Below are 72,089 nucleotides of genomic sequence, written 5' to 3'. Positions count from 1 at the left end.
CCACGAAACCATGTACCTTAAAAAACTCTGGCACCCTATCTACGTCTGCAGCATCAATCTGCACTATTCTCTTTCCAGTTCTCACTGTCGGGAACCCCCGCAATGTCTCCCACCTAACCTTACAAATTCCGACACCCAGTCTGGCTTCAACTCCCTCCTTAAACAAGTCCATAGGGAACTCATTTGGGTATCTGGTAATGTGTATGTCTATGAATTTTCTTTTTGTAAACCTAGTTATGGGTGGTGGTGTTGTGATCAGGACTGTCTTCCCTTTTATAGTAAAACTCTCAAAATTAATTATTTTGGTTTTGTTTTTAGGATAGATCAGCATAATCCCTCTTCCTATATTTGTGATAAAATCGATGTTTTCGAGGGTTACTCCCCTGGCGGCTAGTGCCCCGAGGATTTCGGGGGTTGCCGGTCTTTCCGCCGCATGGACTTGGGACAGATCTACCGCTTGGACATAGTCCCATCTTTCTGCGGTGAAAAGTCTGCCTTCTTCCGTTTCGGTGAAGGCGTGCTTGGGTAAGAATTGCTTACATACCTCTTCGCTGTTCATCTTGTATGAGTGAAACAGTATGCTTATTTGTACTGATATACGGTAAACGTTAGAATTTAATGTGTAGTGGTGATGTGTGTTGCGAAGGGTCCTTAAAGGGGCTGTGATATTTAAGTGGCAATGTAGTGTAAGGAAGAATAAAGAGATAGATTAGAACGGACTCACCAAACGGTTCGGCTTCCCAGCTGTATTCCACTTGCTCCTGAATCTCTGCTTACCTTCCTTTTGTATCCAGTCTAAATAATACGATGTGAAGAGAAATCTTTAGTAAAAGGCGAAAGATTAATACGATGTGAAGAGAAACCAGGTAATCTTTAGTAAAAGGCGAAAGATTAATACGATGTGAAGAGAAACCAGAGTAATCATTATACTTTCACGCTTTATTTTGAAGAGAAATAGTTTGAACTTTCCAAATGCTTTTGTAAAGACGATAGTGGAATGGTTATGTCTACAAAGATCCAAAAGGGTCATAGTTTTCAATATACAGTGTCATTTTGCTATTGGCTATTTTGAATTTCAGTGAAACCCATTTATTTTCTTTATACTGGTAGAAAGGATACTAATTAATATTTCTATATTTCTTGTCGTGGAAAAGGCAGGGGGAGTTAATTTGACAGTAAAAGGGATGTAATCCACATTCGTTAGATGTTCGAGTTATCGAGATGGATTATAACTACCTATTTATACATCAGGAAAAGATTACTAATTTGGAAAAAAATAACAGGTGTTTTATTCATATAGGAAATCAAAATTTACTTGAAGAAAAAAAATTCCATTTTAGATTAATGCAACGTGTGGATGTTTCAGATGTTTGGGATATCATCTGTCTTCTCCGAGGAGAGCAATGTAGACCTTAAACCTGGCATATGTACTAGCAAACTAGGGTATGTTATACCAAGCTTAGACCATTAACTGTCTTTATTGCGTTTGGTACAATTCCAATAGGTGGTCCACACATGGTTAAGTAAAGATTCAGACATGTTTAGGCTGCCGTTAATGAAATTGAGTCGCAATTATTACTTCCGGATCAGTACCCACAAAAGTAGTCCCAGTCTATTTTTAGAGCATTGTTTCCTCTCTCGTTTCGGTAGTGGTACGCAGCTTAGATTTCGGCTTTTGAGGTATAGATTTCAGGAAAATTAAATTGAAAACTCTTTGTAAAATGAGCATCAATGAGTTTCTCTTCCTACTGCTAAAACTGCTTCTCTGTTAGATCCAACTCGCGAAAAAGGCGCATAACATATTCCCATGTTGTTGTTGTGGGAATAACGCCATTTTTCAGCACGTGATAGGCTATACATGGCGGCCAGTATAAATAGTGGCATAAGAAACTGGAGAAAACCTCGGGAAGAGCCACCGACTCACGAGAGGCTAATGGCAACCTTTCTCATATACACACATAGACCGACCCCGAGACCCGAACCACGTGGATCGAGATGAGATGGCAGTGATTGGTAAAGTCGAGCGCTTTAGAACACTCGGCCATCCGGGTTCCCGTTTAATTCCATGTAGTTTAAAATTAGCATTTAAAACCTTAATACTTACGTGTAAATTCTTCATTTCTTTTAAGATATGTCACCTGCTGTGATACATCGCCAGCATTGAAAATTATTTTCTGTCGGAAACGTGTCATGCCGTTTTCATAGATTTGTATGTTTTGAGTTTAAATGAATGCAGCCGGTGTTACTATCCATCAAAAATAATAGTAATACAAAGTTTATGTAAGTAACAACTCAGATTTCGTTAGAGATTTTCAATCACAAATACATAAAAGTAGCTAGAAATACGAGGCCTCCAAAGTTGCATATTAAAACTTGCTGGTACTCTGTGACATGTGAATGGTTTTAAGATTGTTCTTTTTGAATTATTTTTAGGCAGCCATAGTCAAAAAAATTTCCTTAATGTTATTTCGTCTGTTTTGCTTTAATTTGGTTTCGTTAGATGCCTCAAGGAGCAAATCTGAGCAGCTTTGATCATTAATGAAATTGTAAAGCCGATGTAATAAGCCTTTCCCAAAGAATTTATTAATTTCTTAGAATTAGTTCGAAGATGAAATATACCATGGCACATGCTCATAGGTAGAGAAAAAAATAATGAACAGATCACAACAAACAAACAAAAAACCCCAACCATGTTGCCACTTGCACATGGACGTAAGCTTATGGTGCTTTAGGTTCGTTGATATTAGACACACACACACACACACACTGTTTACTCATATTCAGCGTGATGTTGTGAGTTTGACGCCATTTTCCAACAATAACAAGAAAAAAACAACTTGCATCTTTCAAATGCAATTAATATTACAGTACCTTCGGTTCTTTGATTTTCAGTCAAAACACACACACACACACACACACACTCGTGCATGTATATACACAGGGCGTTTTTACTGCAGACGAGTTTCAAATATACACTTAACAGATCTTAATTTCCAAAACTTTGATACATCTAGTCCACAATCGTTAGATCACGCCTCTTTTTATTAGCGGATTGATTATTCAGATTGGTTTTACTGGGTTTAATGCCATTTTGCAGCACATGATTGGTATATATATGAACGCTAAATTGATACACTTTGGATGACCATATGCAAATATAATACTTGTACATACATTTGCATACATATTCCACGCAAACTAGACCAGCAAGTAGATCATCGCTTCTTTTGTTTTTTTCTGACACTACCGGTAATGTCAGGGGAGAAAAAAGAAGAAAAGGCGGAGATCTACTTGTTGGTCTAAAAAGCAAACGTGCATCTACATACATGTATTTGAATAAGATCACATCAAATGCTAAATTCATAAACATAAGATAATGTTACTTACTTCCAAACACACATGCATACCATATACATGTGAGATAAAGAGGACAAAATAGAAGGTATGATGCGAGAAAGTGACGTGATAACTAACATACTTCTGGTCCAGTAATATTCAGGGAACATAATATTCCTGATAAACTCCATTTGTCAATAAATCGAACAAGGTCAGATCCATAAGGACATAGAACACAATTAATTTTACTCTATGTTCTCTACATTTGTTTCTCAATACTTCTTAAATCCCTAAAAAATGCATAAATATAACTCTTCTGTCACCACCAAAATGAGAGGAAGAAATATTCTAAAAATAGACTTGAACTACATCTATTGGTACTGAACTGGATGTACTAATTGTGACCTGATTCCTGACAGGCCCAATTTGTTATGGCCAATTTTAGTCAAACTTTTATATTTGCATGCCACACCTATTTCAATTTTATACATGAAGTCTTTTTGAATTTTATTACAAACAAGACACGTGACACCTTTCAGAAAGTGTGTAGTGCTGGTGTTCCACAGGGTGCAAGTTTTGGTCCAAGTGCTCTTGAGAAACCAAAACTTAATTTGCTATATCTTCCTTAATTATAAGAATTTTTCAATGCAATGAAAACCTGAATGTACAAGGCCTCTCTGAGAATATGTTTACAATTTGAAATTATTGATAAAGGAAATTTAAATAAACATTTAAATTTTAAAAACTACATTTTATTGAAAATATAAATTTTCCTACAAGTTTTAAAATTCAGTTTGACAAATTTTAGACAGCAAAGTTGACTAATACATGGTATTTAAAACAAATGGTAGCTTAAGTCTGTACAAGTGATATCATTTTTCCCAGGGTTAGTGAAGCAACACAGCTCATAGTGATTTTGGCAGCAAACCGCAATATGCCTGTCCAGATGCATATAGGTGTAGACACTAAAGAAACAGTGACAGGTGCTATGTTCCACATATTGTGTCAGGTACGTAGGCAGTTGTTTGTATAAGTAATAGCGCACTCAGATTTAAAGTTCGGATGGGACCACTACCATGTTGTATAGCAAAAATGCATTCCATTTCAATGTCAATAACTACAAAAGGTGACAATGGGATAGGAAAATACAGTTTCTAGGGAGGCTCTACCTTACCGAAAAATGGTGTTATTCTCTCTCATGAAGACCTAAGCCATGTCTTTGTGGTGCTATATATCAGTGTGGTGATATGAACTAATCATGGTCACTTATGACAGTACACTTCACATGTCCTTATGAAACCTTGCTATCACCACCGGACTACTGGAGAGCTTCCAAACTGATCCAACTCTAACATTTTGTTCCAGATACAATGTTAGACCTGAAAAGATATAACATGTCTCACTTGATTCTAGAAAACAGTAAGATGTAGGTAAATGAATTTAAAATGTGTTCGATATGGTGATTTCAAAATAACATTAAGGTTGCAAGCATGGGAAAAATATTAAACATGACAGACTGACACTCAAAAAGGTGAAGCGATGACCATGTATTAAAGTGATAAATTCATCCTAAAAATATATGGGGTTTCTAGAAGCATATTTAGCCATTTACAGGTTAAATAGCAAATCAGGTAGACTATGTATCATACAGTTTAAGGCAATGTTGGGGCGGTGAGGTTTGATCATTGGTGCAAACATTAGTACATACCAGTATACAGGAAGGTCAATCGACAATGTAATAAATTAAAATATATGACTATAAGCGATCTTATTCATGAGGGAAATAACAATTTTGGATATTGCAGATGAATACAGCAAAATGTGGCCACACAGATCAACTATAGATACCAATAAATCCTATATCGTCAACTAAATGTGAAATTCTGATCCCCAAAACGTGAAAACCAGGATGGACATTTACATATGTGGGACATATACAATGTACTTGTTAAGATCAAATGTGCAAACAAAATTCAAATGATCTGTTTCAACATTTATCATTAAGAGTGTTGGTTACCAATTATTAAACTCAATGATTCAATGGAATCAGATATCAGCTGATGCTACAATACTGCACACTGTCATAGTACTAAATTGAAATATGTTATCATACATAGGCCTACTCATGATGAAAATAACATTTTGGGATATTTTCAGCGCACACAGCCAGAAATGGGCCTTACAGATTCACTATATGTACAATGTCAGCCTATATGATATACTGAATGTGAACGTTTGATCCCAAACATTCTAAAATATATGAATATTTGTTCATGTGGGATATGTAGCTATCGCAAAATCAGTTGTACAAAGTTAAATTCAAATAATCTGTTTGAATATTTCTTATGCAATCTTTAGAGTGTCAGTTAACAAATATTATTAGTAATTAATAATGCATAAAGCAAGATGGATCATCAGCATTCCCATAACATCATATAGGCCACAATGCTGCACTACACCAATCAATATCGTAACCAAACTGAACAATACAATGGAATGCATTTTGTGTTCAGCTTATATTATTTTGCTGTTTTCTTACATCCAAGGGTAATATACATGGGGAAAGTATATTTTATCCCTTTGAACTGTATTTCATTCTGGGACAGTTTAAAATGATTTAGTAGAGAACTTGACTAGGTTCTAGTATAAAGTTTTCATCTCTGTCCTCTCACTAAATACCCTATAACTATGTTTGTAAAAAATTACTGAAGGCCATACAAGCAGATATGTGTTACTCAGGAAGTGACCCCATGATAAACACATAAATTAACTGCTTGGACCCCTAATAAATACTTTGAATGACCAATACAAATTGGAATTTTGTCTTCGTGTATTTTAAATGATGGTCTCATTTTGACTTACAAAGATATTTTCTCTGACAAAATTTGACAAATATCCAACATTGGAACTTATATATGGTGTAGGAATATTTACATGCTGATATCATTTAATATCATTTCAACAAATATTATATATTTTGGAGTAAATGTTTTAATTTTTTATACTTCTTTTTAAATTTCATTTAAATTTTTCAAAATAAAACTTAACTTTTTATTTCTAATTTCATTCTACTGTTTTTCAAAGTCAATATACATAACATATTGAAATTTCATGTGTCGTTCATTAATAATAAAGATTTAATACCAGTTTAATCTTTACTCAAATACTGCACTGACAGGACATAGCACAATTAATTTTGTTATATGTTCTCTACATTTGGTTCTCGAGACTGACATTTCCACTGTGTGACAATCAGTACAAATCATATGTTAATCTAAAAATACCTTCACGGTGAAGTTCTTGCCAAAGGTTTTTTTGAGAGGCTGGACTGTCAACAGAGCAGTATGTAAACAGAACACATATTTCACTTCCGGATCATCACCATGGCCTTATTACTGACTATGCACTATCGCCGAAATACACATGGAAAACCACACCTGAGCTCATATTCTCAAGAATAAACAATGACCTTTAAATCCCTATCAAAATCGCATAAATATAACTCTTCTATCACCATGACAATGAGAGAGGAATAAATGTTCTAACAATAGACTAGAACTACCTTTGTGAGTACCGAACTGGAAGTACTGAGACCTGATTATATAATCATCGGTTACTATCTTCCATTTGGATCTGGTTAGAAGAAAAGAGAACAAAATGCTAAATTTGAACTAGAGGTTTACTTTAATTGAATTGGTACCTCACCAAAGTGAGGCTTCAAAGAATGGTCTATAGACTCATTAAATGTTCCTCTCCACGGTAATCTTTAGTAAAAGGCGAAAGATTAATACGATGTGAAGAGAAACCAGAGTAATCATTATACTTTCACGCTTTATTTTGAAGAGAAATAGTTTGAACTTTCCAAATGCTTTTGTAAAGACGATAGTGGAATGGTTATGTCTACAAAGATCCAAAAGGGTCATAGTTTTCAATATACAGTGTCATTTTGCTATTGGCTATTTTGAATTTCAGTGAAACCCATTTATTTTCTTTATACTGGTAGAAAGGATACTAATGAATATTTCTATATTTCTTGTCGTGGAAAAGGCAGGGGGAGTTAATTTGACAGTAAAAGGGATGTAATCCACATTCGTTAGATGTTCGAGTTATCGAGATGGATTATAACTACCTATTTATACATCAGGAAAAGATTACTAATTTGGAAAAAAATAACAGGTGTTTTATTCATATAGGAAATCAAAATTTACTTGAAGAAAAAAAATTCCATTTTAGATTAATGCAACGTGTGGATGTTTCAGATGTTTGGGATATCATCTGTCTTCTCCGAGGAGAGCAATGTAGACCTTAAACCTGGCATATGTACTAGCAAACTAGGGTATGTTATACCAAGCTTAGACCATTAACTGTCTTTATTGCGTTTGGTACAATTCCAATAGGTGGTCCACACATGGTTAAGTAAAGATTCAGACATGTTTAGGCTGCCGTTAATGAAATTGAGTCGCAATTATTACTTCCGGATCAGTACCCACAAAAGTAGTCCCAGTCTATATTTAGAGCATTGTTTCCTCTCTCGTTTCGGTAGTGGTACGCAGCTTAGATTTCGGCTTTTGAGGTATAGATTTCAGGAAAATTAAATTGAAAACTCTTTGTAAAATGAGCATCAATGAGTTTCTCTTCCTACTGCTAAAACTGCTTCTCTGTTAGATCCAACTCGCGAAAAAGGCGCATAACATATTCCCATGTTGTTGTTGTGGGAATAACGCCATTTTTCAGCACGTGATAGGCTATACATGGCGGCCAGTATAAATAGTGGCATAAGAAACTGGAGAAAACCTCGGGAAGAGCCACCGACTCACGAGAGGCTAATGGCAACCTTTCTCATATACACACATAGACCGACCCCGAGACCCGAACCACGTGGATCGAGATGAGATGGCAGTGATTGGTAAAGTCGAGCGCTTTAGAACACTCGGCCATCCGGGTTCCCGTTTAATTCCATGTAGTTTAAAATTAGCATTTAAAACCTTAATACTTACGTGTAAATTCTTCATTTCTTTTAAGATATGTCACCTGCTGTGATACATCGCCAGCATTGAAAATTATTTTCTGTCGGAAACGTGTCATGCCGTTTTCATAGATTTGTATGTTTTGAGTTTAAATGAATGCAGCCGGTGTTACTATCCATCAAAAATAATAGTAATACAAAGTTTATGTAAGTAACAACTCAGATTTCGTTAGAGATTTTCAATCACAAATACATAAAAGTAGCTAGAAATACGAGGCCTCCAAAGTTGCATATTAAAACTTGCTGGTACTCTGTGACATGTGAATGGTTTTAAGATTGTTCTTTTTGAATTATTTTTAGGCAGCCATAGTCAAAAAAATTTCCTTAATGTTATTTCGTCTGTTTTGCTTTAATTTGGTTTCGTTAGATGCCTCAAGGAGCAAATCTGAGCAGCTTTGATCATTAATGAAATTGTAAAGCCGATGTAATAAGCCTTTCCCAAAGAATTTATTAATTTCTTAGAATTAGTTCGAAGATGAAATATACCATGGCACATGCTCATAGGTAGAGAAAAAAATAATGAACAGATCACAACAAACAAACAAAAAACCCCAACCATGTTGCCACTTGCACATGGACGTAAGCTTATGGTGCTTTAGGTTCGTTGATATTAGACACACACACACACACACACTGTTTACTCATATTCAGCGTGATGTTGTGAGTTTGACGCCATTTTCCAACAATAACAAGAAAAAAACAACTTGCATCTTTCAAATGCAATTAATATTACAGTACCTTCGGTTCTTTGATTTTCAGTCAAAACACACACACACACACACACACACACACACACACACTCGTGCATGTATATACACAGGGCGTTTTTACTGCAGACGAGTTTCAAATATACACTTAACAGATCTTAATTTCCAAAACTTTGATACATCTAGTCCACAATCGTTAGATCACGCCTCTTTTTATTAGCGGATTGATTATTCAGATTGGTTTTACTGGGTTTAATGCCATTTTGCAGCACATGATTGGTATATATATGAACGCTAAATTGATACACTTTGGATGACCATATGCAAATATAATACTTGTACATACATTTGCATACATATTCCACGCAAACTAGACCAGCAAGTAGATCATCGCTTCTTTTGTTTTTTTCTGACACTACCGGTAATGTCAGGGGAGAAAAAAGAAGAAAAGGCGGAGATCTACTTGTTGGTCTAAAAAGCAAACGTGCATCTACATACATGTATTTGAATAAGATCACATCAAATGCTAAATTCATAAACATAAGATAATGTTACTTACTTCCAAACACACATGCATACCATATACATGTGAGATAAAGAGGACAAAATAGAAGGTATGATGCGAGAAAGTGACGTGATAACTAACATACTTCTGGTCCAGTAATATTCAGGGAACATAATATTCCTGATAAACTCCATTTGTCAATAAATCGAACAAGGTCAGATCCATAAGGACATAGAACACAATTAATTTTACTCTATGTTCTCTACATTTGTTTCTCAATACTTCTTAAATCCCTAAAAAATGCATAAATATAACTCTTCTGTCACCACCAAAATGAGAGGAAGAAATATTCTAAAAATAGACTTGAACTACATCTATTGGTACTGAACTGGATGTACTAATTGTGACCTGATTCCTGACAGGCCCAATTTGTTATGGCCAATTTTAGTCAAACTTTTATATTTGCATGCCACACCTATTTCAATTTTATACATGAAGTCTTTTTGAATTTTATTACAAACAAGACACGTGACACCTTTCAGAAAGTGTGTAGTGCTGGTGTTCCACAGGGTGCAAGTTTTGGTCCAAGTGCTCTTGAGAAACCAAAACTTAATTTGCTATATCTTCCTTAATTATAAGAATTTTTCAATGCAATGAAAACCTGAATGTACAAGGCCTCTCTGAGAATATGTTTACAATTTGAAATTATTGATAAAGGAAATTTAAATAAACATTTAAATTTTAAAAACTACATTTTATTGAAAATATAAATTTTCCTACAAGTTTTAAAATTCAGTTTGACAAATTTTAGACAGCAAAGTTGACTAATACATGGTATTTAAAACAAATGGTAGCTTAAGTCTGTACAAGTGATATCATTTTTCCCAGGGTTAGTGAAGCAACACAGCTCATAGTGATTTTGGCAGCAAACCGCAATATGCCTGTCCAGATGCATATAGGTGTAGACACTAAAGAAACAGTGACAGGTGCTATGTTCCACATATTGTGTCAGGTACGTAGGCAGTTGTTTGTATAAGTAATAGCGCACTCAGATTTAAAGTTCGGATGGGACCACTACCATGTTGTATAGCAAAAATGCATTCCATTTCAATGTCAATAACTACAAAAGGTGACAATGGGATAGGAAAATACAGTTTCTAGGGAGGCTCTACCTTACTGAAAAATGGTGTTATTCTCTCTCATGAAGACCTAAGCCATGTCTTTGTGGTGCTATATATCAGTGTGGTGATATGAACTAATCATGGTCACTTATGACAGTACACTTCACATGTCCTTATGAAACCTTGCTATCACCACCGGACTACTGGAGAGCTTCCAAACTGATCCAACTCTAACATTTTGTTCCAGATACAATGTTAGACCTGAAAAGATATAACATGTCTCACTTGATTCTAGAAAACAGTAAGATGTAGGTAAATGAATTTAAAATGTGTTCGATATGGTGATTTCAAAATAACATTAAGGTTGCAAGCATGGGAAAAATATTAAACATGACAGACTGACACTCAAAAAGGTGAAGCGATGACCATGTATTAAAGTGATAAATTCATCCTAAAAATATATGGGGTTTCTAGAAGCATATTTAGCCATTTACAGGTTAAATAGCAAATCAGGTAGACTATGTATCATACAGTTTAAGGCAATGTTGGGGCGGTGAGGTTTGATCATTGGTGCAAACATTAGTACATACCAGTATACAGGAAGGTCAATCGACAATGTAATAAATTAAAATATATGACTATAAGCGATCTTATTCATGAGGGAAATAACAATTTTGGATATTGCAGATGAATACAGCAAAATGTGGCCACACAGATCAACTATAGATACCAATAAATCCTATATCGTCAACTAAATGTGAAATTCTGATCCCCAAAACGTGAAAACCAGGATGGACATTTACATATGTGGGACATATACAATGTACTTGTTAAGATCAAATGTGCAAACAAAATTCAAATGATCTGTTTCAACATTTATCATTAAGAGTGTTGGTTACCAATTATTAAACTCAATGATTCAATGGAATCAGATATCAGCTGATGCTACAATACTGCACACTGTCATAGTACTAAATTGAAATATGTTATCATACATAGGCCTACTCATGATGAAAATAACATTTTGGGATATTTTCAGCGCACACAGCCAGAAATGGGCCTTACAGATTCACTATATGTACAATGTCAGCCTATATGATGTACTGAATGTGAACGTTTGATCCCAAACATTCTAAAATATATGAATATTTGTTCATGTGGGATATGTAGCTATCGCAAAATCAGTTGTACAAAGTTAAATTCAAATAATCTGTTTGAATATTTCTTATGCAATCTTTAGAGTGTCAGTTAACAAATATTATTAGTAATTAATAATGCATAAAGCAAGATGGATCATCAGCATTCCCATAACATCATATAGGCCACAATGCTGCACTACACCAATCAATATCGTAACCAAACTGAACAATACAATGGAATGCATTTTGTGTTCAGCTTATATTATTTTGCTGTTTTCTTACATCCAAGGGTAATATACATGGGGAAAGTATATTTTATCCCTTTGAACTGTATTTCATTCTGGGACAGTTTAAAATGATTTAGTAGAGAACTTGACTAGGTTCTAGTATAAAGTTTTCATCTCTGTCCTCTCACTAAATACCCTATAACTATGTTTGTAAAAAATTACTGAAGGCCATACAAGCAGATATGTGTTACTCAGGAAGTGACCCCATGATAAACACATAAATTAACTGCTTGGACCCCTAATAAATGCTTTGAATGACCAATACAAATTGGAATTTTGTCTTCGTGTATTTTAAATGATGGTCTCATTTTGACTTACAAAGATATTTTCTCTGACAAAATTTGACAAATATCCAACATTGGAACTTATATATGGTGTAGGAATATTTACATGCTGATATCATTTAATATCATTTCAACAAATATTATATATTTTGGAGTAAATGTTTTAATTTTTTATACTTCTTTTTAAATTTCATTTAAATTTTTCAAAATAAAACTTAACTTTTTATTTCTAATTTCATTCTACTGTTTTTCAAAGTCAATATACATAACATATTGAAATTTCATGTGTCGTTCATTAATAATAAAGATTTAATACCAGTTTAATCTTTGCTCAAATACTGCACTGACAGGACATAGCACAATTAATTTTGTTATATGTTCTCTACATTTGGTTCTCGAGACTGACATTTCCACTGTGTGACAATCAGTACAAATCATATGTTAATCTAAAAATACCTTCACGGTGAAGTTCTTGCCAAAGGTTTTTTTGAGAGGCTGGACTGTCAACAGAGCAGTATGTAAACAGAACACATATTTCACTTCCGGATCATCACCATGGCCTTATTACTGACTATGCACTATCGCCGAAATACACATGGAAAACCACACCTGAGCTCATATTCTCAAGAATAAACAATGACCTTTAAATCCCTATCAAAATCGCATAAATATAACTCTTCTATCACCATGACAATGAGAGAGGAATAAATGTTCTAACAATAGACTAGAACTACCTTTGTGAGTACCGAACTGGAAGTACTGAGACCTGATTATATAATCATCGGTTACTATCTTCCATTTGGATCTGGTTAGAAGAAAAGAGAACAAAATGCTAAATTTGAACTAGAGGTTTACTTTAATTGAATTGGTACCTCACCAAAGTGAGGCTTCAAAGAATGGTCTATAGACTCATTAAATGTTCCTCTCCACGGTAATCTTTAGTAAAAGGCGAAAGATTAATACGATGTGAAGAGAAACCAGAGTAATCATTATACTTTCACGCTTTATTTTGAAGAGAAATAGTTTGAACTTTCCAAATGCTTTTGTAAAGACGATAGTGGAATGGTTATGTCTACAAAGATCCAAAAGGGTCATAGTTTTCAATATACAGTGTCATTTTGCTATTGGCTATTTTGAATTTCAGTGAAACCCATTTATTTTCTTTATACTGGTAGAAAGGATACTAATTAATATTTCTATATTTCTTGTCGTGGAAAAGGCAGGGGGAGTTAATTTGACAGTAAAAGGGATGTAATCCACATTCGTTAGATGTTCGAGTTATCGAGATGGATTATAACTACCTATTTATACATCAGGAAAAGATTACTAATTTGGAAAAAAATAACAGGTGTTTTATTCATATAGGAAATCAAAATTTACTTGAAGAAAAAAAATTCCATTTTAGATTAATGCAACGTGTGGATGTTTCAGATGTTTGGGATATCATCTGTCTTCTCCGAGGAGAGCAATGTAGACCTTAAACCTGGCATATGTACTAGCAAACTAGGGTATGTTATACCAAGCTTAGACCATTAACTGTCTTTATTGCGTTTGGTACAATTCCAATAGGTGGTCCACACATGGTTAAGTAAAGATTCAGACATGTTTAGGCTGCCGTTAATGAAATTGAGTCGCAATTATTACTTCCGGATCAGTACCCACAAAAGTAGTCCCAGTCTATATTTAGAGCATTGTTTCCTCTCTCGTTTCGGTAGTGGTACGCAGCTTAGATTTCGGCTTTTGAGGTATAGATTTCAGGAAAATTAAATTGAAAACTCTTTGTAAAATGAGCATCAATGAGTTTCTCTTCCTACTGCTAAAACTGCTTCTCTGTTAGATCCAACTCGCGAAAAAGGCGCATAACATATTCCCATGTTGTTGTTGTGGGAATAACGCCATTTTTCAGCACGTGATAGGCTATACATGGCGGCCAGTATAAATAGTGGCATAAGAAACTGGAGAAAACCTCGGGAAGAGCCACCGACTCACGAGAGGCTAATGGCAACCTTTCTCATATACACACATAGACCGACCCCGAGACCCGAACCACGTGGATCGAGATGAGATGGCAGTGATTGGTAAAGTCGAGCGCTTTAGAACACTCGGCCATCCGGGTTCCCGTTTAATTCCATGTAGTTTAAAATTAGCATTTAAAACCTTAATACTTACGTGTAAATTCTTCATTTCTTTTAAGATATGTCACCTGCTGTGATACATCGCCAGCATTGAAAATTATTTTCTGTCGGAAACGTGTCATGCCGTTTTCATAGATTTGTATGTTTTGAGTTTAAATGAATGCAGCCGGTGTTACTATCCATCAAAAATAATAGTAATACAAAGTTTATGTAAGTAACAACTCAGATTTCGTTAGAGATTTTCAATCACAAATACATAAAAGTAGCTAGAAATACGAGGCCTCCAAAGTTGCATATTAAAACTTGCTGGTACTCTGTGACATGTGAATGGTTTTAAGATTGTTCTTTTTGAATTATTTTTAGGCAGCCATAGTCAAAAAAATTTCCTTAATGTTATTTCGTCTGTTTTGCTTTAATTTGGTTTCGTTAGATGCCTCAAGGAGCAAATCTGAGCAGCTTTGATCATTAATGAAATTGTAAAGCCGATGTAATAAGCCTTTCCCAAAGAATTTATTAATTTCTTAGAATTAGTTCGAAGATGAAATATACCATGGCACATGCTCATAGGTAGAGAAAAAAAGAATGAACAGATCACAACAAACAAACAAAAAACCCCAACCATGTTGCCACTTGCACATGGACGTAAGCTTATGGTGCTTTAGGTTCGTTGATATTAGACACACACACACACACACACTGTTTACTCATATTCAGCGTGATGTTGTGAGTTTGACGCCATTTTCCAACAATAACAAGAAAAAAACAACTTGCATCTTTCAAATGCAATTAATATTACAGTACCTTCGGTTCTTTGATTTTCAGTCAAAACACACACACACACACACACACACACACACTCGTGCATGTATATACACAGGGCGTTTTTACTGCAGACGAGTTTCAAATATACACTTAACAGATCTTAATTTCCAAAACTTTGATACATCTAGTCCACAATCGTTAGATCACGCCTCTTTTTATTAGCGGATTGATTATTCAGATTGGTTTTACTGGGTTTAATGCCATTTTGCAGCACATGATTGGTATATATATGAACGCTAAATTGATACACTTTGGATGACCATATGCAAATATAATACTTGTACATACATTTGCATACATATTCCACGCAAACTAGACCAGCAAGTAGATCATCGCTTCTTTTGTTTTTTTCTGACACTACCGGTAATGTCAGGGGAGAAAAAAGAAGAAAAGGCGGAGATCTACTTGTTGGTCTAAAAAGCAAACGTGCATCTACATACATGTATTTGAATAAGATCACATCAAATGCTAAATTCATAAACATAAGATAATGTTACTTACTTCCAAACACACATGCATACCATATACATGTGAGATAAAGAGGACAAAATAGAAGGTATGATGCGAGAAAGTGACGTGATAACTAACATACTTCTGGTCCAGTAATATTCAGGGAACATAATATTCCTGATAAACTCCATTTGTCAATAAATCGAACAAGGTCAGATCCATAAGGACATAGAACACAATTAATTTTACTCTATGTTCTCTACATTTGTTTCTCAATACTTCTTAAATCCCTAAAAAATGCATAAATATAACTCTTCTGTCACCACCAAAATGAGAGGAAGAAATATTCTAAAAATAGACTTGAACTACATCTATTGGTACTGAACTGGATGTACTAATTGTGACCTGATTCCTGACAGGCCCAATTTGTTATGGCCAATTTTAGTCAAACTTTTATATTTGCATGCCACACCTATTTCAATTTTATACATGAAGTCTTTTTGAATTTTATTACAAACAAGACACGTGACACCTTTCAGAAAGTGTGTAGTGCTGGTGTTCCACAGGGTGCAAGTTTTGGTCCAAGTGCTCTTGAGAAACCAAAACTTAATTTGCTATATCTTCCTTAATTATAAGAATTTTTCAATGCAATGAAAACCTGAATGTACAAGGCCTCTCTGAGAATATGTTTACAATTTGAAATTATTGATAAAGGAAATTTAAATAAACATTTAAATTTTAAAAACTACATTTTATTGAAAATATAAATTTTCCTACAAGTTTTAAAATTCAGTTTGACAAATTTTAGACAGCAAAGTTGACTAATACATGGTATTTAAAACAAATGGTAGCTTAAGTCTGTACAAGTGATATCATTTTTCCCAGGGTTAGTGAAGCAACACAGCTCATAGTGATTTTGGCAGCAAACCGCAATATGCCTGTCCAGATGCATATAGGTGTAGACACTAAAGAAACAGTGACAGGTGCTATGTTCCACATATTGTGTCAGGTACGTAGGCAGTTGTTTGTATAAGTAATAGCGCACTCAGATTTAAAGTTCGGATGGGACCACTACCATGTTGTATAGCAAAAATGCATTCCATTTCAATGTCAATAACTACAAAAGGTGACAATGGGATAGGAAAATACAGTTTCTAGGGAGGCTCTACCTTACTGAAAAATGGTGTTATTCTCTCTCATGAAGACCTAAGCCATGTCTTTGTGGTGCTATATATCAGTGTGGTGATATGAACTAATCATGGTCACTTATGACAGTACACTTCACATGTCCTTATGAAACCTTGCTATCACCACCGGACTACTGGAGAGCTTCCAAACTGATCCAACTCTAACATTTTGTTCCAGATACAATGTTAGACCTGAAAAGATATAACATGTCTCACTTGATTCTAGAAAACAGTAAGATGTAGGTAAATGAATTTAAAATGTGTTCGATATGGTGATTTCAAAATAACATTAAGGTTGCAAGCATGGGAAAAATATTAAACATGACAGACTGACACTCAAAAAGGTGAAGCGATGACCATGTATTAAAGTGATAAATTCATCCTAAAAATATATGGGGTTTCTAGAAGCATATTTAGCCATTTACAGGTTAAATAGCAAATCAGGTAGACTATGTATCATACAGTTTAAGGCAATGTTGGGGCGGTGAGGTTTGATCATTGGTGCAAACATTAGTACATACCAGTATACAGGAAGGTCAATCGACAATGTAATAAATTAAAATATATGACTATAAGCGATCTTATTCATGAGGGAAATAACAATTTTGGATATTGCAGATGAATACAGCAAAATGTGGCCACACAGATCAACTATAGATACCAATAAATCCTATATCGTCAACTAAATGTGAAATTCTGATCCCCAAAACGTGAAAACCAGGATGGACATTTACATATGTGGGACATATACAATGTACTTGTTAAGATCAAATGTGCAAACAAAATTCAAATGATCTGTTTCAACATTTATCATTAAGAGTGTTGGTTACCAATTATTAAACTCAATGATTCAATGGAATCAGATATCAGCTGATGCTACAATACTGCACACTGTCATAGTACTAAATTGAAATATGTTATCATACATAGGCCTACTCATGATGAAAATAACATTTTGGGATATTTTCAGCGCACACAGCCAGAAATGGGCCTTACAGATTCACTATATGTACAATGTCAGCCTATATGATGTACTGAATGTGAACGTTTGATCCCAAACATTCTAAAATATATGAATATTTGTTCATGTGGGATATGTAGCTATCGCAAAATCAGTTGTACAAAGTTAAATTCAAATAATCTGTTTGAATATTTCTTATGCAATCTTTAGAGTGTCAGTTAACAAATATTATTAGTAATTAATAATGCATAAAGCAAGATGGATCATCAGCATTCCCATAACATCATATAGGCCACAATGCTGCACTACACCAATCAATATCGTAACCAAACTGAACAATACAATGGAATGCATTTTGTGTTCAGCTTATATTATTTTGCTGTTTTCTTACATCCAAGGGTAATATACATGGGGAAAGTATATTTTATCCCTTTGAACTGTATTTCATTCTGGGACAGTTTAAAATGATTTAGTAGAGAACTTGACTAGGTTCTAGTATAAAGTTTTCATCTCTGTCCTCTCACTAAATACCCTATAACTATGTTTGTAAAAAATTACTGAAGGCCATACAAGCAGATATGTGTTACTCAGGAAGTGACCCCATGATAAACACATAAATTAACTGCTTGGACCCCTAATAATTACTTTGAATGACCAATACAAATTGGAATTTTGTCTTCGTGTATTTTAAATGATGGTCTCATTTTGACTTACAAAGATATTTTCTCTGACAAAATTTGACAAATATCCAACATTGGAACTTATATATGGTGTAGGAATATTTACATGCTGATATCATTTAATATCATTTCAACAAATATTATATATTTTGGAGTAAATGTTTTAATTTTTTATACTTCTTTTTAAATTTCATTTAAATTTTTCAAAATAAAACTTAACTTTTTATTTCTAATTTCATTCTACTGTTTTTCAAAGTCAATATACATAACATATTGAAATTTCATGTGTCGTTCATTAATAATAAAGATTTAATACCAGTTTAATCTTTACTCAAATACTGCACTGACAGGACATAGCACAATTAATTTTGTTATATGTTCTCTACATTTGGTTCTCGAGACTGACATTTCCACTGTGTGACAATCAGTACAAATCATATGTTAATCTAAAAATACCTTCACGGTGAAGTTCTTGCCAAAGGTTTTTTTGAGAGGCTGGACTGTCAACAGAGCAGTATGTAAACAGAACACATATTTCACTTCCGGATCATCACCATGGCCTTATTACTGACTATGCACTATCGCCGAAATACACATGGAAAACCACACCTGAGCTCATATTCTCAAGAATAAACAATGACCTTTAAATCCCTATCAAAATCGCATAAATATAACTCTTCTATCACCATGACAATGAGAGAGGAATAAATGTTCTAACAATAGACTAGAACTACCTTTGTGAGTACCGAACTGGAAGTACTGAGACCTGATTATATAATCATCGGTTACTATCTTCCATTTGGATCTGGTTAGAAGAAAAGAGAACAAAATGCTAAATTTGAACTAGAGGTTTACTTTAATTGAATTGGTACCTCACCAAAGTGAGGCTTCAAAGAATGGTCTATAGACTCATTAAATGTTCCTCTCCACGGTAATCTTTAGTAAAAGGCGAAAGATTAATACGATGTGAAGAGAAACCAGAGTAATCATTATACTTTCACGCTTTATTTTGAAGAGAAATAGTTTGAACTTTCCAAATGCTTTTGTAAAGACGATAGTGGAATGGTTATGTCTACAAAGATCCAAAAGGGTCATAGTTTTCAATATACAGTGTCATTTTGCTATTGGCTATTTTGAATTTCAGTGAAACCCATTTATTTTCTTTATACTGGTAGAAAGGATACTAATTAATATTTCTATATTTCTTGTCGTGGAAAAGGCAGGGGGAGTTAATTTGACAGTAAAAGGGATGTAATCCACATTCGTTAGATGTTCGAGTTATCGAGATGGATTATAACTACCTATTTATACATCAGGAAAAGATTACTAATTTGGAAAAAAATAACAGGTGTTTTATTCATATAGGAAATCAAAATTTACTTGAAGAAAAAAAATTCCATTTTAGATTAATGCAACGTGTGGATGTTTCAGATGTTTGGGATATCATCTGTCTTCTCCGAGGAGAGCAATGTAGACCTTAAACCTGGCATATGTACTAGCAAACTAGGGTATGTTATACCAAGCTTAGACCATTAACTGTCTTTATTGCGTTTGGTACAATTCCAATAGGTGGTCCACACATGGTTAAGTAAAGATTCAGACATGTTTAGGCTGCCGTTAATGAAATTGAGTCGCAATTATTACTTCCGGATCAGTACCCACAAAAGTAGTCCCAGTCTATATTTAGAGCATTGTTTCCTCTCTCGTTTCGGTAGTGGTACGCAGCTTAGATTTCGGCTTTTGAGGTATAGATTTCAGGAAAATTAAATTGAAAACTCTTTGTAAAATGAGCATCAATGAGTTTCTCTTCCTACTGCTAAAACTGCTTCTCTGTTAGATCCAACTCGCGAAAAAGGCGCATAACATATTCCCATGTTGTTGTTGTGGGAATAACGCCATTTTTCAGCACGTGATAGGCTATACATGGCGGCCAGTATAAATAGTGGCATAAGAAACTGGAGAAAACCTCGGGAAGAGCCACCGACTCACGAGAGGCTAATGGCAACCTTTCTCATATACACACATAGACCGACCCCGAGACCCGAACCACGTGGATCGAGATGAGATGGCAGTGATTGGTAAAGTCGAGCGCTTTAGAACACTCGGCCATCCGGGTTCCCGTTTAATTCCATGTAGTTTAAAATTAGCATTTAAAACCTTAATACTTACGTGTAAATTCTTCATTTCTTTTAAGATATGTCACCTGCTGTGATACATCGCCAGCATTGAAAATTATTTTCTGTCGGAAACGTGTCATGCCGTTTTCATAGATTTGTATGTTTTGAGTTTAAATGAATGCAGCCGGTGTTACTATCCATCAAAAATAATAGTAATACAAAGTTTATGTAAGTAACAACTCAGATTTCGTTAGAGATTTTCAATCACAAATACATAAAAGTAGCTAGAAATACGAGGCCTCCAAAGTTGCATATTAAAACTTGCTGGTACTCTGTGACATGTGAATGGTTTTAAGATTGTTCTTTTTGAATTATTTTTAGGCAGCCATAGTCAAAAAAATTTCCTTAATGTTATTTCGTCTGTTTTGCTTTAATTTGGTTTCGTTAGATGCCTCAAGGAGCAAATCTGAGCAGCTTTGATCATTAATGAAATTGTAAAGCCGATGTAATAAGCCTTTCCCAAAGAATTTATTAATTTCTTAGAATTAGTTCGAAGATGAAATATACCATGGCACATGCTCATAGGTAGAGAAAAAAAGAATGAACAGATCACAACAAACAAACAAAAAACCCCAACCATGTTGCCACTTGCACATGGACGTAAGCTTATGGTGCTTTAGGTTCGTTGATATTAGACACACACACACACACACACACACACACTGTTTACTCATATTCAGCGTGATGTTGTGAGTTTGACGCTATTTTCCAACAATAACAAGAAAAAAACAACTTGCATCTTTCAAATGCAATTAATATTACAGTACCTTCGGTTCTTTGATTTTCAGTCAAAACACACACACACACACACACACACACACACACACACTCGTGCATGTATATACACAGGGCGTTTTTACTGCAGACGAGTTTCAAATATACACTTAACAGATCTTAATTTCCAAAACTTTGATACATCTAGTCCACAATCGTTAGATCACGCCTCTTTTTATTAGCGGATTGATTATTCAGATTGGTTTTACTGGGTTTAATGCCATTTTGCAGCACATGATTGGTATATATATGAACGCTAAATTGATACACTTTGGATGACCATATGCAAATATAATACTTGTACATACATTTGCATACATATTCCACGCAAACTAGACCAGCAAGTAGATCATCGCTTCTTTTGTTTTTTTCTGACACTACCGGTAATGTCAGGGGAGAAAAAAGAAGAAAAGGCGGAGATCTACTTGTTGGTCTAAAAAGCAAACGTGCATCTACATACATGTATTTGAATAAGATCACATCAAATGCTAAATTCATAAACATAAGATAATGTTACTTACTTCCAAACACACATGCATACCATATACATGTGAGATAAAGAGGACAAAATAGAAGGTATGATGCGAGAAAGTGACGTGATAACTAACATACTTCTGGTCCAGTAATATTCAGGGAACATAATATTCCTGATAAACTCCATTTGTCAATAAATCGAACAAGGTCAGATCCATAAGGACATAGAACACAATTAATTTTACTCTATGTTCTCTACATTTGTTTCTCAATACTTCTTAAATCCCTAAAAAATGCATAAATATAACTCTTCTGTCACCACCAAAATGAGAGGAAGAAATATTCTAAAAATAGACTTGAACTACATCTATTGGTACTGAACTGGATGTACTAATTGTGACCTGATTCCTGACAGGCCCAATTTGTTATGGCCAATTTTAGTCAAACTTTTATATTTGCATGCCACACCTATTTCAATTTTATACATGAAGTCTTTTTGAATTTTATTACAAACAAGACACGTGACACCTTTCAGAAAGTGTGTAGTGCTGGTGTTCCACAGGGTGCAAGTTTTGGTCCAAGTGCTCTTGAGAAACCAAAACTTAATTTGCTATATCTTCCTTAATTATAAGAATTTTTCAATGCAATGAAAACCTGAATGTACAAGGCCTCTCTGAGAATATGTTTACAATTTGAAATTATTGATAAAGGAAATTTAAATAAACATTTAAATTTTAAAAACTACATTTTATTGAAAATATAAATTTTCCTACAAGTTTTAAAATTCAGTTTGACAAATTTTAGACAGCAAAGTTGACTAATACATGGTATTTAAAACAAATGGTAGCTTAAGTCTGTACAAGTGATATCATTTTTCCCAGGGTTAGTGAAGCAACACAGCTCATAGTGATTTTGGCAGCAAACCGCAATATGCCTGTCCAGATGCATATAGGTGTAGACACTAAAGAAACAGTGACAGGTGCTATGTTCCACATATTGTGTCAGGTACGTAGGCAGTTGTTTGTATAAGTAATAGCGCACTCAGATTTAAAGTTCGGATGGGACCACTACCATGTTGTATAGCAAAAATGCATTCCATTTCAATGTCAATAACTACAAAAGGTGACAATGGGATAGGAAAATACAGTTTCTAGGGAGGCTCTACCTTACTGAAAAATGGTGTTATTCTCTCTCATGAAGACCTAAGCCATGTCTTTGTGGTGCTATATATCAGTGTGGTGATATGAACTAATCATGGTCACTTATGACAGTACACTTCACATGTCCTTATGAAACCTTGCTATCACCACCGGACTACTGGAGAGCTTCCAAACTGATCCAACTCTAACATTTTGTTCCAGATACAATGTTAGACCTGAAAAGATATAACATGTCTCACTTGATTCTAGAAAACAGTAAGATGTAGGTAAATGAATTTAAAATGTGTTCGATATGGTGATTTCAAAATAACATTAAGGTTGCAAGCATGGGAAAAATATTAAACATGACAGACTGACACTCAAAAAGGTGAAGCGATGACCATGTATTAAAGTGATAAATTCATCCTAAAAATATATGGGGTTTCTAGAAGCATATTTAGCCATTTACAGGTTAAATAGCAAATCAGGTAGACTATGTATCATACAGTTTAAGGCAATGTTGGGGCGGTGAGGTTTGATCATTGGTGCAAACATTAGTACATACCAGTATACAGGAAGGTCAATCGACAATGTAATAAATTAAAATATATGACTATAAGCGATCTTATTCATGAGGGAAATAACAATTTTGGATATTGCAGATGAATACAGCAAAATGTGGCCACACAGATCAACTATAGATACCAATAAATCCTATATCGTCAACTAAATGTGAAATTCTGATCCCCAAAACGTGAAAACCAGGATGGACATTTACATATGTGGGACATATACAATGTACTTGTTAAGATCAAATGTGCAAACAAAATTCAAATGATCTGTTTCAACATTTATCATTAAGAGTGTTGGTTACCAATTATTAAACTCAATGATTCAATGGAATCAGATATCAGCTGATGCTACAATACTGCACACTGTCATAGTACTAAATTGAAATATGTTATCATACATAGGCCTACTCATGATGAAAATAACATTTTGGGATATTTTCAGCGCACACAGCCAGAAATGGGCCTTACAGATTCACTATATGTACAATGTCAGCCTATATGATGTACTGAATGTGAACGTTTGATCCCAAACATTCTAAAATATATGAATATTTGTTCATGTGGGATATGTAGCTATCGCAAAATCAGTTGTACAAAGTTAAATTCAAATAATCTGTTTGAATATTTCTTATGCAATCTTTAGAGTGTCAGTTAACAAATATTATTAGTAATTAATAATGCATAAAGCAAGATGGATCATCAGCATTCCCATAACATCATATAGGCCACAATGCTGCACTACACCAATCAATATCGTAACCAAACTGAACAATACAATGGAATGCATTTTGTGTTCAGCTTATATTATTTTGCTGTTTTCTTACATCCAAGGGTAATATACATGGGGAAAGTATATTTTATCCCTTTGAACTGTATTTCATTCTGGGACAGTTTAAAATGATTTAGTAGAGAACTTGACTAGGTTCTAGTATAAAGTTTTCATCTCTGTCCTCTCACTAAATACCCTATAACTATGTTTGTAAAAAATTACTGAAGGCCATACAAGCAGATATGTGTTACTCAGGAAGTGACCCCATGATAAACACATAAATTAACTGCTTGGACCCCTAATAATTACTTTGAATGACCAATACAAATTGGAATTTTGTCTTCGTGTATTTTAAATGATGGTCTCATTTTGACTTACAAAGATATTTTCTCTGACAAAATTTGACAAATATCCAACATTGGAACTTATATATGGTGTAGGAATATTTACATGCTGATATCATTTAATATCATTTCAACAAATATTATATATTTTGGAGTAAATGTTTTAATTTTTTATACTTCTTTTTAAATTTCATTTAAATTTTTCAAAATAAAACTTAACTTTTTATTTCTAATTTCATTCTACTGTTTTTCAAAGTCAATATACATAACATATTGAAATTTCATGTGTCGTTCATTAATAATAAAGATTTAATACCAGTTTAATCTTTACTCAAATACTGCACTGACAGGACATAGCACAATTAATTTTGTTATATGTTCTCTACATTTGGTTCTCGAGACTGACATTTCCACTGTGTGACAATCAGTACAAATCATATGTTAATCTAAAAATACCTTCACGGTGAAGTTCTTGCCAAAGGTTTTTTTGAGAGGCTGGACTGTCAACAGAGCAGTATGTAAACAGAACACATATTTCACTTCCGGATCATCACCATGGCCTTATTACTGACTATGCACTATCGCCGAAATACACATGGAAAACCACACCTGAGCTCATATTCTCAAGAATAAACAATGACCTTTAAATCCCTATCAAAATCGCATAAATATAACTCTTCTATCACCATGACAATGAGAGAGGAATAAATGTTCTAACAATAGACTAGAACTACCTTTGTGAGTACCGAACTGGAAGTACTGAGACCTGATTATATAATCATCGGTTACTATCTTCCATTTGGATCTGGTTAGAAGAAAAGAGAACAAAATGCTAAATTTGAACTAGAGGTTTACTTTAATTGAATTGGTACCTCACCAAAGTGAGGCTTCAAAGAATGGTCTATAGACTCATTAAATGTTCCTCTCCACGGTAATCTTTAGTAAAAGGCGAAAGATTAATACGATGTGAAGAGAAACCAGAGTAATCATTATACTTTCACGCTTTATTTTGAAGAGAAATAGTTTGAACTTTCCAAATGCTTTTGTAAAGACGATAGTGGAATGGTTATGTCTACAAAGATCCAAAAGGGTCATAGTTTTCAATATACAGTGTCATTTTGCTATTGGCTATTTTGAATTTCAGTGAAACCCATTTATTTTCTTTATACTGGTAGAAAGGATACTAATGAATATTTCTATATTTCTTGTCGTGGAAAAGGCAGGGGGAGTTAATTTGACAGTAAAAGGGATGTAATCCACATTCGTTAGATGTTCGAGTTATCGAGATGGATTATAACTACCTATTTATACATCAGGAAAAGATTACTAATTTGGAAAAAAATAACAGGTGTTTTATTCATATAGGAAATCAAAATTTACTTGAAGAAAAAAAATTCCATTTTAGATTAATGCAACGTGTGGATGTTTCAGATGTTTGGGATATCATCTGTCTTCTCCGAGGAGAGCAATGTAGACCTTAAACCTGGCATATGTACTAGCAAACTAGGGTATGTTATACCAAGCTTAGACCATTAACTGTCTTTATTGCGTTTGGTACAATTCCAATAGGTGGTCCACACATGGTTAAGTAAAGATTCAGACATGTTTAGGCTGCCGTTAATGAAATTGAGTCGCAATTATTACTTCCGGATCAGTACCCACAAAAGTAGTCCCAGTCTATATTTAGAGCATTGTTTCCTCTCTCGTTTCGGTAGTGGTACGCAGCTTAGATTTCGGCTTTTGAGGTATAGATTTCAGGAAAATTAAATTGAAAACTCTTTGTAAAATGAGCATCAATGAGTTTCTCTTCCTACTGCTAAAACTGTTTCTCTGTTAGATCCAACTCGCGAAAAAGGCGCATAACATATTCCCATGTTGTTGTTGTGGGAATAACGCCATTTTTCAGCACGTGATAGGCTATACATGGCGGCCAGTATAAATAGTGGCATAAGAAACTGGAGAAAACCTCGGGAAGAGCCACCGACTCACGAGAGGCTAATGGCAACCTTTCTCATATACACACATAGACCGACCCCGAGACCCGAACCACGTGGATCGAGATGAGATGGCAGTGATTGGTAAAGTCGAGCGCTTTAGAACACTCGGCCATCCGGGTTCCCGTTTAATTCCATGTAGTTTAAAATTAGCATTTAAAACCTTAATACTTACGTGTAAATTCTTCATTTCTTTTAAGATATGTCACCTGCTGTGATACATCGCCAGCATTGAAAATTATTTTCTGTCGGAAACGTGTCATGCCGTTTTCATAGATTTGTATGTTTTGAGTTTAAATGAATGCAGCCGGTGTTACTATCCATCAAAAATAATAGTAATACAAAGTTTATGTAAGTAACAACTCAGATTTCGTTAGAGATTTTCAATCACAAATACATAAAAGTAGCTAGAAATACGAGGCCTCCAAAGTTGCATATTAAAACTTGCTGGTACTCTGTGACATGTGAATGGTTTTAAGATTGTTCTTTTTGAATTATTTTTAGGCAGCCATAGTCAAAAAAATTTCCTTAATGTTATTTCGTCTGTTTTGCTTTAATTTGGTTTCGTTAGATGCCTCAAGGAGCAAATCTGAGCAGCTTTGATCATTAATGAAATTGTAAAGCCGATGTAATAAGCCTTTCCCAAAGAATTTATTAATTTCTTAGAATTAGTTCGAAGATGAAATATACCATGGCACATGCTCATAGGTAGAGAAAAAAAGAATGAACAGATCACAACAAACAAACAAAAAACCCCAACCATGTTGCCACTTGCACATGGACGTAAGCTTATGGTGCTTTAGGTTCGTTGATATTAGACACACACACACACACACACACTGTTTACTCATATTCAGCGTGATGTTGTGAGTTTGACGCTATTTTCCAACAATAACAAGAAAAAAACAACTTGCATCTTTCAAATGCAATTAATATTACAGTACCTTCGGTTCTTTGATTTTCAGTCAAAACACACACACACACACACACACACACACACACACTCGTGCATGTATATACACAGGGCGTTTTTACTGCAGACGAGTTTCAAATATACACTTAACAGATCTTAATTTCCAAAACTTTGATACATCTAGTCCACAATCGTTAGATCACGCCTCTTTTTATTAGCGGATTGATTATTCAGATTGGTTTTACTGGGTTTAATGCCATTTTGCAGCACATGATTGGTATATATATGAACGCTAAATTGATACACTTTGGATGACCATATGCAAATATAATACTTGTACATACATTTGCATACATATTCCACGCAAACTAGACCAGCAAGTAGATCATCGCTTCTTTTGTTTTTTTCTGACACTACCGGTAATGTCAGGGGAGAAAAAAGAAGAAAAGGCGGAGATCTACTTGTTGGTCTAAAAAGCAAACGTGCATCTACATACATGTATTTGAATAAGATCACATCAAATGCTAAATTCATAAACATAAGATAATGTTACTTACTTCCAAACACACATGCATACCATATACATGTGAGATAAAGAGGACAAAATAGAAGGTATGATGCGAGAAAGTGACGTGATAACTAACATACTTCTGGTCCAGTAATATTCAGGGAACATAATATTCCTGATAAACTCCATTTGTCAATAAATCGAACAAGGTCAGATCCATAAGGACATAGAACACAATTAATTTTACTCTATGTTCTCTACATTTGTTTCTCAATACTTCTTAAATCCCTAAAAAATGCATAAATATAACTCTTCTGTCACCACCAAAATGAGAGGAAAAAATATTCTAAAAATAGACTTGAACTACATCTATTGGTACTGAACTGGATGTACTAATTGTGACCTGATTCCTGACAGGCCCAATTTGTTATGGCCAATTTTAGTCAAACTTTTATATTTGCATGCCACACCTATTTCAATTTTATACATGAAGTCTTTTTGAATTTTATTACAAACAAGACACGTGACACCTTTCAGAAAGTGTGTAGTGCTGGTGTTCCACAGGGTGCAAGTTTTGGTCCAAGTGCTCTTGAGAAACCAAAACTTAATTTGCTATATCTTCCTTAATTATAAGAATTTTTCAATGCAATGAAAACCTGAATGTACAAGGCCTCTCTGAGAATATGTTTACAATTTGAAATTATTGATAAAGGAAATTTAAATAAACATTTAAATTTTAAAAACTACATTTTATTGAAAATATAAATTTTCCTACAAGTTTTAAAATTCAGTTTGACAAATTTTAGACAGCAAAGTTGACTAATACATGGTATTTAAAACAAATGGTAGCTTAAGTCTGTACAAGTGATATCATTTTTCCCAGGGTTAGTGAAGCAACACAGCTCATAGTGATTTTGGCAGCAAACCGCAATATGCCTGTCCAGATGCATATAGGTGTAGACACTAAAGAAACAGTGACAGGTGCTATGTTCCACATATTGTGTCAGGTACGTAGGCAGTTGTTTGTATAAGTAATAGCGCACTCAGATTTAAAGTTCGGATGGGACCACTACCATGTTGTATAGCAAAAATGCATTCCATTTCAATGTCAATAACTACAAAAGGTGACAATGGGATAGGAAAATACAGTTTCTAGGGAGGCTCTACCTTACTGAAAAATGGTGTTATTCTCTCTCATGAAGACCTAAGCCATGTCTTTGTGGTGCTATATATCAGTGTGGTGATATGAACTAATCATGGTCACTTATGACAGTACACTTCACATGTCCTTATGAAACCTTGCTATCACCACCGGACTACTGGAGAGCTTCCAAACTGATCCAACTCTAACATTTTGTTCCAGATACAATGTTAGACCTGAAAAGATATAACATGTCTCACTTGATTCTAGAAAACAGTAAGATGTAGGTAAATGAATTTAAAATGTGTTCGATATGGTGATTTCAAAATAACATTAAGGTTGCAAGCATGGGAAAAATATTAAACATGACAGACTGACACTCAAAAAGGTGAAGCGATGACCATGTATTAAAGTGATAAATTCATCCTAAAAATATATGGGGTTTCTAGAAGCATATTTAGCCATTTACAGGTTAAATAGCAAATCAGGTAGACTATGTATCATACAGTTTAAGGCAATGTTGGGGCGGTGAGGTTTGATCATTGGTGCAAACATTAGTACATACCAGTATACAGGAAGGTCAATCGACAATGTAATAAATTAAAATATATGACTATAAGCGATCTTATTCATGAGGGAAATAACAATTTTGGATATTGCAGATGAATACAGCAAAATGTGGCCACACAGATCAACTATAGATACCAATAAATCCTATATCGTCAACTAAATGTGAAATTCTGATCCCCAAAACGTGAAAACCAGGATGGACATTTACATATGTGGGACATATACAATGTACTTGTTAAGATCAAATGTGCAAACAAAATTCAAATGATCTGTTTCAACATTTATCATTAAGAGTGTTGGTTACCAATTATTAAACTCAATGATTCAATGGAATCAGATATCAGCTGATGCTACAATACTGCACACTGTCATAGTACTAAATTGAAATATGTTATCATACATAGGCCTACTCATGATGAAAATAACATTTTGGGATATTTTCAGCGCACACAGCCAGAAATGGGCCTTACAGATTCACTATATGTACAATGTCAGCCTATATGATGTACTGAATGTGAACGTTTGATCCCAAACATTCTAAAATATATGAATATTTGTTCATGTGGGATATGTAGCTATCGCAAAATCAGTTGTACAAAGTTAAATTCAAATAATCTGTTTGAATATTTCTTATGCAATCTTTAGAGTGTCAGTTAACAAATATTATTAGTAATTAATAATGCATAAAGCAAGATGGATCATCAGCATTCCCATAACATCATATAGGCCACAATGCTGCACTACACCAATCAATATCGTAACCAAACTGAACAATACAATGGAATGCATTTTGTGTTCAGCTTATATTATTTTGCTGTTTTCTTACATCCAAGGGTAATATACATGGGGAAAGTATATTTTATCCCTTTGAACTGTATTTCATTCTGGGACAGTTTAAAATGATTTAGTAGAGAACTTGACTAGGTTCTAGTATAAAGTTTTCATCTCTGTCCTCTCACTAAATACCCTATAACTATGTTTGTAAAAAATTACTGAAGGCCATACAAGCAGATATGTGTTACTCAGGAAGTGACCCCATGATAAACACATAAATTAACTGCTTGGACCCCTAATAAATACTTTGAATGACCAATACAAATTGGAATTTTGTCTTCGTGTATTTTAAATGATGGTCTCATTTTGACTTACAAAGATATTTTCTCTGACAAAATTTGACAAATATCCAACATTGGAACTTATATATGGTGTAGGAATATTTACATGCTGATATCATTTAATATCATTTCAACAAATATTATATATTTTGGAGTAAATGTTTTAATTTTTTATACTTCTTTTTAAATTTCATTTAAATTTTTCAAAATAAAACTTAACTTTTTATTTCTAATTTCATTCTACTGTTTTTCAAAGTCAATATACATAACATATTGAAATTTCATGTGTCGTTCATTAATAATAAAGATTTAATACCAGTTTAATCTTTACTCAAATACTGCACTGACAGGACATAGCACAATTAATTTTGTTATATGTTCTCTACATTTGGTTCTCGAGACTGACATTTCCACTGTGTGACAATCAGTACAAATCATATGTTAATCTAAAAATACCTTCACGGTGAAGTTCTTGCCAAAGGTTTTTTTGAGAGGCTGGACTGTCAACAGAGCAGTATGTAAACAGAACACATATTTCACTTCCGGATCATCACCATGGCCTTATTACTGACTATGCACTATCGCCGAAATACACATGGAAAACCACACCTGAGCTCATATTCTCAAGAATAAACAATGACCTTTAAATCCCTATCAAAATCGCATAAATATAACTCTTCTATCACCATGACAATGAGAGAGGAATAAATGTTCTAACAATAGACTAGAACTACCTTTGTGAGTACCGAACTGGAAGTACTGAGACCTGATTATATAATCATCGGTTACTATCTTCCATTTGGATCTGGTTAGAAGAAAAGAGAACAAAATGCTAAATTTGAACTAGAGGTTTACTTTAATTGAATTGGTACCTCACCAAAGTGAGGCTTCAAAGAATGGTCTATAGACTCATTAAATGTTCCTCTCCACGGTAATCTTTAGTAAAAGGCGAAAGATTAATACGATGTGAAGAGAAACCAGAGTAATCATTATACTTTCACGCTTTATTTTGAAGAGAAATAGTTTGAACTTTCCAAATGCTTTTGTAAAGACGATAGTGGAATGGTTATGTCTACAAAGATCCAAAAGGGTCATAGTTTTCAATATACAGTGTCATTTTGCTATTGGCTATTTTGAATTTCAGTGAAACCCATTTATTTTCTTTATACTGGTAGAAAGGATACTAATTAATATTTCTATATTTCTTGTCGTGGAAAAGGCAGGGGGAGTTAATTTGACAGTAAAAGGGATGTAATCCACATTCGTTAGATGTTCGAGTTATCGAGATGGATTATAACTACCTATTTATACATCAGGAAAAGATTACTAATTTGGAAAAAAATAACAGGTGTTTTATTCATATAGGAAATCAAAATTTACTTGAAGAAAAAAAATTCCATTTTAGATTAATGCAACGTGTGGATGTTTCAGATGTTTGGGATATCATCTGTCTTCTCCGAGGAGAGCAATGTAGACCTTAAACCTGGCATATGTACTAGCAAACTAGGGTATGTTATACCAAGCTTAGACCATTAACTGTCTTTATTGCGTTTGGTACAATTCCAATAGGTGGTCCACACATGGTTAAGTAAAGATTCAGACATGTTTAGGCTGCCGTTAATGAAATTGAGTCGCAATTATTACTTCCGGATCAGTACCCACAAAAGTAGTCCCAGTCTATATTTAGAGCATTGTTTCCTCTCTCGTTTCGGTAGTGGTACGCAGCTTAGATTTCGGCTTTTGAGGTATAGATTTCAGGAAAATTAAATTGAAAACTCTTTGTAAAATGAGCATCAATGAGTTTCTCTTCCTACTGCTAAAACTGCTTCTCTGTTAGATCCAACTCGCGAAAAAGGCGCATAACATATTCCCATGTTGTTGTTGTGGGAATAACGCCATTTTTCAGCACGTGATAGGCTATACATGGCGGCCAGTATAAATAGTGGCATAAGAAACTGGAGAAAACCTCGGGAAGAGCCACCGACTCACGAGAGGCTAATGGCAACCTTTCTCATATACACACATAGACCGACCCCGAGACCCGAACCACGTGGATCGAGATGAGATGGCAGTGATTGGTAAAGTCGAGCGCTTTAGAACACTCGGCCATCCGGGTTCCCGTTTAATTCCATGTAGTTTAAAATTAGCATTTAAAACCTTAATACTTACGTGTAAATTCTTCATTTCTTTTAAGATATGTCACCTGCTGTGATACATCGCCAGCATTGAAAATTATTTTCTGTCGGAAACGTGTCATGCCGTTTTCATAGATTTGTATGTTTTGAGTTTAAATGAATGCAGCCGGTGTTACTATCCATCAAAAATAATAGTAATACAAAGTTTATGTAAGTAACAACTCAGATTTCGTTAGAGATTTTCAATCACAAATACATAAAAGTAGCTAGAAATACGAGGCCTCCAAAGTTGCATATTAAAACTTGCTGGTACTCTGTGACATGTGAATGGTTTTAAGATTGTTCTTTTTGAATTATTTTTAGGCAGCCATAGTCAAAAAAATTTCCTTAATGTTATTTCGTCTGTTTTGCTTTAATTTGGTTTCGTTAGATGCCTCAAGGAGCAAATCTGAGCAGCTTTGATCATTAATGAAATTGTAAAGCCGATGTAATAAGCCTTTCCCAAAGAATTTATTAATTTCTTAGAATTAGTTCGAAGATGAAATATACCATGGCACATGCTCATAGGTAGAGAAAAAAATAATGAACAGATCACAACAAACAAACAAAAAACCCCAACCATGTTGCCACTTGCACATGGACGTAAGCTTATGGTGCTTTAGGTTCGTTGATATTAGACACACACACACACACACACACACACACTGTTTACTCATATTCAGCGTGATGTTGTGAGTTTGACGCCATTTTCCAACAATAACAAGAAAAAAACAACTTGCATCTTTCAAATGCAATTAATATTACAGTACCTTCGGTTCTTTGATTTTCAGTCAAAACACACACACACACACACACACACTCGTGCATGTATATACACAGGGCGTTTTTACTGCAGACGAGTTTCAAATATACACTTAACAGATCTTAATTTCCAAAACTTTGATACATCTAGTCCACAATCGTTAGATCACGCCTCTTTTTATTAGCGGATTGATTATTCAGATTGGTTTTACTGGGTTTAATGCCATTTTGCAGCACATGATTGGTATATATATGAACGCTAAATTGATACACTTTGGATGACCATATGCAAATATAATACTTGTACATACATTTGCATACATATTCCACGCAAACTAGACCAGCAAGTAGATCATCGCTTCTTTTGTTTTTTTCTGACACTACCGGTAATGTCAGGGGAGAAAAAAGAAGAAAAGGCGGAGATCTACTTGTTGGTCTAAAAAGCAAACGTGCATCTACATACATGTATTTGAATAAGATCACATCAAATGCTAAATTCATAAACATAAGATAATGTTACTTACTTCCAAACACACATGCATACCATATACATGTGAGATAAAGAGGACAAAATAGAAGGTATGATGCGAGAAAGTGACGTGATAACTAACATACTTCTGGTCCAGTAATATTCAGGGAACATAATATTCCTGATAAACTCCATTTGTCAATAAATCGAACAAGGTCAGATCCATAAGGACATAGAACACAATTAATTTTACTCTATGTTCTCTACATTTGTTTCTCAATACTTCTTAAATCCCTAAAAAATGCATAAATATAACTCTTCTGTCACCACCAAAATGAGAGGAAAAAATATTCTAAAAATAGACTTGAACTACATCTATTGGTACTGAACTGGATGTACTAATTGTGACCTGATTCCTGACAGGCCCAATTTGTTATGGCCAATTTTAGTCAAACTTTTATATTTGCATGCCACACCTATTTCAATTTTATACATGAAGTCTTTTTGAATTTTATTACAAACAAGACACGTGACACCTTTCAGAAAGTGTGTAGTGCTGGTGTTCCACAGGGTGCAAGTTTTGGTCCAAGTGCTCTTGAGAAACCAAAACTTAATTTGCTATATCTTCCTTAATTATAAGAATTTTTCAATGCAATGAAAACCTGAATGTACAAGGCCTCTCTGAGAATATGTTTACAATTTGAAATTATTGATAAAGGAAATTTAAATAAACATTTAAATTTTAAAAACTACATTTTATTGAAAATATAAATTTTCCTACAAGTTTTAAAATTCAGTTTGACAAATTTTAGACAGCAAAGTTGACTAATACATGGTATTTAAAACAAATGGTAGCTTAAGTCTGTACAAGTGATATCATTTTTCCCAGGGTTAGTGAAGCAACACAGCTCATAGTGATTTTGGCAGCAAACCGCAATATGCCTGTCCAGATGCATATAGGTGTAGACACTAAAGAAACAGTGACAGGTGCTATGTTCCACATATTGTGTCAGGTACGTAGGCAGTTGTTTGTATAAGTAATAGCGCACTCAGATTTAAAGTTCGGATGGGACCACTACCATGTTGTATAGCAAAAATGCATTCCATTTCAATGTCAATAACTACAAAAGGTGACAATGGGATAGGAAAATACAGTTTCTAGGGAGGCTCTACCTTACTGAAAAATGGTGTTATTCTCTCTCATGAAGACCTAAGCCATGTCTTTGTGGTGCTATATATCAGTGTGGTGATATGAACTAATCATGGTCACTTATGACAGTACACTTCACATGTCCTTATGAAACCTTGCTATCACCACCGGACTACTGGAGAGCTTCCAAACTGATCCAACTCTAACATTTTGTTCCAGATACAATGTTAGACCTGAAAAGATATAACATGTCTCACTTGATTCTAGAAAACAGTAAGATGTAGGTAAATGAATTTAAAATGTGTTCGATATGGTGATTTCAAAATAACATTAAGGTTGCAAGCATGGGAAAAATATTAAACATGACAGACTGACACTCAAAAAGGTGAAGCGATGACCATGTATTAAAGTGATAAATTCATCCTAAAAATATATGGGGTTTCTAGAAGCATATTTAGCCATTTACAGGTTAAATAGCAAATCAGGTAGACTATGTATCATACAGTTTAAGGCAATGTTGGGGCGGTGAGGTTTGATCATTGGTGCAAACATTAGTACATACCAGTATACAGGAAGGTCAATCGACAATGTAATAAATTAAAATATATGACTATAAGCGATCTTATTCATGAGGGAAATAACAATTTTGGATATTGCAGATGAATACAGCAAAATGTGGCCACACAGATCAACTATAGATACCAATAAATCCTATATCGTCAACTAAATGTGAAATTCTGATCCCCAAAACGTGAAAACCAGGATGGACATTTACATATGTGGGACATATACAATGTACTTGTTAAGATCAAATGTGCAAACAAAATTCAAATGATCTGTTTCAACATTTATCATTAAGAGTGTTGGTTACCAATTATTAAACTCAATGATTCAATGGAATCAGATATCAGCTGATGCTACAATACTGCACACTGTCATAGTACTAAATTGAAATATGTTATCATACATAGGCCTACTCATGATGAAAATAACATTTTGGGATATTTTCAGCGCACACAGCCAGAAATGGGCCTTACAGATTCACTATATGTACAATGTCAGCCTATATGATGTACTGAATGTGAACGTTTGATCCCAAACATTCTAAAATATATGAATATTTGTTCATGTGGGATATGTAGCTATCGCAAAATCAGTTGTACAAAGTTAAATTCAAATAATCTGTTTGAATATTTCTTATGCAATCTTTAGAGTGTCAGTTAACAAATATTATTAGTAATTAATAATGCATAAAGCAAGATGGATCATCAGCATTCCCATAACATCATATAGGCCACAATGCTGCACTACACCAATCAATATCGTAACCAAACTGAACAATACAATGGAATGCATTTTGTGTTCAGCTTATATTATTTTGCTGTTTTCTTACATCCAAGGGTAATATACATGGGGAAAGTATATTTTATCCCTTTGAACTGTATTTCATTCTGGGACAGTTTAAAATGATTTAGTAGAGAACTTGACTAGGTTCTAGTATAAAGTTTTCATCTCTGTCCTCTCACTAAATACCCTATAACTATGTTTGTAAAAAATTACTGAAGGCCATACAAGCAGATATGTGTTACTCAGGAAGTGACCCCATGATAAACACATAAATTAACTGCTTGGACCCCTAATAAATACTTTGAATGACCAATACAAATTGGAATTTTGTCTTCGTGTATTTTAAATGATGGTCTCATTTTGACTTACAAAGATATTTTCTCTGACAAAATTTGACAAATATCCAACATTGGAACTTATATATGGTGTAGGAATATTTACATGCTGATATCATTTAATATCATTTCAACAAATATTATATATTTTGGAGTAAATGTTTTAATTTTTTATACTTCTTTTTAAATTTCATTTAAATTTTTCAAAATAAAACTTAACTTTTTATTTCTAATTTCATTCTACTGTTTTTCAAAGTCAATATACATAACATATTGAAATTTCATGTGTCGTTCATTAATAATAAAGATTTAATACCAGTTTAATCTTTACTCAAATACTGCACTGACAGGACATAGCACAATTAATTTTGTTATATGTTCTCTACATTTGGTTCTCGAGACTGACATTTCCACTGTGTGACAATCAGTACAAATCATATGTTAATCTAAAAATACCTTCACGGTGAAGTTCTTGCCAAAGGTTTTTTTGAGAGGCTGGACTGTCAACAGAGCAGTATGTAAACAGAACACATATTTCACTTCCGGATCATCACCATGGCCTTATTACTGACTATGCACTATCGCCGAAATACACATGGAAAACCACACCTGAGCTCATATTCTCAAGAATAAACAATGACCTTTAAATCCCTATCAAAATCGCATAAATATAACTCTTCTATCACCATGACAATGAGAGAGGAATAAATGTTCTAACAATAGACTAGAACTACCTTTGTGAGTACCGAACTGGAAGTACTGAGACCTGATTATATAATCATCGGTTACTATCTTCCATTTGGATCTGGTTAGAAGAAAAGAGAACAAAATGCTAAATTTGAACTTGAGGTTTACTTTAATTGAATTGGTACCTCACCAAAGTGAGGCTTCAAAGAATGGTCTATAGACTCATTAAATGTTCCTCTCCACGGTAATCTTTAGTAAAAGGCGAAAGATTAATACGATGTGAAGAGAAACCAGAGTAATCATTATACTTTCACGCTTTATTTTGAAGAGAAATAGTTTGAACTTTCCAAATGCTTTTGTAAAGACGATAGTGGAATGGTTATGTCTACAAAGATCCAAAAGGGTCATAGTTTTCAATATACAGTGTCATTTTGCTATTGGCTATTTTGAATTTCAGTGAAACCCATTTATTTTCTTTATACTGGTAGAAAGGATACTAATTAATATTTCTATATTTCTTGTCGTGGAAAAGGCAGGGGGAGTTAATTTGACAGTAAAAGGGATGTAATCCACATTCGTTAGATGTTCGAGTTATCGAGATGGATTATAACTACCTATTTATACATCAGGAAAAGATTACTAATTTGGAAAAAAATAACAGGTGTTTTATTCATATAGGAAATCAAAATTTACTTGAAGAAAAAAAATTCCATTTTAGATTAATGCAACGTGTGGATGTTTCAGATGTTTGGGATATCATCTGTCTTCTCCGAGGAGAGCAATGTAGACCTTAAACCTGGCATATGTACTAGCAAACTAGGGTATGTTATACCAAGCTTAGACCATTAACTGTCTTTATTGCGTTTGGTACAATTCCAATAGGTGGTCCACACATGGTTAAGTAAAGATTCAGACATGTTTAGGCTGCCGTTAATGAAATTGAGTCGCAATTATTACTTCCGGATCAGTACCCACAAAAGTAGTCCCAGTCTATATTTAGAGCATTGTTTCCTCTCTCGTTTCGGTAGTGGTACGCAGCTTAGATTTCGGCTTTTGAGGTATAGATTTCAGGAAAATTAAATTGAAAACTCTTTGTAAAATGAGCATCAATGAGTTTCTCTTCCTACTGCTAAAACTGCTTCTCTGTTAGATCCAACTCGCGAAAAAGGCGCATAACATATTCCCATGTTGTTGTTGTGGGAATAACGCCATTTTTCAGCACGTGATAGGCTATACATGGCGGCCAGTATAAATAGTGGCATAAGAAACTGGAGAAAACCTCGGGAAGAGCCACCGACTCACGAGAGGCTAATGGCAACCTTTCTCATATACACACATAGACCGACCCCGAGACCCGAACCACGTGGATCGAGATGAGATGGCAGTGATTGGTAAAGTCGAGCGCTTTAGAACACTCGGCCATCCGGGTTCCCGTTTAATTCCATGTAGTTTAAAATTAGCATTTAAAACCTTAATACTTACGTGTAAATTCTTCATTTCTTTTAAGATATGTCACCTGCTGTGATACATCGCCAGCATTGAAAATTATTTTCTGTCGGAAACGTGTCATGCCGTTTTCATAGATTTGTATGTTTTGAGTTTAAATGAATGCAGCCGGTGTTACTATCCATCAAAAATAATAGTAATACAAAGTTTATGTAAGTAACAACTCAGATTTCGTTAGAGATTTTCAATCACAAATACATAAAAGTAGCTAGAAATACGAGGCCTCCAAAGTTGCATATTAAAACTTGCTGGTACTCTGTGACATGTGAATGGTTTTAAGATTGTTCTTTTTGAATTATTTTTAGGCAGCCATAGTCAAAAAAATTTCCTTAATGTTATTTCGTCTGTTTTGCTTTAATTTGGTTTCGTTAGATGCCTCAAGGAGCAAATCTGAGCAGCTTTGATCATTAATGAAATTGTAAAGCCGATGTAATAAGCCTTTCCCAAAGAATTTATTAATTTCTTAGAATTAGTTCGAAGATGAAATATACCATGGCACATGCTCATAGGTAGAGAAAAAAATAATGAACAGATCACAACAAACAAACAAAAAAACCCAACCATGTTGCCACTTGCACATGGACGTAAGCTTATGGTGCTTTAGGTTCGTTGATATTAGACACACACACACACACACACACTGTTTACTCATATTCAGCGTGATGTTGTGAGTTTGACGCCATTTTCCAACAATAACAAGAAAAAAACAACTTGCATCTTTCAAATGCAATTAATATTACAGTACCTTCGGTTCTTTGATTTTCAGTCAAAACACACACACACACACACACACACACACTCGTGCATGTATATACACAGGGCGTTTTTACTGCAGACGAGTTTCAAATATACACTTAACAGATCTTAATTTCCAAAACTTTGATACATCTAGTCCACAATCGTTAGATCACGCCTCTTTTTATTAGCGGATTGATTATTCAGATTGGTTTTACTGGGTTTAATGCCATTTTGCAGCACATGATTGGTATATATATGAACGCTAAATTGATACACTTTGGATGACCATATGCAAATATAATACTTGTACATACATTTGCATACATATTCCACGCAAACTAGACCAGCAAGTAGATCATCGCTTCTTTTGTTTTTTTTCTGACACTACCGGTAATGTCAGGGGAGAAAAAAGAAGAAAAGGCGGAGATCTACTTGTTGGTCTAAAAAGCAAACGTGCATCTACATACATGTATTTGAATAAGATCACATCAAATGCTAAATTCATAAACATAAGATAATGTTACTTACTTCCAAACACACATGCATACCATATACATGTGAGATAAAGAGGACAAAATAGAAGGTATGATGCGAGAAAGTGACGTGATAACTAACATACTTCTGGTCCAGTAATATTCAGGGAACATAATATTCCTGATAAACTCCATTTGTCAATAAATCGAACAAGGTCAGATCCATAAGGACATAGAACACAATTAATTTTACTCTATGTTCTCTACATTTGTTTCTCAATACTTCTTAAATCCCTAAAAAATGCATAAATATAACTCTTCTGTCACCACCAAAATGAGAGGAAGAAATATTCTAAAAATAGACTTGAACTACATCTATTGGTACTGAACTGGATGTACTAATTGTGACCTGATTCCTGACAGGCCCAATTTGTTATGGCCAATTTTAGTCAAACTTTTATATTTGCATGCCACACCTATTTCAATTTTATACATGAAGTCTTTTTGAATTTTATTACAAACAAGACACGTGACACCTTTCAGAAAGTGTGTAGTGCTGGTGTTCCACAGGGTGCAAGTTTTGGTCCAAGTGCTCTTGAGAAACCAAAACTTAATTTGCTATATCTTCCTTAATTATAAGAATTTTTCAATGCAATGAAAACCTGAATGTACAAGGCCTCTCTGAGAATATGTTTACAATTTGAAATTATTGATAAAGGAAATTTAAATAAACATTTAAATTTTAAAAACTACATTTTATTGAAAATATAAATTTTCCTACAAGTTTTAAAATTCAGTTTGACAAATTTTAGACAGCAAAGTTGACTAATACATGGTATTTAAAACAAATGGTAGCTTAAGTCTGTACAAGTGATATCATTTTTCCCAGGGTTAGTGAAGCAACACAGCTCATAGTGATTTTGGCAGCAAACCGCAATATGCCTGTCCAGATGCATATAGGTGTAGACACTAAAGAAACAGTGACAGGTGCTATGTTCCACATATTGTGTCAGGTACGTAGGCAGTTGTTTGTATAAGTAATAGCGCACTCAGATTTAAAGTTCGGATGGGACCACTACCATGTTGTATAGCAAAAATGCATTCCATTTCAATGTCAATAACTACAAAAGGTGACAATGGGATAGGAAAATACAGTTTCTAGGGAGGCTCTACCTTACTGAAAAATGGTGTTATTCTCTCTCATGAAGACCTAAGCCATGTCTTTGTGGTGCTATATATCAGTGTGGTGATATGAACTAATCATGGTCACTTATGACAGTACACTTCACATGTCCTTATGAAACCTTGCTATCACCACCGGACTACTGGAGAGCTTCCAAACTGATCCAACTCTAACATTTTGTTCCAGATACAATGTTAGACCTGAAAAGATATAACATGTCTCACTTGATTCTAGAAAACAGTAAGATGTAGGTAAATGAATTTAAAATGTGTTCGATATGGTGATTTCAAAATAACATTAAGGTTGCAAGCATGGGAAAAATATTAAACATGACAGACTGACACTCAAAAAGGTGAAGCGATGACCATGTATTAAAGTGATAAATTCATCCTAAAAATATATGGGGTTTCTAGAAGCATATTTAGCCATTTACAGGTTAAATAGCAAATCAGGTAGACTATGTATCATACAGTTTAAGGCAATGTTGGGGCGGTGAGGTTTGATCATTGGTGCAAACATTAGTACATACCAGTATACAGGAAGGTCAATCGACAATGTAATAAATTAAAATATATGACTATAAGCGATCTTATTCATGAGGGAAATAACAATTTTGGATATTGCAGATGAATACAGCAAAATGTGGCCACACAGATCAACTATAGATACCAATAAATCCTATATCGTCAACTAAATGTGAAATTCTGATCCCCAAAACGTGAAAACCAGGATGGACATTTACATATGTGGGACATATACAATGTACTTGTTAAGATCAAATGTGCAAACAAAATTCAAATGATCTGTTTCAACATTTATCATTAAGAGTGTTGGTTACCAATTATTAAACTCAATGATTCAATGGAATCAGATATCAGCTGATGCTACAATACTGCACACTGTCATAGTACTAAATTGAAATATGTTATCATACATAGGCCTACTCATGATGAAAATAACATTTTGGGATATTTTCAGCGCACACAGCCAGAAATGGGCCTTACAGATTCACTATATGTACAATGTCAGCCTATATGATGTACTGAATGTGAACGTTTGATCCCAAACATTCTAAAATATATGAATATTTGTTCATGTGGGATATGTAGCTATCGCAAAATCAGTTGTACAAAGTTAAATTCAAATAATCTGTTTGAATATTTCTTATGCAATCTTTAGAGTGTCAGTTAACAAATATTATTAGTAATTAATAATGCATAAAGCAAGATGGATCATCAGCATTCCCATAACATCATATAGGCCACAATGCTGCACTACACCAATCAATATCGTAACCAAACTGAACAATACAATGGAATGCATTTTGTGTTCAGCTTATATTATTTTGCTGTTTTCTTACATCCAAGGGTAATATACATGGGGAAAGTATATTTTATCCCTTTGAACTGTATTTCATTCTGGGACAGTTTAAAATGATTTAGTAGAGAACTTGACTAGGTTCTAGTATAAAGTTTTCATCTCTGTCCTCTCACTAAATACCCTATAACTATGTTTGTAAAAAATTACTGAAGGCCATACAAGCAGATATGTGTTACTCAGGAAGTGACCCCATGATAAACACATAAATTAACTGCTTGGACCCCTAATAAATGCTTTGAATGACCAATACAAATTGGAATTTTGTCTTCGTGTATTTTAAATGATGGTCTCATTTTGACTTACAAAGATATTTTCTCTGACAAAATTTGACAAATATCCAACATTGGAACTTATATATGGTGTAGGAATATTTACATGCTGATATCATTTAATATCATTTCAACAAATATTATATATTTTGGAGTAAATGTTTTAATTTTTTATACTTCTTTTTAAATTTCATTTAAATTTTTCAAAATAAAACTTAACTTTTTATTTCTAATTTCATTCTACTGTTTTTCAAAGTCAATATACATAACATATTGAAATTTCATGTGTCGTTCATTAATAATAAAGATTTAATACCAGTTTAATCTTTGCTCAAATACTGCACTGACAGGACATAGCACAATTAATTTTGTTATATGTTCTCTACATTTGGTTCTCGAGACTGACATTTCCACTGTGTGACAATCAGTACAAATCATATGTTAATCTAAAAATACCTTCACGGTGAAGTTCTTGCCAAAGGTTTTTTTGAGAGGCTGGACTGTCAACAGAGCAGTATGTAAACAGAACACATATTTCACTTCCGGATCATCACCATGGCCTTATTACTGACTATGCACTATCGCCGAAATACACATGGAAAACCACACCTGAGCTCATATTCTCAAGAATAAACAATGACCTTTAAATCCCTATCAAAATCGCATAAATATAACTCTTCTATCACCATGACAATGAGAGAGGAATAAATGTTCTAACAATAGACTAGAACTACCTTTGTGAGTACCGAACTGGAAGTACTGAGACCTGATTATATAATCATCGGTTACTATCTTCCATTTGGATCTGGTTAGAAGAAAAGAGAACAAAATGCTAAATTTGAACTAGAGGTTTACTTTAATTGAATTGGTACCTCACCAAAGTGAGGCTTCAAAGAATGGTCTATAGACTCATTAAATGTTCCTCTCCACGGTAATCTTTAGTAAAAGGCGAAAGATTAATACGATGTGAAGAGAAACCAGAGTAATCATTATACTTTCACGCTTTATTTTGAAGAGAAATAGTTTGAACTTTCCAAATGCTTTTGTAAAGACGATAGTGGAATGGTTATGTCTACAAAGATCCAAAAGGGTCATAGTTTTCAATATACAGTGTCATTTTGCTATTGGCTATTTTGAATTTCAGTGAAACCCATTTATTTTCTTTATACTGGTAGAAAGGATACTAATGAATATTTCTATATTTCTTGTCGTGGAAAAGGCAGGGGGAGTTAATTTGACAGTAAAAGGGATGTAATCCACATTCGTTAGATGTTCGAGTTATCGAGATGGATTATAACTACCTATTTATACATCAGGAAAAGATTACTAATTTGGAAAAAAATAACAGGTGTTTTATTCATATAGGAAATCAAAATTTACTTGAAGAAAAAAAATTCCATTTTAGATTAATGCAACGTGTGGATGTTTCAGATGTTTGGGATATCATCTGTCTTCTCCGAGGAGAGCAATGTAGACCTTAAACCTGGCATATGTACTAGCAAACTAGGGTATGTTATACCAAGCTTAGACCATTAACTGTCTTTATTGCGTTTGGTACAATTCCAATAGGTGGTCCACACATGGTTAAGTAAAGATTCAGACATGTTTAGGCTGCCGTTAATGAAATTGAGTCGCAATTATTACTTCCGGATCAGTACCCACAAAAGTAGTCCCAGTCTATATTTAGAGCATTGTTTCCTCTCTCGTTTCGGTAGTGGTACGCAGCTTAGATTTCGGCTTTTGAGGTATAGATTTCAGGAAAATTAAATTGAAAACTCTTTGTAAAATGAGCATCAATGAGTTTCTCTTCCTACTGCTAAAACTGCTTCTCTGTTAGATCCAACTCGCGAAAAAGGCGCATAACATATTCCCATGTTGTTGTTGTGGGAATAACGCCATTTTTCAGCACGTGATAGGCTATACATGGCGGCCAGTATAAATAGTGGCATAAGAAACTGGAGAAAACCTCGGGAAGAGCCACCGACTCACGAGAGGCTAATGGCAACCTTTCTCATATACACACATAGACCGACCCCGAGACCCGAACCACGTGGATCGAGATGAGATGGCAGTGATTGGTAAAGTCGAGCGCTTTAGAACACTCGGCCATCCGGGTTCCCGTTTAATTCCATGTAGTTTAAAATTAGCATTTAAAACCTTAATACTTACGTGTAAATTCTTCATTTCTTTTAAGATATGTCACCTGCTGTGATACATCGCCAGCATTGAAAATTATTTTCTGTCGGAAACGTGTCATGCCGTTTTCATAGATTTGTATGTTTTGAGTTTAAATGAATGCAGCCGGTGTTACTATCCATCAAAAATAATAGTAATACAAAGTTTATGTAAGTAACAACTCAGATTTCGTTAGAGATTTTCAATCACAAATACATAAAAGTAGCTAGAAATACGAGGCCTCCAAAGTTGCATATTAAAACTTGCTGGTACTCTGTGACATGTGAATGGTTTTAAGATTGTTCTTTTTGAATTATTTTTAGGCAGCCATAGTCAAAAAAATTTCCTTAATGTTATTTCGTCTGTTTTGCTTTAATTTGGTTTCGTTAGATGCCTCAAGGAGCAAATCTGAGCAGCTTTGATCATTAATGAAATTGTAAAGCCGATGTAATAAGCCTTTCCCAAAGAATTTATTAATTTCTTAGAATTAGTTCGAAGATGAAATATACCATGGCACATGCTCATAGGTAGAGAAAAAAAGAATGAACAGATCACAACAAACAAACAAAAAAACCCAACCATGTTGCCACTTGCACATGGACGTAAGCTTATGGTGCTTTAGGTTCGTTGATATTAGACACACACACACACACACACTGTTTACTCATATTCAGCGTGATGTTGTGAGTTTGACGCCATTTTCCAACAATAACAAGAAAAAAACAACTTGCATCTTTCAAATGCAATTAATATTACAGTACCTTCGGTTCTTTGATTTTCAGTCAAAACACACACACACACACACACACACACACACTCGTGCATGTATATACACAGGGCGTTTTTACTGCAGACGAGTTTCAAATATACACTTAACAGATCTTAATTTCCAAAACTTTGATACATCTAGTCCACAATCGTTAGATCACGCCTCTTTTTATTAGCGGATTGATTATTCAGATTGGTTTTACTGGGTTTAATGCCATTTTGCAGCACATGATTGGTATATATATGAACGCTAAATTGATACACTTTGGATGACCATATGCAAATATAATACTTGTACATACATTTGCATACATATTCCACGCAAACTAGACCAGCAAGTAGATCATCGCTTCTTTTGTTTGTTTCTGACACTACCGGTAATGTCAGGGGAGAAAAAAGAAGAAAAGGCGGAGATCTACTTGTTGGTCTAAAAAGCAAACGTGCATCTACATACATGTATTTGAATAAGATCACATCAAATGCTAAATTCATAAACATAAGATAATGTTACTTACTTCCAAACACACATGCATACCATATACATGTGAGATAAAGAGGACAAAATAGAAGGTATGATGCGAGAAAGTGACGTGATAACTAACATACTTCTGGTCCAGTAATATTCAGGGAACATAATATTCCTGATAAACTCCATTTGTCAATAAATCGAACAAGGTCAGATCCATAAGGACATAGAACACAATTAATTTTACTCTATGTTCTCTACATTTGTTTCTCAATACTTCTTAAATCCCTAAAAAATGCATAAATATAACTCTTCTGTCACCACCAAAATGAGAGGAAGAAATATTCTAAAAATAGACTTGAACTACATCTATTGGTACTGAACTGGATGTACTAATTGTGACCTGATTCCTGACAGGCCCAATTTGTTATGGCCAATTTTAGTCAAACTTTTATATTTGCATGCCACACCTATTTCAATTTTATACATGAAGTCTTTTTGAATTTTATTACAAACAAGACACGTGACACCTTTCAGAAAGTGTGTAGTGCTGGTGTTCCACAGGGTGCAAGTTTTGGTCCAAGTGCTCTTGAGAAACCAAAACTTAATTTGCTATATCTTCCTTAATTATAAGAATTTTTCAATGCAATGAAAACCTGAATGTACAAGGCCTCTCTGAGAATATGTTTACAATTTGAAATTATTGATAAAGGAAATTTAAATAAACATTTAAATTTTAAAAACTACATTTTATTGAAAATATAAATTTTCCTACAAGTTTTAAAATTCAGTTTGACAAATTTTAGACAGCAAAGTTGACTAATACATGGTATTTAAAACAAATGGTAGCTTAAGTCTGTACAAGTGATATCATTTTTCCCAGGGTTAGTGAAGCAACACAGCTCATAGTGATTTTGGCAGCAAACCGCAATATGCCTGTCCAGATGCATATAGGTGTAGACACTAAAGAAACAGTGACAGGTGCTATGTTCCACATATTGTGTCAGGTACGTAGGCAGTTGTTTGTATAAGTAATAGCGCACTCAGATTTAAAGTTCGGATGGGACCACTACCATGTTGTATAGCAAAAATGCATTCCATTTCAATGTCAATAACTACAAAAGGTGACAATGGGATAGGAAAATACAGTTTCTAGGGAGGCTCTACCTTACTGAAAAATGGTGTTATTCTCTCTCATGAAGACCTAAGCCATGTCTTTGTGGTGCTATATATCAGTGTGGTGATATGAACTAATCATGGTCACTTATGACAGTACACTTCACATGTCCTTATGAAACCTTGCTATCACCACCGGACTACTGGAGAGCTTCCAAACTGATCCAACTCTAACATTTTGTTCCAGATACAATGTTAGACCTGAAAAGATATAACATGTCTCACTTGATTCTAGAAAACAGTAAGATGTAGGTAAATGAATTTAAAATGTGTTCGATATGGTGATTTCAAAATAACATTAAGGTTGCAAGCATGGGAAAAATATTAAACATGACAGACTGACACTCAAAAAGGTGAAGCGATGACCATGTATTAAAGTGATAAATTCATCCTAAAAATATATGGGGTTTCTAGAAGCATATTTAGCCATTTACAGGTTAAATAGCAAATCAGGTAGACTATGTATCATACAGTTTAAGGCAATGTTGGGGCGGTGAGGTTTGATCATTGGTGCAAACATTAGTACATACCAGTATACAGGAAGGTCAATCGACAATGTAATAAATTAAAATATATGACTATAAGCGATCTTATTCATGAGGGAAATAACAATTTTGGATATTGCAGATGAATACAGCAAAATGTGGCCACACAGATCAACTATAGATACCAATAAATCCTATATCGTCAACTAAATGTGAAATTCTGATCCCCAAAACGTGAAAACCAGGATGGACATTTACATATGTGGGACATATACAATGTACTTGTTAAGATCAAATGTGCAAACAAAATTCAAATGATCTGTTTCAACATTTATCATTAAGAGTGTTGGTTACCAATTATTAAACTCAATGATTCAATGGAATCAGATATCAGCTGATGCTACAATACTGCACACTGTCATAGTACTAAATTGAAATATGTTATCATACATAGGCCTACTCATGATGAAAATAACATTTTGGGATATTTTCAGCGCACACAGCCAGAAATGGGCCTTACAGATTCACTATATGTACAATGTCAGCCTATATGATGTACTGAATGTGAACGTTTGATCCCAAACATTCTAAAATATATGAATATTTGTTCATGTGGGATATGTAGCTATCGCAAAATCAGTTGTACAAAGTTAAATTCAAATAATCTGTTTGAATATTTCTTATGCAATCTTTAGAGTGTCAGTTAACAAATATTATTAGTAATTAATAATGCATAAAGCAAGATGGATCATCAGCATTCCCATAACATCATATAGGCCACAATGCTGCACTACACCAATCAATATCGTAACCAAACTGAACAATACAATGGAATGCATTTTGTGTTCAGCTTATATTATTTTGCTGTTTTCTTACATCCAAGGGTAATATACATGGGGAAAGTATATTTTATCCCTTTGAACTGTATTTCATTCTGGGACAGTTTAAAATGATTTAGTAGAGAACTTGACTAGGTTCTAGTATAAAGTTTTCATCTCTGTCCTCTCACTAAATACCCTATAACTATGTTTGTAAAAAATTACTGAAGGCCATACAAGCAGATATGTGTTACTCAGGAAGTGACCCCATGATAAACACATAAATTAACTGCTTGGACCCCTAATAATTACTTTGAATGACCAATACAAATTGGAATTTTGTCTTCGTGTATTTTAAATGATGGTCTCATTTTGACTTACAAAGATATTTTCTCTGACAAAATTTGACAAATATCCAACATTGGAACTTATATATGGTGTAGGAATATTTACATGCTGATATCATTTAATATCATTTCAACAAATATTATATATTTTGGAGTAAATGTTTTAATTTTTTATACTTCTTTTTAAATTTCATTTAAATTTTTCAAAATAAAACTTAACTTTTTATTTCTAATTTCATTCTACTGTTTTTCAAAGTCAATATACATAACATATTGAAATTTCATGTGTCGTTCATTAATAATAAAGATTTAATACCAGTTTAATCTTTACTCAAATACTGCACTGACAGGACATAGCACAATTAATTTTGTTATATGTTCTCTACATTTGGTTCTCGAGACTGACATTTCCACTGTGTGACAATCAGTACAAATCATATGTTAATCTAAAAATACCTTCACGGTGAAGTTCTTGCCAAAGGTTTTTTTGAGAGGCTGGACTGTCAACAGAGCAGTATGTAAACAGAACACATATTTCACTTCCGGATCATCACCATGGCCTTATTACTGACTATGCACTATCGCCGAAATACACATGGAAAACCACACCTGAGCTCATATTCTCAAGAATAAACAATGACCTTTAAATCCCTATCAAAATCGCATAAATATAACTCTTCTATCACCATGACAATGAGAGAGGAATAAATGTTCTAACAATAGACTAGAACTACCTTTGTGAGTACCGAACTGGAAGTACTGAGACCTGATTATATAATCATCGGTTACTATCTTCCATTTGGATCTGGTTAGAAGAAAAGAGAACAAAATGCTAAATTTGAACTAGAGGTTTACTTTAATTGAATTGATACCTCACCAAAGTGAGGCTTCAAAGAATGGTCTATAGACTCATTAAATGTTCCTCTCCACGGTAATCTTTAGTAAAAGGCGAAAGATTAATACGATGTGAAGAGAAACCAGAGTAATCATTATACTTTCACGCTTTATTTTGAAGAGAAATAGTTTGAACTTTCCAAATGCTTTTGTAAAGACGATAGTGGAATGGTTATGTCTACAAAGATCCAAAAGGGTCATAGTTTTCAATATACAGTGTCATTTTGCTATTGGCTATTTTGAATTTCAGTGAAACCCATTTATTTTCTTTATACTGGTAGAAAGGATACTAATTAATATTTCTATATTTCTTGTCGTGGAAAAGGCAGGGGGAGTTAATTTGACAGTAAAAGGGATGTAATCCACATTCGTTAGATGTTCGAGTTATCGAGATGGATTATAACTACCTATTTATACATCAGGAAAAGATTACTAATTTGGAAAAAAATAACAGGTGTTTTATTCATATAGGAAATCAAAATTTACTTGAAGAAAAAAAATTCCATTTTAGATTAATGCAACGTGTGGATGTTTCAGATGTTTGGGATATCATCTGTCTTCTCCGAGGAGAGCAATGTAGACCTTAAACCTGGCATATGTACTAGCAAACTAGGGTATGTTATACCAAGCTTAGACCATTAACTGTCTTTATTGCGTTTGGTACAATTCCAATAGGTGGTCCACACATGGTTAAGTAAAGATTCAGACATGTTTAGGCTGCCGTTAATGAAATTGAGTCGCAATTATTACTTCCGGATCAGTACCCACAAAAGTAGTCCCAGTCTATATTTAGAGCATTGTTTCCTCTCTCGTTTCGGTAGTGGTACGCAGCTTAGATTTCGGCTTTTGAGGTATAGATTTCAGGAAAATTAAATTGAAAACTCTTTGTAAAATGAGCATCAATGAGTTTCTCTTCCTACTGCTAAAACTGCTTCTCTGTTAGATCCAACTCGCGAAAAAGGCGCATAACATATTCCCATGTTGTTGTTGTGGGAATAACGCCATTTTTCAGCACGTGATAGGCTATACATGGCGGCCAGTATAAATAGTGGCATAAGAAACTGGAGAAAACCTCGGGAAGAGCCACCGACTCACGAGAGGCTAATGGCAACCTTTCTCATATACACACATAGACCGACCCCGAGACCCGAACCACGTGGATCGAGATGAGATGGCAGTGATTGGTAAAGTCGAGCGCTTTAGAACACTCGGCCATCCGGGTTCCCGTTTAATTCCATGTAGTTTAAAATTAGCATTTAAAACCTTAATACTTACGTGTAAATTCTTCATTTCTTTTAAGATATGTCACCTGCTGTGATACATCGCCAGCATTGAAAATTATTTTCTGTCGGAAACGTGTCATGCCGTTTTCATAGATTTGTATGTTTTGAGTTTAAATGAATGCAGCCGGTGTTACTATCCATCAAAAATAATAGTAATACAAAGTTTATGTAAGTAACAACTCAGATTTCGTTAGAGATTTTCAATCACAAATACATAAAAGTAGCTAGAAATACGAGGCCTCCAAAGTTGCATATTAAAACTTGCTGGTACTCTGTGACATGTGAATGGTTTTAAGATTGTTCTTTTTGAATTATTTTTAGGCAGCCATAGTCAAAAAAATTTCCTTAATGTTATTTCGTCTGTTTTGCTTTAATTTGGTTTCGTTAGATGCCTCAAGGAGCAAATCTGAGCAGCTTTGATCATTAATGAAATTGTAAAGCCGATGTAATAAGCCTTTCCCAAAGAATTTATTAATTTCTTAGAATTAGTTCGAAGATGAAATATACCATGGCACATGCTCATAGGTAGAGAAAAAAAGAATGAACAGATCACAACAAACAAACAAAAAACCCCAACCATGTTGCCACTTGCACATGGACGTAAGCTTATGGTGCTTTAGGTTCGTTGATATTAGACACACACACACACACACACACACACACTGTTTACTCATATTCAGCGTGATGTTGTGAGTTTGACGCTATTTTCCAACAATAACAAGAAAAAAACAACTTGCATCTTTCAAATGCAATTAATATTACAGTACCTTCGGTTCTTTGATTTTCAGTCAAAACACACACACACACACACACACACACACACTCGTGCATGTATATACACAGGGCGTTTTTACTGCAGACGAGTTTCAAATATACACTTAACAGATCTTAATTTCCAAAACTTTGATACATCTAGTCCACAATCGTTAGATCACGCCTCTTTTTATTAGCGGATTGATTATTCAGATTGGTTTTACTGGGTTTAATGCCATTTTGCAGCACATGATTGGTATATATATGAACGCTAAATTGATACACTTTGGATGACCATATGCAAATATAATACTTGTACATACATTTGCATACATATTCCACGCAAACTAGACCAGCAAGTAGATCATCGCTTCTTTTGTTTTTTTCTGACACTACCGGTAATGTCAGGGGAGAAAAAAGAAGAAAAGGCGGAGATCTACTTGTTGGTCTAAAAAGCAAACGTGCATCTACATACATGTATTTGAATAAGATCACATCAAATGCTAAATTCATAAACATAAGATAATGTTACTTACTTCCAAACACACATGCATACCATATACATGTGAGATAAAGAGGACAAAATAGAAGGTATGATGCGAGAAAGTGACGTGATAACTAACATACTTCTGGTCCAGTAATATTCAGGGAACATAATATTCCTGATAAACTCCATTTGTCAATAAATCGAACAAGGTCAGATCCATAAGGACATAGAACACAATTAATTTTACTCTATGTTCTCTACATTTGTTTCTCAATACTTCTTAAATCCCTAAAAAATGCATAAATATAACTCTTCTGTCACCACCAAAATGAGAGGAAAAAATATTCTAAAAATAGACTTGAACTACATCTATTGGTACTGAACTGGATGTACTAATTGTGACCTGATTCCTGACAGGCCCAATTTGTTATGGCCAATTTTAGTCAAACTTTTATATTTGCATGCCACACCTATTTCAATTTTATACATGAAGTCTTTTTGAATTTTATTACAAACAAGACACGTGACACCTTTCAGAAAGTGTGTAGTGCTGGTGTTCCACAGGGTGCAAGTTTTGGTCCAAGTGCTCTTGAGAAACCAAAACTTAATTTGCTATATCTTCCTTAATTATAAGAATTTTTCAATGCAATGAAAACCTGAATGTACAAGGCCTCTCTGAGAATATGTTTACAATTTGAAATTATTGATAAAGGAAATTTAAATAAACATTTAAATTTTAAAAACTACATTTTATTGAAAATATAAATTTTCCTACAAGTTTTAAAATTCAGTTTGACAAATTTTAGACAGCAAAGTTGACTAATACATGGTATTTAAAACAAATGGTAGCTTAAGTCTGTACAAGTGATATCATTTTTCCCAGGGTTAGTGAAGCAACACAGCTCATAGTGATTTTGGCAGCAAACCGCAATATGCCTGTCCAGATGCATATAGGTGTAGACACTAAAGAAACAGTGACAGGTGCTATGTTCCACATATTGTGTCAGGTACGTAGGCAGTTGTTTGTATAAGTAATAGCGCACTCAGATTTAAAGTTCGGATGGGACCACTACCATGTTGTATAGCAAAAATGCATTCCATTTCAATGTCAATAACTACAAAAGGTGACAATGGGATAGGAAAATACAGTTTCTAGGGAGGCTCTACCTTACTGAAAAATGGTGTTATTCTCTCTCATGAAGACCTAAGCCATGTCTTTGTGGTGCTATATATCAGTGTGGTGATATGAACTAATCATGGTCACTTATGACAGTACACTTCACATGTCCTTATGAAACCTTGCTATCACCACCGGACTACTGGAGAGCTTCCAAACTGATCCAACTCTAACATTTTGTTCCAGATACAATGTTAGACCTGAAAAGATATAACATGTCTCACTTGATTCTAGAAAACAGTAAGATGTAGGTAAATGAATTTAAAATGTGTTCGATATGGTGATTTCAAAATAACATTAAGGTTGCAAGCATGGGAAAAATATTAAACATGACAGACTGACACTCAAAAAGGTGAAGCGATGACCATGTATTAAAGTGATAAATTCATCCTAAAAATATATGGGGTTTCTAGAAGCATATTTAGCCATTTACAGGTTAAATAGCAAATCAGGTAGACTATGTATCATACAGTTTAAGGCAATGTTGGGGCGGTGAGGTTTGATCATTGGTGCAAACATTAGTACATACCAGTATACAGGAAGGTCAATCGACAATGTAATAAATTAAAATATATGACTATAAGCGATCTTATTCATGAGGGAAATAACAATTTTGGATATTGCAGATGAATACAGCAAAATGTGGCCACACAGATCAACTATAGATACCAATAAATCCTATATCGTCAACTAAATGTGAAATTCTGATCCCCAAAACGTGAAAACCAGGATGGACATTTACATATGTGGGACATATACAATGTACTTGTTAAGATCAAATGTGCAAACAAAATTCAAATGATCTGTTTCAACATTTATCATTAAGAGTGTTGGTTACCAATTATTAAACTCAATGATTCAATGGAATCAGATATCAGCTGATGCTACAATACTGCACACTGTCATAGTACTAAATTGAAATATGTTATCATACATAGGCCTACTCATGATGAAAATAACATTTTGGGATATTTTCAGCGCACACAGCCAGAAATGGGCCTTACAGATTCACTATATGTACAATGTCAGCCTATATGATGTACTGAATGTGAACGTTTGATCCCAAACATTCTAAAATATATGAATATTTGTTCATGTGGGATATGTAGCTATCGCAAAATCAGTTGTACAAAGTTAAATTCAAATAATCTGTTTGAATATTTCTTATGCAATCTTTAGAGTGTCAGTTAACAAATATTATTAGTAATTAATAATGCATAAAGCAAGATGGATCATCAGCATTCCCATAACATCATATAGGCCACAATGCTGCACTACACCAATCAATATCGTAACCAAACTGAACAATACAATGGAATGCATTTTGTGTTCAGCTTATATTATTTTGCTGTTTTCTTACATCCAAGGGTAATATACATGGGGAAAGTATATTTTATCCCTTTGAACTGTATTTCATTCTGGGACAGTTTAAAATGATTTAGTAGAGAACTTGACTAGGTTCTAGTATAAAGTTTTCATCTCTGTCCTCTCACTAAATACCCTATAACTATGTTTGTAAAAAATTACTGAAGGCCATACAAGCAGATATGTGTTACTCAGGAAGTGACCCCATGATAAACACATAAATTAACTGCTTGGACCCCTAATAATTACTTTGAATGACCAATACAAATTGGAATTTTGTCTTCGTGTATTTTAAATGATGGTCTCATTTTGACTTACAAAGATATTTTCTCTGACAAAATTTGACAAATATCCAACATTGGAACTTATATATGGTGTAGGAATATTTACATGCTGATATCATTTAATATCATTTCAACAAATATTATATATTTTGGAGTAAATGTTTTAATTTTTTATACTTCTTTTTAAATTTCATTTAAATTTTTCAAAATAAAACTTAACTTTTTATTTCTAATTTCATTCTACTGTTTTTCAAAGTCAATATACATAACATATTGAAATTTCATGTGTCGTTCATTAATAATAAAGATTTAATACCAGTTTAATCTTTACTCAAATACTGCACTGACAGGACATAGCACAATTAATTTTGTTATATGTTCTCTACATTTGGTTCTCGAGACTGACATTTCCACTGTGTGACAATCAGTACAAATCATATGTTAATCTAAAAATACCTTCACGGTGAAGTTCTTGCCAAAGGTTTTTTTGAGAGGCTGGACTGTCAACAGAGCAGTATGTAAACAGAACACATATTTCACTTCCGGATCATCACCATGGCCTTATTACTGACTATGCACTATCGCCGAAATACACATGGAAAACCACACCTGAGCTCATATTCTCAAGAATAAACAATGACCTTTAAATCCCTATCAAAATCGCATAAATATAACTCTTCTATCACCATGACAATGAGAGAGGAATAAATGTTCTAACAATAGACTAGAACTACCTTTGTGAGTACCGAACTGGAAGTACTGAGACCTGATTATATAATCATCGGTTACTATCTTCCATTTGGATCTGGTTAGAAGAAAAGAGAACAAAATGCTAAATTTGAACTAGAGGTTTACTTTAATTGAATTGGTACCTCACCAAAGTGAGGCTTCAAAGAATGGTCTATAGACTCATTAAATGTTCCTCTCCACGGTAATCTTTAGTAACTTATGTTGGCACCCCATGACTCCGTTCCAGCAGATGCTGGTAAAGAGTTGGAGGTGTCACCCTGTTTTTCGTTTCTAAAAGTCATGGTTTGTGATTTATGTATCCCCCGTCCTCCCATATGTAGATTCCATATGTGATATTGCTTTTTTTTTATTCATTTTGTTTTATATAAAAGTTTTAATTTTATTATTTTTTTTTATTTTATTTGTATATTTTGATTTTCTTTTTTTTTTTTTTGTTTGTTTTTGTTTTTTATTTATTTATTTATCTCTTTTTTTCCGTCAGGGTTGATCTTTGTTTCGTTTCGCCATATATCTCGAGTTGTCCCTGCATGCGGGTTCTGAGTTGTACTCCGTTCCCACTCGGTAGGCAGGTCGGTTTCCATTCTCAGGTCAATACTTGCAAACACTAGTGCTCGTGATTGTTTTCTTGCCTTGAACCCGACATGCATGAAACTTAGGATCGTACTCGTTTTCCCTTTACGAAAGTTCAGGGTAAAAGTTTCCGTTCCCATCCCCATTTCGTTATCGTTATTATTTTTGAGTGACTTGCCATAGTCATTAAAGTCCGGTGTGGTGCTGTTTGTGTGTGTTGTGTTGTAACTGCATTTGATTTTGTGTATAGACTGGCAATATCTAGATCATATCTTAAGAGTTTTGGGTTAACTATCTAGTTTTCACTAGTGGCACGGTAGTCCTGGTTTTAGTCCTGTGGTGTAGGTCTATCTGTACTTGGAGAATTGTTTGATTGATATCCCGGCTGGGGTGTAATTAATCATTGGTAGTCATTGTTCCAAGATACGTGTGAACATCAGCTAGAAAGGGTTTTACTGGGATAGTTTGGATTCAGGTTCATTATATGATGTATTGTTTAGGAGGTTAATCATATTTAGTTATAATTTCTTCCTTTCTTTGTTTGTTTTTCTTATATATAAAAATGAAATTAGATGTATTCTTTTAAAAAATTGGACTTTTTAGTTTTGTTTTATTTTTATTTTGTGTGGTTTTTTGTGTTTGTGTATGCATGTACGCAGTTTACTTTGTTGTTGTGCATACTTATCTGCTTATTGTTGGGTTCCTATAGATAGAAATTATGTTTGTGGGCTGGTTAGGTTATTGTATTGTTGTTTTCGTTGGGATTTTGTACAGACAGGACCTTCATGGACTCTGTTTAGACAGTCTCTTTCCTCGACTTTATCCAGCAGGCCATATCTGTTTAGCGAGCGTTGTATATTCTGGTGGGTCTTTGTTTATTTTGTGTTTAGGGGGGAGGGGGTATCAGTTACAGATGTGTTGACTGAGATTCCCTTGGGATAAACTCTTGAAGAGAGTTAATTCTCTAGCCCTCACATCTGTTTCTGCTATATTCCTATAGCTATATTCGCTAGTCGGGATGAAATAGTTGTTTTTGTAGTATGGCCAGGTTTACCGTACATGTATAGGTGGAGGGATTGGATCTGCACAAAATAAGACAGTCACAGCTGGAGATGGTGGGTTTCCATTGGGATAAACTCCTTAATAGGGTTTTTGCCTACCGCCTCCTCTGTGTACTGTTTCTGTGTTGTTTAATTTCGTAATTGGTTGAATGGTTTTGGTGGTGAATTTTATATATAATGGTAGACAGTCCTGATTATGGTTAGTTTGTGATCGCAGGATGGGGTTTTGGGTTTCCGTTGGGATAAACTCTTTAATAGAGTTATGCCCGCTGCCCCTTCTGCCTACTGTTTTAATGTATGCGTGTGTGTATGTGTTAGTTCTTTGTACATGTTGGATGTTATTCGGATGGCTTGGTAGTCCATATTTTATCGTTTCTAATTTGCACGATATTATTTATGTATTGAATTATCTCATCATATAAGTTTTTATCCTCTATGTTGTCCGTGTACAATAATTGTTTTGTCTGGAAATTCCCTATTGAATTTTTTATTTCCTGTTTAATGGCATCCCTTTGTGTTTTTGTATTTGGACAATATAAAATTAGATGTCGTTTGCTATCGTATTGAGTGTTGCATAAGATACATTGTGGTATGGATGGGACGATTTTCCTAAAGAAGGCTTTTTCTCCTGTCCACCATGCATCGTGTAGGTATAGATATAATCTTGTTTGAGTGTTGGTGTTTTTTATTTTACCCCATTTCTCCCAGATTGGTTTCCAGTTTAGGTCTGGGTGTAGATGTTCTATTTGTTTTTTATGTTGGTTTGTATAAATGTTATGTAAGTATCCGTATGTTTTTTCTTCCTGTAAGCTCCATATTTCTTTGTTAATTCTGTATTCTATGATTGTGTTTTTTATTTTATATGCGATGTTTGGGGGTTTGAGTTTCTTTGTTAGTTTGTTATTTTTATATATTTCTGGGAAATTATTTAAGATATATCCAAAGAAATAAACATATATGTTTTTCCATGGTCTTCCGTCCAGGTTTTGTAATTTTTGTATTCTGTTAATGATGTTTGCCGTTTGTTTGATAGCAAGAATAGGGATGTTAAGCCCCCCTTTCTTGTTTTCTCTTTGCAGTGTCTGTTTACTTAGTTTGTGTATTTTCCCATTCCATATGAACTGGTATATTACCTTTTCGAATTTCCTAATGTACTGCATATCAAAGTCTATAACACTAAACTCATACCATATGTTACTAAAAAGGTATGTTTTAGCTATGTGGGCTCTGTCGATTAGGTTAAAATACAGCGAGCTCCACAAAAGTAATTGTCTTTTTAGTTTGTTTAGTACATTTAGGTAGTTTAAGTGTTTCGCGTTTTTTCCAAAAAAAATGCCGAGTGTTTTAACGTGTTTCTTTATTTTGTCAGGTGGTAAACCTGGATAGTTTCCACGCCAGTTCCCGAGTAACAAGATTTCGGTTTTCCCATCGTTTATCTGGGATCCGGATGCTTTTCCATAGTTGTAGTATTCTTGCATTAGATGTTTATATGAGGTTGTGTCTTTTATAAAATTGGTACAGTCATCCGCGTGCTGTAGCATCTTTATTTCTTCTTTTAGGTTAGGAATATGTATCCCTCTGATGTTTTCATTGCTCTGTATTTTGATTCTTAGCGCTTCGATGCCCATTACATAGAGTAACATGGATAAAGGGCATCCCTGTCTCACCGATCTCTCTATCGGGAATTTGTTTGTAATCTTTAGTAAAAGGCGAAAGATTAATACGATGTGAAGAGAAACCAGAGTAATCATTATACTTTCACGCTTTATTTTGAAGAGAAATAGTTTGAACTTTCCAAATGCTTTTGTAAAGACGATAGTGGAATGGTTATGTCTACAAAGATCCAAAAGGGTCATAGTTTTCAATATACAGTGTCATTTTGCTATTGGCTATTTTGAATTTCAGTGAAACCCATTTATTTTCTTTATACTGGTAGAAAGGATACTAATTAATATTTCTATATTTCTTGTCGTGGAAAAGGCAGGGGGAGTTAATTTGACAGTAAAAGGGATGTAATCCACATTCGTTAGATGTTCGAGTTATCGAGATGGATTATAACTACCTATTTATACATCAGGAAAAGATTACTAATTTGGAAAAAAATAACAGGTGTTTTATTCATATAGGAAATCAAAATTTACTTGAAGAAAAAAAATTCCATTTTAGATTAATGCAACGTGTGGATGTTTCAGATGTTTGGGATATCATCTGTCTTCTCCGAGGAGAGCAATGTAGACCTTAAACCTGGCATATGTACTAGCAAACTAGGGTATGTTATACCAAGCTTAGACCATTAACTGTCTTTATTGCGTTTGGTACAATTCCAATAGGTGGTCCACACATGGTTAAGTAAAGATTCAGACATGTTTAGGCTGCCGTTAATGAAATTGAGTCGCAATTATTACTTCCGGATCAGTACCCACAAAAGTAGTCCCAGTCTATATTTAGAGCATTGTTTCCTCTCTCGTTTCGGTAGTGGTACGCAGCTTAGATTTCGGCTTTTGAGGTATAGATTTCAGGAAAATTAAATTGAAAACTCTTTGTAAAATGAGCATCAATGAGTTTCTCTTCCTACTGCTAAAACTGTTTCTCTGTTAGATCCAACTCGCGAAAAAGGCGCATAACATATTCCCATGTTGTTGTTGTGGGAATAACGCCATTTTTCAGCACGTGATAGGCTATACATGGCGGCCAGTATAAATAGTGGCATAAGAAACTGGAGAAAACCTCGGGAAGAGCCACCGACTCACGAGAGGCTAATGGCAACCTTTCTCATATACACACATAGACCGACCCCGAGACCCGAACCACGTGGATCGAGATGAGATGGCAGTGATTGGTAAAGTCGAGCGCTTTAGAACACTCGGCCATCCGGGTTCCCGTTTAATTCCATGTAGTTTAAAATTAGCATTTAAAACCTTAATACTTACGTGTAAATTCTTCATTTCTTTTAAGATATGTCACCTGCTGTGATACATCGCCAGCATTGAAAATTATTTTCTGTCGGAAACGTGTCATGCCGTTTTCATAGATTTGTATGTTTTGAGTTTAAATGAATGCAGCCGGTGTTACTATCCATCAAAAATAATAGTAATACAAAGTTTATGTAAGTAACAACTCAGATTTCGTTAGAGATTTTCAATCACAAATACATAAAAGTAGCTAGAAATACGAGGCCTCCAAAGTTGCATATTAAAACTTGCTGGTACTCTGTGACATGTGAATGGTTTTAAGATTGTTCTTTTTGAATTATTTTTAGGCAGCCATAGTCAAAAAAATTTCCTTAATGTTATTTCGTCTGTTTTGCTTTAATTTGGTTTCGTTAGATGCCTCAAGGAGCAAATCTGAGCAGCTTTGATCATTAATGAAATTGTAAAGCCGATGTAATAAGCCTTTCCCAAAGAATTTATTAATTTCTTAGAATTAGTTCGAAGATGAAATATACCATGGCACATGCTCATAGGTAGAGAAAAAAAGAATGAACAGATCACAACAAACAAACAAAAAACCCCAACCATGTTGCCACTTGCACATGGACGTAAGCTTATGGTGCTTTAGGTTCGTTGATATTAGACACACACACACACACACACACTGTTTACTCATATTCAGCGTGATGTTGTGAGTTTGACGCTATTTTCCAACAATAACAAGAAAAAAACAACTTGCATCTTTCAAATGCAATTAATATTACAGTACCTTCGGTTCTTTGATTTTCAGTCAAAACACACACACACACACACACACACTCGTGCATGTATATACACAGGGCGTTTTTACTGCAGACGAGTTTCAAATATACACTTAACAGATCTTAATTTCCAAAACTTTGATACATCTAGTCCACAATCGTTAGATCACGCCTCTTTTTATTAGCGGATTGATTATTCAGATTGGTTTTACTGGGTTTAATGCCATTTTGCAGCACATGATTGGTATATATATGAACGCTAAATTGATACACTTTGGATGACCATATGCAAATATAATACTTGTACATACATTTGCATACATATTCCACGCAAACTAGACCAGCAAGTAGATCATCGCTTCTTTTGTTTTTTTCTGACACTACCGGTAATGTCAGGGGAGAAAAAAGAAGAAAAGGCGGAGATCTACTTGTTGGTCTAAAAAGCAAACGTGCATCTACATACATGTATTTGAATAAGATCACATCAAATGCTAAATTCATAAACATAAGATAATGTTACTTACTTCCAAACACACATGCATACCATATACATGTGAGATAAAGAGGACAAAATAGAAGGTATGATGCGAGAAAGTGACGTGATAACTAACATACTTCTGGTCCAGTAATATTCAGGGAACATAATATTCCTGATAAACTCCATTTGTCAATAAATCGAACAAGGTCAGATCCATAAGGACATAGAACACAATTAATTTTACTCTATGTTCTCTACATTTGTTTCTCAATACTTCTTAAATCCCTAAAAAATGCATAAATATAACTCTTCTGTCACCACCAAAATGAGAGGAAAAAATATTCTAAAAATAGACTTGAACTACATCTATTGGTACTGAACTGGATGTACTAATTGTGACCTGATTCCTGACAGGCCCAATTTGTTATGGCCAATTTTAGTCAAACTTTTATATTTGCATGCCACACCTATTTCAATTTTATACATGAAGTCTTTTTGAATTTTATTACAAACAAGACACGTGACACCTTTCAGAAAGTGTGTAGTGCTGGTGTTCCACAGGGTGCAAGTTTTGGTCCAAGTGCTCTTGAGAAACCAAAACTTAATTTGCTATATCTTCCTTAATTATAAGAATTTTTCAATGCAATGAAAACCTGAATGTACAAGGCCTCTCTGAGAATATGTTTACAATTTGAAATTATTGATAAAGGAAATTTAAATAAACATTTAAATTTTAAAAACTACATTTTATTGAAAATATAAATTTTCCTACAAGTTTTAAAATTCAGTTTGACAAATTTTAGACAGCAAAGTTGACTAATACATGGTATTTAAAACAAATGGTAGCTTAAGTCTGTACAAGTGATATCATTTTTCCCAGGGTTAGTGAAGCAACACAGCTCATAGTGATTTTGGCAGCAAACCGCAATATGCCTGTCCAGATGCATATAGGTGTAGACACTAAAGAAACAGTGACAGGTGCTATGTTCCACATATTGTGTCAGGTACGTAGGCAGTTGTTTGTATAAGTAATAGCGCACTCAGATTTAAAGTTCGGATGGGACCACTACCATGTTGTATAGCAAAAATGCATTCCATTTCAATGTCAATAACTACAAAAGGTGACAATGGGATAGGAAAATACAGTTTCTAGGGAGGCTCTACCTTACTGAAAAATGGTGTTATTCTCTCTCATGAAGACCTAAGCCATGTCTTTGTGGTGCTATATATCAGTGTGGTGATATGAACTAATCATGGTCACTTATGACAGTACACTTCACATGTCCTTATGAAACCTTGCTATCACCACCGGACTACTGGAGAGCTTCCAAACTGATCCAACTCTAACATTTTGTTCCAGATACAATGTTAGACCTGAAAAGATATAACATGTCTCACTTGATTCTAGAAAACAGTAAGATGTAGGTAAATGAATTTAAAATGTGTTCGATATGGTGATTTCAAAATAACATTAAGGTTGCAAGCATGGGAAAAATATTAAACATGACAGACTGACACTCAAAAAGGTGAAGCGATGACCATGTATTAAAGTGATAAATTCATCCTAAAAATATATGGGGTTTCTAGAAGCATATTTAGCCATTTACAGGTTAAATAGCAAATCAGGTAGACTATGTATCATACAGTTTAAGGCAATGTTGGGGCGGTGAGGTTTGATCATTGGTGCAAACATTAGTACATACCAGTATACAGGAAGGTCAATCGACAATGTAATAAATTAAAATATATGACTATAAGCGATCTTATTCATGAGGGAAATAACAATTTTGGATATTGCAGATGAATACAGCAAAATGTGGCCACACAGATCAACTATAGATACCAATAAATCCTATATCGTCAACTAAATGTGAAATTCTGATCCCCAAAACGTGAAAACCAGGATGGACATTTACATATGTGGGACATATACAATGTACTTGTTAAGATCAAATGTGCAAACAAAATTCAAATGATCTGTTTCAACATTTATCATTAAGAGTGTTGGTTACCAATTATTAAACTCAATGATTCAATGGAATCAGATATCAGCTGATGCTACAATACTGCACACTGTCATAGTACTAAATTGAAATATGTTATCATACATAGGCCTACTCATGATGAAAATAACATTTTGGGATATTTTCAGCGCACACAGCCAGAAATGGGCCTTACAGATTCACTATATGTACAATGTCAGCCTATATGATGTACTGAATGTGAACGTTTGATCCCAAACATTCTAAAATATATGAATATTTGTTCATGTGGGATATGTAGCTATCGCAAAATCAGTTGTACAAAGTTAAATTCAAATAATCTGTTTGAATATTTCTTATGCAATCTTTAGAGTGTCAGTTAACAAATATTATTAGTAATTAATAATGCATAAAGCAAGATGGATCATCAGCATTCCCATAACATCATATAGGCCACAATGCTGCACTACACCAATCAATATCGTAACCAAACTGAACAATACAATGGAATGCATTTTGTGTTCAGCTTATATTATTTTGCTGTTTTCTTACATCCAAGGGTAATATACATGGGGAAAGTATATTTTATCCCTTTGAACTGTATTTCATTCTGGGACAGTTTAAAATGATTTAGTAGAGAACTTGACTAGGTTCTAGTATAAAGTTTTCATCTCTGTCCTCTCACTAAATACCCTATAACTATGTTTGTAAAAAATTACTGAAGGCCATACAAGCAGATATGTGTTACTCAGGAAGTGACCCCATGATAAACACATAAATTAACTGCTTGGACCCCTAATAAATACTTTGAATGACCAATACAAATTGGAATTTTGTCTTCGTGTATTTTAAATGATGGTCTCATTTTGACTTACAAAGATATTTTCTCTGACAAAATTTGACAAATATCCAACATTGGAACTTATATATGGTGTAGGAATATTTACATGCTGATATCATTTAATATCATTTCAACAAATATTATATATTTTGGAGTAAATGTTTTAATTTTTTATACTTCTTTTTAAATTTCATTTAAATTTTTCAAAATAAAACTTAACTTTTTATTTCTAATTTCATTCTACTGTTTTTCAAAGTCAATATACATAACATATTGAAATTTCATGTGTCGTTCATTAATAATAAAGATTTAATACCAGTTTAATCTTTACTCAAATACTGCACTGACAGGACATAGCACAATTAATTTTGTTATATGTTCTCTACATTTGGTTCTCGAGACTGACATTTCCACTGTGTGACAATCAGTACAAATCATATGTTAATCTAAAAATACCTTCACGGTGAAGTTCTTGCCAAAGGTTTTTTTGAGAGGCTGGACTGTCAACAGAGCAGTATGTAAACAGAACACATATTTCACTTCCGGATCATCACCATGGCCTTATTACTGACTATGCACTATCGCCGAAATACACATGGAAAACCACACCTGAGCTCATATTCTCAAGAATAAACAATGACCTTTAAATCCCTATCAAAATCGCATAAATATAACTCTTCTATCACCATGACAATGAGAGAGGAATAAATGTTCTAACAATAGACTAGAACTATCTTTGTGAGTACCGAACTGGAAGTACTGAGACCTGATTATATAATCATCGGTTACTATCTTCCATTTGGATCTGGTTAGAAGAAAAGAGAACAAAATGCTAAATTTGAACTAGAGGTTTACTTTAATTGAATTGGTACCTCACCAAAGTGAGGCTTCAAAGAATGGTCTATAGACTCATTAAATGTTCCTCTCCACGGTAATCTTTAGTAAAAGGCGAAAGATTAATACGATGTGAAGAGAAACCAGAGTAATCATTATACTTTCACGCTTTATTTTGAAGAGAAATAGTTTGAACTTTCCAAATGCTTTTGTAAAGACGATAGTGGAATGGTTATGTCTACAAAGATCCAAAAGGGTCATAGTTTTCAATATACAGTGTCATTTTGCTATTGGCTATTTTGAATTTCAGTGAAACCCATTTATTTTCTTTATACTGGTAGAAAGGATACTAATTAATATTTCTATATTTCTTGTCGTGGAAAAGGCAGGGGGAGTTAATTTGACAGTAAAAGGGATGTAATCCACATTCGTTAGATGTTCGAGTTATCGAGATGGATTATAACTACCTATTTATACATCAGGAAAAGATTACTAATTTGGAAAAAAATAACAGGTGTTTTATTCATATAGGAAATCAAAATTTACTTGAAGAAAAAAAATTCCATTTTAGATTAATGCAACGTGTGGATGTTTCAGATGTTTGGGATATCATCTGTCTTCTCCGAGGAGAGCAATGTAGACCTTAAACCTGGCATATGTACTAGCAAACTAGGGTATGTTATACCAAGCTTAGACCATTAACTGTCTTTATTGCGTTTGGTACAATTCCAATAGGTGGTCCACACATGGTTAAGTAAAGATTCAGACATGTTTAGGCTGCCGTTAATGAAATTGAGTCGCAATTATTACTTCCGGATCAGTACCCACAAAAGTAGTCCCAGTCTATATTTAGAGCATTGTTTCCTCTCTCGTTTCGGTAGTGGTACGCAGCTTAGATTTCGGCTTTTGAGGTATAGATTTCAGGAAAATTAAATTGAAAACTCTTTGTAAAATGAGCATCAATGAGTTTCTCTTCCTACTGCTAAAACTGCTTCTCTGTTAGATCCAACTCGCGAAAAAGGCGCATAACATATTCCCATGTTGTTGTTGTGGGAATAACGCCATTTTTCAGCACGTGATAGGCTATACATGGCGGCCAGTATAAATAGTGGCATAAGAAACTGGAGAAAACCTCGGGAAGAGCCACCGACTCACGAGAGGCTAATGGCAACCTTTCTCATATACACACATAGACCGACCCCGAGACCCGAACCACGTGGATCGAGATGAGATGGCAGTGATTGGTAAAGTCGAGCGCTTTAGAACACTCGGCCATCCGGGTTCCCGTTTAATTCCATGTAGTTTAAAATTAGCATTTAAAACCTTAATACTTACGTGTAAATTCTTCATTTCTTTTAAGATATGTCACCTGCTGTGATACATCGCCAGCATTGAAAATTATTTTCTGTCGGAAACGTGTCATGCCGTTTTCATAGATTTGTATGTTTTGAGTTTAAATGAATGCAGCCGGTGTTACTATCCATCAAAAATAATAGTAATACAAAGTTTATGTAAGTAACAACTCAGATTTCGTTAGAGATTTTCAATCACAAATACATAAAAGTAGCTAGAAATACGAGGCCTCCAAAGTTGCATATTAAAACTTGCTGGTACTCTGTGACATGTGAATGGTTTTAAGATTGTTCTTTTTGAATTATTTTTAGGCAGCCATAGTCAAAAAAATTTCCTTAATGTTATTTCGTCTGTTTTGCTTTAATTTGGTTTCGTTAGATGCCTCAAGGAGCAAATCTGAGCAGCTTTGATCATTAATGAAATTGTAAAGCCGATGTAATAAGCCTTTCCCAAAGAATTTATTAATTTCTTAGAATTAGTTCGAAGATGAAATATACCATGGCACATGCTCATAGGTAGAGAAAAAAATAATGAACAGATCACAACAAACAAACAAAAAACCCCAACCATGTTGCCACTTGCACATGGACGTAAGCTTATGGTGCTTTAGGTTCGTTGATATTAGACACACACACACACACACACACACACTGTTTACTCATATTCAGCGTGATGTTGTGAGTTTGACGCCATTTTCCAACAATAACAAGAAAAAAACAACTTGCATCTTTCAAATGCAATTAATATTACAGTACCTTCGGTTCTTTGATTTTCAGTCAAAACACACACACACACACACACACACTCGTGCATGTATATACACAGGGCGTTTTTACTGCAGACGAGTTTCAAATATACACTTAACAGATCTTAATTTCCAAAACTTTGATACATCTAGTCCACAATCGTTAGATCACGCCTCTTTTTATTAGCGGATTGATTATTCAGATTGGTTTTACTGGGTTTAATGCCATTTTGCAGCACATGATTGGTATATATATGAACGCTAAATTGATACACTTTGGATGACCATATGCAAATATAATACTTGTACATACATTTGCATACATATTCCACGCAAACTAGACCAGCAAGTAGATCATCGCTTCTTTTGTTTTTTTCTGACACTACCGGTAATGTCAGGGGAGAAAAAAGAAGAAAAGGCGGAGATCTACTTGTTGGTCTAAAAAGCAAACGTGCATCTACATACATGTATTTGAATAAGATCACATCAAATGCTAAATTCATAAACATAAGATAATGTTACTTACTTCCAAACACACATGCATACCATATACATGTGAGATAAAGAGGACAAAATAGAAGGTATGATGCGAGAAAGTGACGTGATAACTAACATACTTCTGGTCCAGTAATATTCAGGGAACATAATATTCCTGATAAACTCCATTTGTCAATAAATCGAACAAGGTCAGATCCATAAGGACATAGAACACAATTAATTTTACTCTATGTTCTCTACATTTGTTTCTCAATACTTCTTAAATCCCTAAAAAATGCATAAATATAACTCTTCTGTCACCACCAAAATGAGAGGAAGAAATATTCTAAAAATAGACTTGAACTACATCTATTGGTACTGAACTGGATGTACTAATTGTGACCTGATTCCTGACAGGCCCAATTTGTTATGGCCAATTTTAGTCAAACTTTTATATTTGCATGCCACACCTATTTCAATTTTATACATGAAGTCTTTTTGAATTTTATTACAAACAAGACACGTGACACCTTTCAGAAAGTGTGTAGTGCTGGTGTTCCACAGGGTGCAAGTTTTGGTCCAAGTGCTCTTGAGAAACCAAAACTTAATTTGCTATATCTTCCTTAATTATAAGAATTTTTCAATGCAATGAAAACCTGAATGTACAAGGCCTCTCTGAGAATATGTTTACAATTTGAAATTATTGATAAAGGAAATTTAAATAAACATTTAAATTTTAAAAACTACATTTTATTGAAAATATAAATTTTCCTACAAGTTTTAAAATTCAGTTTGACAAATTTTAGACAGCAAAGTTGACTAATACATGGTATTTAAAACAAATGGTAGCTTAAGTCTGTACAAGTGATATCATTTTTCCCAGGGTTAGTGAAGCAACACAGCTCATAGTGATTTTGGCAGCAAACCGCAATATGCCTGTCCAGATGCATATAGGTGTAGACACTAAAGAAACAGTGACAGGTGCTATGTTCCACATATTGTGTCAGGTACGTAGGCAGTTGTTTGTATAAGTAATAGCGCACTCAGATTTAAAGTTCGGATGGGACCACTACCATGTTGTATAGCAAAAATGCATTCCATTTCAATGTCAATAACTACAAAAGGTGACAATGGGATAGGAAAATACAGTTTCTAGGGAGGCTCTACCTTACTGAAAAATGGTGTTATTCTCTCTCATGAAGACCTAAGCCATGTCTTTGTGGTGCTATATATCAGTGTGGTGATATGAACTAATCATGGTCACTTATGACAGTACACTTCACATGTCCTTATGAAACCTTGCTATCACCACCGGACTACTGGAGAGCTTCCAAACTGATCCAACTCTAACATTTTGTTCCAGATACAATGTTAGACCTGAAAAGATATAACATGTCTCACTTGATTCTAGAAAACAGTAAGATGTAGGTAAATGAATTTAAAATGTGTTCGATATGGTGATTTCAAAATAACATTAAGGTTGCAAGCATGGGAAAAATATTAAACATGACAGACTGACACTCAAAAAGGTGAAGCGATGACCATGTATTAAAGTGATAAATTCATCCTAAAAATATATGGGGTTTCTAGAAGCATATTTAGCCATTTACAGGTTAAATAGCAAATCAGGTAGACTATGTATCATACAGTTTAAGGCAATGTTGGGGCGGTGAGGTTTGATCATTGGTGCAAACATTAGTACATACCAGTATACAGGAAGGTCAATCGACAATGTAATAAATTAAAATATATGACTATAAGCGATCTTATTCATGAGGGAAATAACAATTTTGGATATTGCAGATGAATACAGCAAAATGTGGCCACACAGATCAACTATAGATACCAATAAATCCTATATCGTCAACTAAATGTGAAATTCTGATCCCCAAAACGTGAAAACCAGGATGGACATTTACATATGTGGGACATATACAATGTACTTGTTAAGATCAAATGTGCAAACAAAATTCAAATGATCTGTTTCAACATTTATCATTAAGAGTGTTGGTTACCAATTATTAAACTCAATGATTCAATGGAATCAGATATCAGCTGATGCTACAATATTGCACACTGTCATAGTACTAAATTGAAATATGTTATCATACATAGGCCTACTCATGATGAAAATAACATTTTGGGATATTTTCAGCGCACACAGCCAGAAATGGGCCTTACAGATTCACTATATGTACAATGTCAGCCTATATGATGTACTGAATGTGAACGTTTGATCCCAAACATTCTAAAATATATGAATATTTGTTCATGTGGGATATGTAGCTATCGCAAAATCAGTTGTACAAAGTTAAATTCAAATAATCTGTTTGAATATTTCTTATGCAATCTTTAGAGTGTCAGTTAACAAATATTATTAGTAATTAATAATGCATAAAGCAAGATGGATCATCAGCATTCCCATAACATCATATAGGCCACAATGCTGCACTACACCAATCAATATCGTAACCAAACTGAACAATACAATGGAATGCATTTTGTGTTCAGCTTATATTATTTTGCTGTTTTCTTACATCCAAGGGTAATATACATGGGGAAAGTATATTTTATCCCTTTGAACTGTATTTCATTCTGGGACAGTTTAAAATGATTTAGTAGAGAACTTGACTAGGTTCTAGTATAAAGTTTTCATCTCTGTCCTCTCACTAAATACCCTATAACTATGTTTGTAAAAAATTACTGAAGGCCATACAAGCAGATATGTGTTACTCAGGAAGTGACCCCATGATAAACACATAAATTAACTGCTTGGACCCCTAATAAATACTTTGAATGACCAATACAAATTGGAATTTTGTCTTCGTGTATTTTAAATGATGGTCTCATTTTGACTTACAAAGATATTTTCTCTGACAAAATTTGACAAATATCCAACATTGGAACTTATATATGGTGTAGGAATATTTACATGCTGATATCATTTAATATCATTTCAACAAATATTATATATTTTGGAGTAAATGTTTTAATTTTTTATACTTCTTTTTAAATTTCATTTAAATTTTTCAAAATAAAACTTAACTTTTTATTTCTAATTTCATTCTACTGTTTTTCAAAGTCAATATACATAACATATTGAAATTTCATGTGTCGTTCATTAATAATAAAGATTTAATACCAGTTTAATCTTTACTCAAATACTGCACTGACAGGACATAGCACAATTAATTTTGTTATATGTTCTCTACATTTGGTTCTCGAG

The 72,089-nt window shown here is 34.1% G+C and overlaps 9 non-coding genes across 9 annotated transcripts; all 9 read right to left on the bottom strand.

Moving 5' to 3' along the window:
- Positions 1–7,034: 7,034 nt before the first annotated feature.
- On the bottom strand, positions 7,035–7,150 carry LOC149777089 (U5 spliceosomal RNA). The gene has a single exon (XR_016416363.1). It is a non-coding gene; the product is annotated as a U5 spliceosomal RNA (small nuclear RNA).
- Positions 7,151–13,275: 6,125 nt separating this feature from the next.
- Positions 13,276–13,391, bottom strand: LOC149777088 (U5 spliceosomal RNA). The gene has a single exon (XR_016416362.1). It is a non-coding gene; the product is annotated as a U5 spliceosomal RNA (small nuclear RNA).
- Positions 13,392–19,510: 6,119 nt separating this feature from the next.
- LOC149777087 (U5 spliceosomal RNA) lies at positions 19,511–19,626 on the bottom strand. Its single transcript, XR_016416361.1, has one exon. It is a non-coding gene; the product is annotated as a U5 spliceosomal RNA (small nuclear RNA).
- A 6,133-nt stretch (positions 19,627–25,759) lies between these two features.
- LOC149777086 (U5 spliceosomal RNA) lies at positions 25,760–25,875 on the bottom strand. Its single transcript, XR_016416360.1, has one exon. It is a non-coding gene; the product is annotated as a U5 spliceosomal RNA (small nuclear RNA).
- Positions 25,876–32,000: 6,125 nt separating this feature from the next.
- On the bottom strand, positions 32,001–32,116 carry LOC149777085 (U5 spliceosomal RNA). Its single transcript, XR_016416359.1, has one exon. It is a non-coding gene; the product is annotated as a U5 spliceosomal RNA (small nuclear RNA).
- A 6,121-nt stretch (positions 32,117–38,237) lies between these two features.
- LOC149777084 (U5 spliceosomal RNA) lies at positions 38,238–38,353 on the bottom strand. Its single transcript, XR_016416358.1, has one exon. It is a non-coding gene; the product is annotated as a U5 spliceosomal RNA (small nuclear RNA).
- Positions 38,354–44,473: 6,120 nt separating this feature from the next.
- Positions 44,474–44,589, bottom strand: LOC149777083 (U5 spliceosomal RNA). Its single transcript, XR_016416357.1, has one exon. It is a non-coding gene; the product is annotated as a U5 spliceosomal RNA (small nuclear RNA).
- A 6,119-nt stretch (positions 44,590–50,708) lies between these two features.
- Positions 50,709–50,824, bottom strand: LOC149777082 (U5 spliceosomal RNA). The gene has a single exon (XR_016416355.1). It is a non-coding gene; the product is annotated as a U5 spliceosomal RNA (small nuclear RNA).
- Positions 50,825–66,324: 15,500 nt separating this feature from the next.
- Positions 66,325–66,440, bottom strand: LOC149777081 (U5 spliceosomal RNA). The gene has a single exon (XR_016416354.1). It is a non-coding gene; the product is annotated as a U5 spliceosomal RNA (small nuclear RNA).
- Between the last annotated feature and the right edge of the window lie 5,649 nt (positions 66,441–72,089).

The sequence above is a fragment of the Sinohyriopsis cumingii genome, chromosome 18, assembly GCF_028554795.1.
Source record: "Sinohyriopsis cumingii isolate HCF-2022 chromosome 18, ASM2855479v2, whole genome shotgun sequence".
Taxonomy (NCBI): domain Eukaryota; kingdom Metazoa; phylum Mollusca; class Bivalvia; order Unionida; family Unionidae; genus Sinohyriopsis; species Sinohyriopsis cumingii.
This window is presented reverse-complemented; position numbering and strand designations above follow the sequence as displayed.